At 36.4% G+C, this 72,089-nt stretch overlaps 4 non-coding genes across 4 annotated transcripts; 1 reads left to right on the top strand and 3 right to left on the bottom strand.

Annotated features, from left to right (window-relative positions):
* Positions 1-4,166: 4,166 nt before the first annotated feature.
* Positions 4,167-4,273, bottom strand: LOC128282516 (small nucleolar RNA R71). The gene has a single exon (XR_008272811.1). It is a non-coding gene; the product is annotated as a small nucleolar RNA R71 (small nucleolar RNA).
* A 5,452-nt stretch (positions 4,274-9,725) lies between these two features.
* LOC128281528 (small nucleolar RNA R71) lies at positions 9,726-9,832 on the bottom strand. Its single transcript, XR_008271752.1, has one exon. It is a non-coding gene; the product is annotated as a small nucleolar RNA R71 (small nucleolar RNA).
* Positions 9,833-43,592: 33,760 nt separating this feature from the next.
* Positions 43,593-43,699, bottom strand: LOC128281582 (small nucleolar RNA R71). The gene has a single exon (XR_008271822.1). It is a non-coding gene; the product is annotated as a small nucleolar RNA R71 (small nucleolar RNA).
* A 25,326-nt stretch (positions 43,700-69,025) lies between these two features.
* Positions 69,026-69,131, top strand: LOC128282307 (small nucleolar RNA R71). The gene has a single exon (XR_008272534.1). It is a non-coding gene; the product is annotated as a small nucleolar RNA R71 (small nucleolar RNA).
* The last annotated feature ends 2,958 nt before the right edge of the window (positions 69,132-72,089 follow it).

Raw genomic sequence — 72,089 nt, 5'->3', positions numbered from 1 at the left:
GGTAGGATCACTAGTGCCTAAGGTGTTTTTGGCCGAATGTGGTAAGGGGTTAATACGTAGTTCATTTTCGATAGTTAGATTAACGTGTTAGTAATCCAATTGTAGGTAGTTCGTGTGTGGATCTTATCAGCATATCATCGAAAACAGGTGTGTAACTGACACCCTCTTATAGACTAGATCGGCAAAAGCCGAAAAGCCGAAATGCCGAAAAGCCGGTATTTTGAGAACTTGTGAGTGTGCGAATGCTCGTGAGATTAATAGTTTGATGTATATGGTAAACTAAAGTGATAAGATTGCAAAGTGCACGATTCTGTGCATTTCGATGTTTTTGGGCCTAATAGGCCAAAATCGGGATAATGGGCCAACAAGCCCAATTCGGTAAGAAAACGCAGTAAGTATTTCTGGTAGTATGTAAATGGCTATGTTATGCATGAAAACCTTAAGAATAGTTAAATTACTTGAATACCCCTATGTATGGGAAATTACTGTTATACCCCTAGGTGCAAAATTACCATTATACCCCTAGGGGTACTTTTGACTGAAAAGCATGATGATCTGATTCCGTTTGATGTATGCCATGATTGTATATCTATTGCATGGGGACATAGGTTATATTATGGAGGAAGAGTCCGGTGGCTATGCCACAATTATTCGATCTGGTGGCTCGCCACATATATTCTGATTCCGTGGCTTTGCCACGATTATCTCAGATCTGTGACTCTGTCACATTATTCGCTCGCGACCATGCCGCATATTTCTGTAGATTGTAGTGGTTGGGTGGGTCGAGTAGTCTCCCCACATGGTGAAAGGTTGGTATGGGGGTGCATATGGTTGGATATGGGTTGGGTTTGCATAAACATGTAATATCTGTTCTGATCTGTTATGGGCCTATGGGCTATATTCTGACTTCTGTTCTGGGCTAAGGCCAACTTATTCTGTTTCTGTGGTTTGAGCCGATATAGGCTATGGTTGGGTTAATTTATACACTGAGTTTCCCTAAACTCACCCTTTGATTTTCATCCATGCAGGTAATCCCCAACCATAGTGGGCTTGGAGCTGTGAGGGATTCGGAGTGGCTACACATTCTGTAAGTTGATTTTATTCTGGTGAACTGGACATCCTTTTTATTTACGTTTAAGGTTTTGAGTTTTTTTTTAAATTGTAATAAGGTCGCTTAATTATCTTTTTTTGTTGGTTTTAATATGTTTTATTAAGGTAGGTATTACTTATATTTAACTGTTGGAATTGGATAGCTTTAGGGCGAGTTTTCAAGAACAATAATTGATTTCAAAATAACACGACAACAAGCAAAGCTTCTGCAATGAAAATATTTTCCAAATTAATCACTTTCCTAAAAAGGACTTAATCAAATTGGTTTCCTGGAAATATACATGACTTTAAGGTGTGGCAATGGCGGTGTGCATGTCTAGGATTGGATCTGAAGGGAGCTTGGTACTTAAGCAGTCCGATGGACACACCTCCTCTTTCACGGTTTCCTACCTGGTGCACAGCTTCCATTCACTTTAACCTGCAATGAAATTATCTTTTAAAACACTAAGTAAGTTTTTCTAGATCAACAATATAAAATGTTTTGAATGCTTTGATGTGGCACATTGGATCCGGCCATAATGTCTAGGCCGGGTTTGGGGTGTTACAGTGTGGACAAAAATAGGTCATTTTCCAAGTCATATTTCTCACCCAAATTGGTACCAACATAGACACAACAATTTTCATATAACCATGACATAAATAGGCATTCAAAACCAACCAACATCAAGCCTATAACATGTTATAGTATCACATACAACCATGATACATATATGCACCTTAATTGGCCACTTATAATCATGCAAACAATATCTCCAAAACTACCTAATTGATCAAACACATATATGTATCATTGTGCCTAAAACTTAACATGTATGCCACTTATCAATCTCAACTATTTGGTACCCAAAATACCAATTCACAACCAAGGCATTCACATGGCAACCACACACCACATACAATAAGGCTATTTACATATTTACATAACAAAATATATGTCCACAATACAAGCCAATTCAAATGGCTAAAACACAATAAAACACATATAGGCTACCAATAGCTAAAATGACCTATACATGTGATAAACCGTAAATTATACATATTTTTACCCTATTTTTAATTCATTTTATGGATGATTTCTCATTAGAATTGGTGAATTCGATGCTTCTAATGCTTTAATTTCATGTTTTATACTTAAGAGAGCATAAGAGAGCAAAAGCAATGAGAAACAAGCCAAAAACGAAGAAAATGGGCCAAAGTACGAAATCAACATGGGCTGGACCTCTTCACATGGGCAGACCACATGGCCGTGTCAATCTGGCAGAATTAGAGCACGACTAACACGAGCATGTCACATGGGCGTGTCCTTGCCGAGCCCAAGTTGAGTCTGATTTTGAAAAGGCTAATTTTGAGGGCTTCTAGGCATTCCAAAGCCTATAAATACAACCTAGAGGAGGAAGAAAGGGGAGACGGAGAATAGGGGGTAAGGAATTACCCCAAGAAAGCCGATAGATCCATCTCAGAAGCCGGATTCATCATCAAGACTGAAGATCTCTCTTCAATTTCCCTTCAGGAGTTTTGGGTTTTCTTTATATTTTGTATTCTTTATTCTTCTGAGATGTTTTCTTATTTAGTTATGAACTAAATCCCCTAAATACCTAAGGGGAATGAAACCTAAGATGAATCTTGTCATTATTTTTTGAATCGTATGATAAATATTTAACTTGTTCTTAATTATGTGTTCTTAATTGTTGTTTTGATATCCCAGGATACTGATTCAAGACATGCTCTTATTCAGAAGAGGAATAGACCCTGTCTAAGAGTACTTTTATCATAATTAAGCGGATTTGATTGCGCGTCTAGAAATAGGGTGACAAGATTTTGCCGAATTAGGGTGAAACCTAATAAGGGGGTCTATAGATCGAGTTAATGCAACCCTAGAGTGTTAATTAGAGAAAAGTCTCAGTTATTCAATTTAGGGATTAGATGTTATTAGTCTTGAATAGGGATAATATCATATCTTAGGGATCTCTATGGAACAAGTTGAATGAATAAATCGTCCGATTCGGAGCCAGAATAACAAGTAAAGTCTAGGTGGATTTTTCCTTAGGTATTGCCTCAAGACAATCGATTTTCCCAAAAGCAATTCCCCAATTCTTTTCTCTGTGAGTTCTTAGTTTAGATATTTAGTTAATTAAAACAAAACCCCATTATTCTTAGGCTAGATAATAAAAAGACAGTCATTACTAGTACTTTTAGTTCCTTTGGGTTCGACAATCCAGTCTTGCTAAAACTATACTACTGTTCGATAGCTGCGCTTGACTTTTCATCGTGATAATAGTTAGTCTAGGTTTGATCTTCATTATAAATATTTATTACTTGTTACAAATCACGCAATCAAGTTTTTGGCGCCGTTGCCAGGGAACTAAGATATTAGGAACACTCAAGTTTTATTACTTTAGCCATTTATTTCTCTTGCAATTTAATTTTATTTCATTATTATTATTTATTAATTTACTTTTTCTTTCTCTTGGTAAGTTTTTATAGTTTATGACTAGAAGAAACCCGTCAGAACCATTACTTTTTAACGAAGAAATCGATCATACAGCTCGTAGAAATCAAAGAGAGATAAGGCGCAGCTTACGATACACAGAGAACGAGCAAGAAGATGATACTCAATCCTCAATGTAAGAGATGGTGAACACCAAGGCAATCACTACCTCTCGCAATTGGCTAATCAAAATCCGCGCCCACGTACTATGTATGACTATGCTAAACCTTCTTTAACAGGAACTGAATCTAGCATAGTTAGACTGGCTGTAGCTGCAAATACTTTTGAACTGAAACCTAACACAATTCAAATGATATAACAGTTTGTTTAGTTTGATGGTTTGCAGGATGAAGATACCAATGCTCATTTAGCAAACTTTCTGGAATTTTGCGATACATTTAAAATCAATGGCATTTCTGATGATGCCATTCATCTTCAGTTATTTCCTTTTTCATTGAGGAACAAAGCTAAACAGTGGTTGAACTCGTTACCACGAGGGTCAATTACTACTTGGGAACAAATGGCCGAAAAATTTTTACTAAAATATTTTTCGCCGGCTAAAATGGCTAAATTACGTAATGATATCTCTTCTTTTATGCAGATGGATTTAGAAACACTTTACGATGCATGAGAGAGATACAAGGACTTACTAAGAAGGTGCCCTTACCATGGGTTACCACTTTGGCTACAAGTACAAACATTCCACAATGGTCTGAATCCCTCGACTCGGCAAATGGTTAACACAGCTGCTGGCGGAACCATCAACAGCAAAACACCTGAAGAGGCTTATGAATTCATTGGAGAAATGTCACTGAATAACTATCAGTGGCAAGTCATGAGGACTAAGCCAACAAAAATAGCCGGCGTTTATAACGTCGACTCAGTTACTATGTTGTCAAATCAGGTAGAACTTCTCAATAAAAAGATTGATGATTTACTTGGTTCTACGTAGGTACATCCAATAATGAGGTGTGACTCAAGTGGGGGAGGTGTGCATACAGAATATCAATCCTTCAATCCCACGACTGAAGAGGAACAAGTCAACTATATGGGTAACAATAACTTTAGATCTCAAAATAACCTATACAGTAATACTTATAATGCAGGTTGGAGGAACCACCCAAATTTTTCCTAGGGAGGTCAAGGGAATCAAAAGCCACAAAAACCTCAGGGTTTTCAACAGCCACCTTACCAACAAGAGAAGAAACCAAACATTGAGGAGATGCTCTCAAAATTCATATCAATGTCAGAAACCCGTTTCCAAAATACTGAGACAGCACTTAAAAATCAACAAGCATCGATCCAAGGACTCGAAACTCAGATAGGCCAGCTATCCAAACTAATCTCCGAATGCCCACAAGGTAGCTTACCAAGTAATGCTGAACCTAACCCAAGGGAACACCTCAACGCAATTTGTACTCAAGATAAGGAAGGACTTATTGCGCCTGAGCCAGAATTGATGCAAGAAACTATGGTGAGCAAAGGTAAAAGTGAGGTAAGTCATAAAAAAACGGTGAATGAAGAATATAGACCTCATGTCCCATACCATAACGCGACAAGGAAAGATGATAAATGCCAAATTATACATGTTTTTACCCCAAATACTTAGCATATTTACGGATGTTTACTAATAGATTTGTGGATTTTGGTGCTCTTAATCCAGTTATTTCACGTTTTGTACTCAGGAGAGCACCAAGGGTCAAAAGGAGCCAAAAACGAGCTAAAAAGGGACAAAACAGACCAAATCGAGAAGACCACACGGCTTAAGCCTTGCCACACGGGTAGCTCACACGCCCATGCCTTTCGAGGGTGTCGACCAAGGTTTGCACGACTCATACGGCCTGGCGAGCCCATATGATCGTGGCAATTTAACGGATAGAACACGGCCTAGCAACCACGTCACACGGCCGTGGCACACGGGCGTGTCCCTTTTTTAAGGAGTTGTATTTTACACAGAAAAAGGATACTTAGGGGGCAAGAAAGCCAATCAAAAGTCTATATAAACACCCTAAGTATGACCTAGAAAGGGGCCTCTCTGTCCAGAACTTTTTTGGAACACAGAACCATACGCCGAGAATTACTTGAAGGAAGCTAGATGATCCATTTCAAAAGCCGGAGCTACTCCAAGACTGAAGATTTCTCTCAGAATTCCTTCAGGGGTTTTAGAGTTTTCTTTATGTTTTGTTATTTTCATACTTTTGAGATGTACTCTTATTTTATTATGAACTAAACCCCTTAGATTCCTAAGGGGGATAAAACCTATGATGGATCTTGTTATTATTATCTGAACTGTATGATAAATATTTAATTTGTTCTTAATTATGTGTTCTTAATGCTTGAGTTAATATTATGCGTATTAATTCATGATTTGATGTGCTTATGCAGAGGAGGAATAGACCCTGCCTAAGAATAGATTTGGCATAATTAAGCGGATTTGATCGAACGCCTAGAAATAGGGTTACGAGATTTTGCCGGATTAGGGTGAACCTAATAAGGGGATACATAGATCGAGTTAATACAACCCTAGAGTGTTAATTAGAGAAAAGTCTCGGTTATTCAATCTAGGGATTAGATGTTATTAGTCTTGAATAGGGATAATAACTTAACTTAGGGATCTCTACGGAACAAGTGAAGTGAATAAATTGTCCGATTCAGAGTAAAATAACAAGTGAAATCTAGGTGGATTCCTCTTTGGGTGTCGTCTTTATTAATTGTTTCTCTTCAAGTCTTTTTCCAAATTCCATCTTCGCTTTAATTAAATTAGTTAATTAGTTTAGATAATTAGTTTAATAAACAAACCCTTTTATTCTTAGGCTAGATAATAAAAAGATTGTTATTACTAGTACTTTTGGTTCCCTTGGGTATGACATCCGGGTCTTGCCATTACTATACTATTGTTCGATAGGTGCGCTAGCCTTTTCATCGTGATAATAGTTAGTCTAGGTTTGATCTTCATTATAAAAATTTATTACTTGTTACGAATCACTACTATCAAGTTTTTGGCGCCGTTGCTGGAGATCTAAAATATTAGGAACACTAAATTTTTATTACTTTAGCCATTTATTTTTCTTGCAATTTAATTTAATTTAATTTAATTTTACTATTTATTAATTTATTTTTTGTTTCTCTTGGCAGGTTTTTATAGTTTATGACTAGAAGAAACCCGTCAGGACCCTTACTTTTTGACAAAGAAATCGATCAAATAGTTCGTAGAAATCAAAGAGAAATAAGGCGTAGTTTACGATACACAAAAATGAACAAGAAGACAATACTCAACCTCCAACCGATGAGATGGCTGAAGACCAAGACAATCAGCTGCCTCCTGCAATTGCAGCTAATCAAAATCCTGCTCCACGTACTATGTATGACTATGCTAAACCCTCTTTAACAGGAACTGAATCAAGTATAGTTAGTCCTGCTATTGTTGCTAATAATTTTGAATTAAAACCTAAGACTATTCAGATGATACAGTAGTTTATGTAGTTTGATGGTTTGCAGGATGAAGATCCCAACACTCACTTAGCAAATTTCCTGGAATTTTGCTATACATTCAAAATCAATGGCGTTTCTGATGATGCCATCCGTCCTCGGTTATTTCCCTTTTCATAGAGAAACAAAGTGTAATGCCCTAATTTTCGAGTTTTCTGTGTTTCTGTGATTTTTAAATTTGCGTGTGCTCTGGTTGGTTAAAATATATATTTTAGTAGGTTAGTGGGCCTTTGGAAGGCCCAAACTTAAGTTAAATCCGTGGTAGTCTTCGGAATTTTAATTTTATGAATAGGTGATGCAATTGGCGTTTGGGCTTTTAAGAGTAAAAGGGTAAAAGATGACACAAAAGGAGTGTGGTGTAGTGGCAAGGTGGCACCACTTAGGGGACAAGGAAGTGACGCCATAGAGGAAGCAAGGGGTCCAAGGTTCAAGTCTTGGCTCTTGCAATATATTTTGGTTTTTCTTTTCAATAAATCTGGAAGTAAGTAGGTGCGCTTTAAAGTTTAATGTGTTGGGTTTATGACACTAATGAGTTGATGGCCTAGTGGTGGTAGTGTGAGTTGGCATGTGAGAGGACTTTGGTTCGAATCCCTTGGCATGCAAAGGTTGATTATTTTACTATGTTGGGACAGCAAGAGTTGGTGTTGGTTTTAAACTCGAGATAGAGGATCCCACATCGGAAGCTAACATAAGAGTAGATGGAGAGTGGCTTTAAATAGAGCAAACCATGAGGAGAGTAGGCATACCCTTCTTGGCTGATCCTTTCGCTTTGTGACGTGCTCGTTTGGGTTGGGCGTCACTAAGAGTGTTTGGAGTCTTGGATTAACTGCAGCCTCCTAACAAGTGTGTATTTCTCATTACTCTAGCAAGATGGGACGGCTATTTCGGTCATGATAATGAAATGGGCCATGTGGTCCCAATGGGTCCGTAGGCCCAAGTGGATAAGTTGTAAAATTACTAAAATACACCTGTAGGGTAGGACTACCGATTTACCCCTGGAGGGTAAAATGACTATTTTGCCCCTCGTACGTAAATGACTAACTTGTGTGATGATTGGGTTAGTTGACGTGGATTTATGTTAGTTATCGTTAATTCGTAAGTCTAATGTGTTAGTGATCGATTGTAGGATTATCGCGCGGGAGATATCGTCATCAATCGTCATCAACCAGGTGTGTAAACGACACCCTCCCTTAGACTGAATCGGTAAAAGCCGAAATACCGAAACGTTGGTATTTTGTGAACTCGCTAGCGTGCGAGCGCTCGTGAGACAGTTGTTAATGAATATGGTGCATTTGGATGATTAGAGTGTAGATGGTGTATTTGGATGATTAGAGTGCAGAGTGTGCATTTTCGTGCACAACGGTATTTTTTGGCTTAATGGGCCGAAAACAAGCCAATGGGCCAACGGGCCTACTTTGGTAAAAAGATGAGGTAAGTACTTCTGATTACTTGGTAAACGTTAGAATGAGCATGAAACCTTAGCAATAGGTAATAATTACTGAAACACCCTTATGCATGCAAAATTACGATTTTACCCCTAGGGTTATTTTTTTTGAAAAGCATGATGTTACTTCAGATATCGTATGCCATGACATATTATTTCATTGCATGGGACATGGGTTTATATTGATGGAGGAAGCGCTCGGCACCTCATTGCAATCTGGTGGCCTCGCCACATATATTCTGTTACGGTGACTTCGTCACAATATCTAGCGACCTCATTTGCAATCCGGTGGCTTCGCCACATATATATATATCTGCTCGGTGGCCTAGCCACAATATCAGTATCTAGTGACTTCGTGGGAATATCCGGTGCCTTCACTGCAATTTCTATGGTGTGTAGTGGTTGGGTGGGTCGAGTAGTCTCCCACATGGTGTAAGGCTGATGCGGGGTGTTATGGATGGCTCGGGTTGGGATTTCGCATTCATGATATATTTGTTCAGATCTCGCTATGGGCCTATGGGTTTTATTCTGATTTCTGTACTGGGCCAAGGCCCAGATAAGTCTGACTTTGAGGTTTGATCTGTTTTGGGCTATGGTTGGGTCATGTTACACAATGAGTTTACCAAACTCACCCTTTATTTTCATCTCTGCAGGAAATCCCCAACCATAGTGGGCTTGGAGCTGTGAGGGATTCAGAGTGGCCATATCATCTACAAAGTTGGTTTTTCTAAGTTAGTTTATTTTTATTATTTTTATTATTTTTATATTCTGATTTAATTTTGGGTTTTAAGTTGTAATAAGGCCACTATTTAAATTTCTTTTTTCGCTATGGTTTTATTTTCTGATTATATTTATACTATGTCAAAACTGCTAGTGTTAGGCTGTGTGGGTTTTCAAAATTAATAAATGTTTCCAAGACTCAACAAGCACAACAAATGGATTGCATAAAGATTGATAAACCGACTTTTCATTCAACCGCTGTTTTTACAAAGACCACCCCAATCACTTAAACCAACGAATGCATACTAAGTCGTAAGTCCATGTGGCACATCAGATCTGGCCATAACGTCTGGGTCGGGTTTGAGGTGTTACACTAAACAGTGGTTAAACTCGTTACCACGAGGGTCTATCACTACTTGGGAGCAAATGACCGAAAAATTTTTACTAAAATATTTTCTACCGGCTAAAACGGTGAAATTACGCAATGATATCTATTCTTTTGTGTAGATGGACTTAGAAACACTTTATGATGCATGGGAGAGATACAAGGATCTATTGAGAAGGTGCCCTCACCATGGGTTACCTCTATGGCTGCAAGTTCAAACATTCTATAATGGTGTGAATCCCTCGACAAGACAAATGATTGACATAACTGCTGGCGGAACCATCAACAATTTAACACCGAAAAATGCCTACGAATTCATAGAGGAGATGTCACTAAACAACTATCAGTGGCAAGTCATGAGGACTAAGCCAACAAAAATAGTCGGCATTTATAACATTGATTCAGTCACCATGCTCTCTAATCAGGTAGAACTTCTCAATAAAAAGATTGATAGTTTTCTTGGTTCTATGCAGGTACATCCAATAATGAGGTGTGACTCAAGCGAAGGAGGTGTGCATACAGAATATCAATCCTTCAATCCCACAACCGAAGAGGAACAAGTCAACTATATGGGTAACAATAACTTTAGACCTCAAAATAACCCATACAGTAATACCTATAATCCAGGTTGGAGGAACCACCCAAATTTTTCCTGGAGAGGTCAAGGGAATCAAAAGCCACAAAATGCTCAGGGTTTTCAATAGCCACCTTATCAACAAGAGAAGAAGCCAAACCTTGAAGAGATGCTCTCTAAATTCATCTCGATGTTAGAAACCCATTTTCAAAATACCAGACTGCACTTAAGAATCAACAAGCATCGATCCAAGGACTCGAAACTCAGATAAGCCAGTTGTCCAAACTAATCTCTGAAAGACCACAAGGTAGCCTACCAAGTAATACTGAACCTAATACGAGGGAAAACCTCAATGCAATTAGCGCTCAAAATAAGGACGGACTCGTTATACCCGAGCCAGAAATATAACAAAACAACGCAATGAACAAAGGACGAGAAGAGGTAAACGATAATGATCCCAAACAGGTCAGTACGAATCATGAACCTCGTGTGCCATATCCTAAAGCGATGACGAAAGATAGAACAGAAGAACAATTCGGTAAATTTGTCAAACTCTTAAAGAAATTACATATTAACTTATCCTTTATTGAAGTTCTTTCGCAGATGCCCAATTCAGCAAAATTTTTAAAGGAAATTCTTAGCAATAAAAGGAAATTAGACGCTACATCACATGTGGAACTCAATGCAGTCTGCTCAGCTATTCTAAAGAACGAGCTACCTAACAAATTAAAAGATCCAGGGAGTTTTACAATTCCTTGTTTAATTGGTAGTTTATCTGTGAATAATGCTTTAGCTGATCTAGGGGCAAGTATAAATGTTATGCCGTATAAAATGTTTAAACGACTAGGTCTCGGTAAACCCAAATAGACTAGGATGAGCATACAATTGGCTGACAAAACAATTAGATTTCCTAAGGGTATTATTGAAGATGTTCTCGTTAAAATTGATAAATTTATTTACCCAGTAGACTTTGTCGTCTTAGATATGGATAAGGATAACGAGGTACCTTTAATTTTAGGACGACCCTTTTTGGCAACTGCCAGAACCATTATTAATGTAGACACAGGGGAGCTAACACTTCATGAAGGTGACGACGCAGTAACATTCCAAGCATGTAACTCAGTCAAAACCCCTAAGACTCAGGATAATACTATAAAACTTGTCGATGATAAAACTAATATTCAATCGTCCTTGCAGGAACCTTCTCAAACCAAGACAACAGAGACAGTGTGCTACTATCATGAAAAGAACAAAGACGTCCATGAAGAACGAAGGCTACGGATAGAGGAGCTAGACGAATGGCGAGAACACAAACCAAGAACACATGATAAACTGAAACTATGCCAAAACAAACCCGATACCTCTCCTAATCAACTTAAGGTAGGCGATAAAGTCTTACTAGATGCCATCGACCCTCACATTATCACTACCACACCGAATGAGGAAATCCTTCTTACGGTACTTAGTATTTTTCCATTCGGTACGGTAGAGGTGAGTTATCCCAAGTTCAGCACTTTTAAGGTAAACAACACCCGATTAAAACCTTATTTTAAGATTGACAGTAGGAACGAGGAGTATGAACTCCTCAAACCACCATGATAAATCAACGGAGAGGTAAGTCGAGCTTAGATTATAAATAAGCGCTTCTCGGGAGGCAACCTGAGCACTAACATATTTTGATTTCTTTATTTTTAATTAATTTCTAACACTTCGAATCATTAACTTTATCTTTGAATTGCAAAGTTTTCCAGCACACACGGCTAGGCACACGGACGTGCCTGAAGTCGTTGCTAAACAGGGGAAGAGACACGGCCGTGTGAGACGGCCATGTTGAAGCAAGACATGATTTCCCCAAAACACGGGGTGCGATAAATCTCCACGGCCGTGTGACATGGCCGTGGGTGAACTTGATAGGAAGAACATGGGCATGGGATAGAAAACCAAGGGCGTGCCAGGGACAAGGCTAAATTCTGTTTCTCTAACACGGGCGTGCAACACGTCCATGCCACTCAGCCGTGTACAACAAAACATGGGCGTGGTACCATACCACATGGACGCGAGAGAAGTGAACAACGCGAGGCACGGCTGTCCGACATTGCCGTATGCCACACACGCGACACACGGCCATATGATAGTAGCCGGGCACGACCATATTTGAAAAAATTTGAAAAACATGGGCTACCCTCACAGCACACGGGCGTGGCCTTAGGCCGTGTGCCCCTCCCCTATATAAACAAACCACTGTTCATGTTCTTCCTCCTTTCAAAACCCTAGTCGAAATTCACCCTCCCCTAACCCCTACTCCCTATTCCGGCCACCATTCCCTAGATTCTCACTTCCCCAACCCCCAAACTACCCTCAAAGTCACTCCACTTGCATTAATCCCTATTTTCCCTCCCTATACCCTCTATTTTCCTACCACACAGTTTCCTCTTCGCGTCACACACCCGTGCTTGCCATCACACGCCCGTGCACCGCCTTACAACAAGCCCTTGGTTCACTTTCTTAACCTTATTTTTCCAATTTGTGTTGTTACATTAGTATTTTTCATGCTTTACATAGATATTGTTACTATTACAAATATGTTTTAGACATAAGAATTTGCTTTAGAATTTTCTATGTTTGACTTATTTAAAACACTAAATAGCATATACTAGTTTTAGGCCTATTGCTTAACTATTGATGTATCTTGGATTCTATCAATGCTTATGTATTTTCAAGTATATTATGTCGTCATCAAAGGGCAAGAAGGCCGCAGTCCCTTCCTCAAAAAGATTTAGGGGACCGGGTTCTTCCTTGGTACGTACTACAGCCGAAGTTCGGCACCCATTCCTTGAATTTCCACAAGCTTCGCAGGAAGAGCTATTTTAGATACTCCGCGCATGACCCATCACCATAGGTCGCTGCATCGACTAAGCTGCCGTAGAGAAAATCCAGCTCGCTGATGCCATCCCCGCCCTCCTATCCACCGACCCATGGGAACGGTTCTTCGCTATTACCGAGCCCACTTATTTAAATCGAACTCTAGAACTATGCTCTACTTTTCATTTACAGGTAGTGATGACGAATAATGATGACCTAGGCACCATTCACTTCCGATTAGGCGGTCTAGTTCGTGCGATGAGTGACCCAGAGTTTGGAATTGCTCTTGGACTTTACACCGATGAGTTTATGGAAGAGGAGGACATGAATGCACTCCCACGCAATATCCACATCGCCCCCTCCTTGCGCTGGAAGGCTTTGGCACCACTCTCTTCCACCTACGACCCCAGCTGCTCGAAGGCCTCAGCTCTCCCCCCTTCCCTCCGCTGTCTACATGCCATATTGGCTCACACATTGACCGGAGGAGAGAGAGCACCAGCGTTGTCAACACCCACGACGCCTACTATCTATGGTGCATGGTGAATGCACACGTGACCAACTTGGCATTTTCATTGCTTTCGCCATTCGCCATTAGACCGAGCGGTATAGGAAGGGAGTGATCTCCATCGGCCCCTACGTGACGTGCCTTGCCAGACACTTCGGCCTCTTCAACACCGCAGCTCAGTCATCAACGCTTACCCTGATAGGTCAGATGTCCCCACAGGGCATCATGACTATGTTACACATGCGGATGATCGAGCGTCAACGTGGGACCGATCCTCCTCAGTATCGTCTCTCGCATGCCATTGACGAGGAGGATCTTGAGGACATTTCTGATGATGTTCCCCCACAGTACGAGGAGCCTGCGATCGCGCCCCTAGGGAACGACCAGTTCCTGCGGCTGCTTCATTGGCACATATTTCCGACTGACTCCCCCACTTCGAGCAGTACTGCACTACGCAGTTCGAGATAATCCACAAGCGAGATCAGGGATGGGACCAACAGATGGATGATATGCAGGCCAGATGCAGCAGCTGTGCTAGCACTTCCATATCACCACTCCAGCATCACCACTTGAGGGCAGACGATGATCATTGAATCCTCCTATTTTATTTTTATTTTTATTTATTCTTATTTTTATTTTATTTTATTCTTATTCTTATTTTTCTTTTGATTTTTATTTTTCAATTTTCTTATTTTGAAAGACATATATATATTAGTAAATTTTTATTTTCCATTTTTTGGTATTTCTAACAAGTAATTCCACTACACTCTCTTCCACACCAACTCTTAGTAAGCTCTTCATGATTCTACAGACTTCCAAGCAAAGTTGCTAGGAATATTTTATGCAATGAGGAAAAAAATAGGGAACAATACCTAACGAGTGCCATGTTCAACGACCCAATTTCTTCATCTAGCCAAGAACAGTGGCCGCTACCATTTTCCCCAAACATTCCATCGTCAGAATCAAGCTCCGTATCTTTCTAACAGGGAGTTTCACCTCTTTCCCTCGTATGATTTTCTTTATGTTGAATAGTTTATCTTTGTACATTGAGGGCAATGTACATCTTAAGTGAGATGAAACCTAAATTTTTGCATTATTCTCAAATCCCTGAATTTGGTCTTGTGTTTAAATGATGTTTTCATAATCTTGATCGAATGAATTCTGATTGATCTATAATTATTATTGATATGTCATGAATTAGACCAAGGAATTATGCATGATTATTTGATTATAGGACATTAGAGAATCAAGCATGATAAGTTGATAATTTGAGAACTAAAATTTTTAGGTTATTTTCTTGAATTGAGGTATTATTTTGAAATCTTAAGTATACAGGAATGACATCAAAAACTCAAATTTTTGGTTAGATTTTTAAGCCTTTTGAGCATATAGCTTTCTTTCTTGCTCACTTCTTTTGTGGTTGGAGTGTGTCAATATTGAACTGTTATTCTAGAACTTGCTTCGATTATACATGTCAAGATCACACGTATGATTTGATATACTGAGATGATAAAGGCACTTAGGATTTAACCAAATTACTCCATAAAAAGCCTTCCCACATAATTAAACCCTTAGTAAACCCCCGTTGAGCCTACTAACCCTTTTTCATTTATTAACCTTCGTCATTAACCCATTAACCCATTACTGTTGAAATCTTCTTACTTAATTTGACCATTTTTATCGAGATTGAATTTAATATTGTTACCTCACTATGTTCACCATTTTTTGTTATTGAATCATGAAGTATAATTTCTATATTGTATTAACTTGATTTGTTCTTAAAAAAAATGTGTGTGTAATTCTCAGTAAGCTAAAGTTGTCATGAACTTATGTAAAATAGTTCTAGCTATTTGTTTGTGATTCAGTGATTAAGTTTTTGATAGTGGGGTAACATATTGAAATTATCTCGATTCTAACCCCTGTTCTTCAACATGTATCCATACCTGTAACCTAAACCCCATTACAACTATGCAAAGACCTTTTGATTAGTGATCATATCATTTACAAGTGGTGGAGATTTGATTTTCATGCAAGCCTATGGTAATAACTTTTCATGTCAGACAATCGAGTGCTTAATCTTGACCCTTAAACACTTTGAGTGATTTGAGTGAATCTTTAGTGAGGATGTCATCTCTTGTGTATTTAGGACTAAAGTTAATTACTTAAAGGAAGGAGCTTACCTATAATTTTATTATCGAAATATTCGATTTAGATTATTTGAGGCTTTTAATGCCCCTATAGTTAAATTCTCACTGTATAAATTTTCGTGGAATAGTTTGTAACATTATCAGTAATGATTATGTAATTGAAAAGAATGAATTCTAGCAATAAGTGAGAATTTTGCTTGAGGACAAGCAAATGCTTAAGTGTGGGGGTATTTGATAAATGCCAAATTATACATGTTTTTACCCCAAATACTTAGCATATTGATGGATGTTTACTATTAGATTTATGGATTTTGGTGCTCTTAATCCAGTTATTTCATGTTTTGTACTTAGGAGAGCACCAAGGGTCAAAAGGAGCCAAAAACGAGCTAAAAAGGGACAAAACGGACCAAATCGAGAAGACCACACGGCCTAAGCCTTGCCATACGGGCAACTCACACGCCTCTGCCTTTCGAGGGTGTCGACCGAGGTTTGCAGGACTCACACGGCCTGGCCATTGAGCCCACACGGCCGTGGCAATTTAACAGATAGAACACGGCCTGGTAACCACGCCCCACGGCTGTGGCACATGGGCGTGTCCCTTTTTCAAGGAGTTGTATTTTACACGGAAAAAGGATACTTAGGGGGCAAGAAAGCCAATCAAAAGCCTATATAAACACCCTAAGTATGACCTAGAAAGGGCCTTCTCTCTCCAGAACTTTTCTAGAACATAGAACCACACGTTGAGAATTACTTGAAGGAAGCCAGACGATCCATCTCAAAAGCCGGAGCTACTCCAAGACTGAAGATTTCTCTCAGAATTCCTTCAGGGGTTTTAGAGTATTCTTTATGTTTTGTTATTTTCATACTTTTGAGATGTAGTTTTATTTTATTATGAACTAAACCCCTTAGATACCTAAGGGGGATAAAACCTATGATGGATCTTGTTATTATTATATGAACTGTATGATAATTATTTAATTTGTTCTTAATTATGTGTTCTTAATGCTTGAGTTAATATTCCGGGTATTAATTCATGATTTGATGTGCTTATGCAAAGGAAGAATAGACCTTGCCTAAAAATAGATTTGGCATAATTAAGCGGAGTTGATCGAATGCCTAGAAATAGGGTTATGAGATTTTGTCGGATTAGGGTGAAACCTAATAATGGGATCCATAGATCGAGTTAATACAACCCTAGAGTGTTAATTAGAGAAAAGTCTCGGTTATTCAATCTAGGGATTAGATGCTATTAGTCTTGAATAGGGATAATTACTTAACTTAGGGATCTCTACGGAACAAGTGAAGTGAATAAATCGTCCGATTCAGAGTCAGATAACAAGTGAAATCTAGGTGGATTCCTCCTTGGGTGTCGTCTTTATTAATTGTTTCTCTTCAAGTCTTTTATCAAATTCTCTCTTCGCTTTAATTAATTTAGTTTATTAGTTTAGATAATTAGTTTAATAAACAAACCCTTTTATTCTTAGGCTTGATAATAAAAAGATAGTTATTACTAGTACTTTTGGTTCCCTTGGGTACGACATCCCAGTCTTGCCATTACTATCTATTGTTCAATAGGTGCACTTGCCTTTTCGTCGTGATAATATTTAGTCTAGGTTTGATCTTTATTATAAAAAATTATTACTTGTTACGAATCACTGTGATCAAAAGACCACTCAGACGAACAATTCGGTCAATTCCTTAAACTTTTGAAAAATTTACATATTAACTTACCATTTATTGAAGCTTTGTCCCAGATGCCAAATGCAATGAAATGTTTAAAAGAGCTTTTAGTAAATAAGCGGAAGTTGGACGAAGCATCGCATGTGGAGCTAAATGTAGTCTGCTCAGCTATTCTACAGAATAAAGTACCCCAAAAATTGAAAGATCTAGGGAGTTTTACAATTCCTTGTTTAATTGGTAGTTTAGATATAAGTCATGCATTAGCTGATTTAGAGGCTAGTATTAACGTCATCCCTTAAAAAATGTTTAAGCAACTAGGTCTTGGGAAACCAAAACAAACTAGGATGAGCATTCAATTGGCAGATAAAACTATAAGATTCCCTAGGGGCATTATTGAAGATGTACTCGTGAAAGTAGATAAGTTCATATTTCCCTTTGATTTTGTTGTTCTAGACATAGAGGAGGATAATAACACCCCTTTAATTTTAGGAAGACCCTTTTTAGCAACTGCTAAAATAATTATTGATGTTGGGATAGGTAAGCTTACACTTCGTGTAGGAGACAAAACGATCACCCTTCAAGCTCGTAATTCTGGCATCACAACGAACATTGAAGGTAATAGTCCACATCAATCTACTAAAACTGACAATATGACTTTGCAAAAATTAAGCTTCAAAGAAGTTCATGAGCCATGTTCTAGAAATGATAGAGGACACATTCATGAAGAACGAATGCTACGGATAGAGGAGATAGATGAATGCTGAGCACACAAATCGAGAACACATGATAAACCGAAACTACACCAAAACAAGCCTGATACCTCTCCTAATCAACTTAAGGTTGGCGATAAAGTCTTACTAGATGCCGCAGATCCCCACATTGTCACTACCACACCGAATGACGAAATCCCTCTTACAGTACTCAGTATTTTTCCATTCGGTATGGTGGAGGTGAGTCACCCCAAGTTTGGAACTTTTAAGGTAAACAACACCCGATTAAAACCCTATTTTGATGAGATTGATAGCAGTAATGAGGAATATAAACTCCTCGAACCACCCTGACCATTCACTAGAGAGGTAAGTTAAGCTTAGACTATAAATAAGCGCTTCTCGGGAGGCAACCCGAGCACTAACATATTTTGATTTCTTTACTTTAATTTCTAACACTTTAAATCATTAATTTTATCTTTGAATTGCAAAATTTTTCAGCACACACGGCCAGGCACATGGGCATGCCTAAAGCCGTGGCCAAACAGGGGAAGAGACACGACCGTGCGATACGGCCGTGTGGAAGTAGGACATGATTTCCTCAAAACATCATGGTCGTGGGTGAACTTGATAGGTGAACTCGGGCGTGGGAATGGAAAAACACGGCGTGCTAGGGGCAAGGCTCGATTCTGTTCCTTCGACACGGGTGTGAGACACGCCTGTACCATTAAGCTATTGAAAACAATACACGGGTATGGTACCCTAACACACAGGCATAGGAGAAGCGAACAAAGCTAGGTATGACTGTGAGACTTGTCCGTATACCACACACGCCCCAAACACACGGGCATGGGATAGTAGCCAGGCACGACCTAAATTGCAAAATTCGAAAAACACGGGCTCACCTTCAGAGTACACGGGCATGGCCCTAGGCCGTGTGCACCTCCCCTATATAAGAAAATCACTGTTCATTTTCTTCTTACTTTCAAAACCCTAGCCAAAATCTCCCCTTCTCCACTCTGTAATCCCTATTCCGGCCACCACTCCCTAGATTCTCATTTTCCCACCCCCAACCCATCCTAAAATCTAGTTCCCCTGCATTAATCCTCACTTTCCCATCTATTTTCCCTCTCCTACAGTTTCCACGAGGGCCCCAAGAAGAGCTCTTCCAAATACTTTGGGCCCGACCTTTAGCAGCAGGCCGCTGTATCGACTGGGCAGATGTCTCCACAAGGCATCTCGAGCATGCTTAGCATGAGGATGATTGAGAGGCACCGAGGAACCTCCCCTCCCCAGTATCGTTAGCCCAATCTACTGAGGAGGAGGCCTACGAGGACATTCCTAATGATGTCCCCCCACAGCATGAGGGCCCACCAACTCAGCCACCACCACCCTTTCGTCCAGTTCATGCGGCTGCTTCATATGCTGACATCTCTGAGTGCCTCATCCGATTTGAGCAGCAGTGTTTTCAACGATTCGACAACATTGATGCTACTCTACAGTAGATTTGTCAGCACCTCCACATCTCATCGCCAGTCCCACCTTGCGAACCATCCAGCGATGAAGATGTTTAGAAATATTTATTTCTTATTTTATGTTTTTAATTTTTATTGAAACTTTTTTTATTTTTATTAGATTTTAAAAATTTTATTTTTAAGTAATTATTCTTCCTAATATCCCCTAAAAATTTCTTGATTTTATCACAGTTATATAGAGCTCTTAAGCTCATCGTCACATAGGAGCTAAAAATCCACCAAGAAAGGTTCTCCACGACTGCCATGTCCTGATTGACCACGACCATACCTACCACTAGATATAATATTCTTTTGGCACAGGATTTATGGCCTAATGAACCTCTACGACCACCGGAATATCCTCCTCCACTCTCGAACCGATTCCTCTCCAGAACTCCAGTTCCAGGATTTCATCATACAGGAAGTTTCACTTCTCTCCCTATCTTATTTTTAGACTCTAAATATCTATCTTTGTACATTGAGGGCAATGTACATCTTAAGTGTGGGGGGTATTTATTTCATTATTAGAAAAATCCCTGAAGATTGCCTTGTTCTCTTGAAAAGCTCTCATATCATATTTAAGATAAATTTTGATTGGTTTATGATTTTGATTGATATATCTTGAATTAAAACATAGGGATTTATGCATTGACTATTTAAACTTTAAGACATTAGAGAATCAAGCATGATAAGTTGATTTTTAAAAATTTAAAAGTATAGGTTGTCTCCCCAAGTCTAGGTATTACTTTGAACTGGAATTCACGAGTCTAAACATCAAAAAGCCATAATTTTTGTGAGATTTTTGAGCCTTTTGAGCATCTATTCATACTTTCATGCTCACTTTTATTATTGCTTTGAGTGCGTCAGTATTGAACTGTTATTCTAGAACTTGCTTGATTATGCATGTCACGACCACACCATTTGATTTGATATATCAAAATGATTAAGGCACTTAGGATTAACCCACTCATGCCATGAAAAGCCAGCCTCCACGATTAACCCCTAGTAAACCCCCTTGAGCCTAACAAACCACTTCTTGTATTACCCTTAATATTAACCTTTAACCCATTATTGTTGAAATCCCCTAAATTAATCCCTATTTTTGTCGAGATTTGAGTTGAATGGATTTCCTAGCTATGTTTTGTTCTTGATATTTAGTCCATATTATTTAACTTGTTCTTAAAAAAAAAGAAAAGAAAAGAAAAAAACTATGTATACATATCTGTAATTTCATATTATGAGAGAAGCTTTGTTGTACGCAAGTGAAGATTAACTTTTTTTCTAGTTAAGGCAACTTTTCAAGTCAATCTCGATTCTAACCCTTTCTTTTAGCTTGTGACTACACCCCCTAACCAAGCCTCATTACAACCTTCTACAGACCTTTTGATTGATGTATCATCTTAAATTACAGTGGTTGAGATTTGATTTTCATGCAAGCCTATGGTAATGACTTTTCATTATTGACTATTTAGTGCTTCATTTATTGTCCTTAAACACGTCGAGTGATTTGAGTGAATCTTTAGTGAGGATGTGAAACTCTGTGATATTCTAAATCAAAGGTAATTAGTTAGATGCGGAGAGACACCTATGTTTGCATGATTAAATACTCAACTTGGAATGTTTGAAACTTTTATGTTCTTTTAGTTGAATTCTCAATGTATGATTACTTATGGATAATTTTGAGATATTATCGATAAGAATTATAAGTTGAGGAGAATTTATTTTGATTATGAGTTGAGGATTTTTCTTGAGGATAAGCAAATGCTTAAGTGTGGGGGTATTTGATAAACCGTAAATTATACATATTTTTACCCCATGTTAAATGCATTTTATGGATGATTTCTCATTAGAATTGGTGAATTCAATGCTCCTAATGCTTTAATTTCATGTTTTATACTTAGGAGAGCATAGGAGAGCGAAAGGAACGAGAAACGGGCCAAAAATGGAGAGAATGGGCCAAAGTACGAAATCAACACGGCCTAGATCTCCTCACACGGGCAGACTACACGGCCATGTCAATCTGGCAGAATTGGAGCACGACTCACACGGTCGTGTCCTTGTCGAGCCCAAGTTGAGTCCAATTCGAAAAAGGCTAATTTTGAGGGCTTCTAGGCATTCCAAAGCCTATAAATACACCCTAGAGGAGGAAGAAAGGGGAGACAGAGAATAGGGGGTAAGGAATTACCCAAGGAAGTCGATTGATCCATCTCAAAAGCCGGATTCATCATCAAGACTGATGATCTCTCCTCAATTTCCCTTTAAGAGTTTTGGGTTTTCTTTACGTTTTGTATTCTTTATTCTTCTGAGATGTTTTCTTATTTAGTTATGAACTAAATCCCTTAAATACCTAAGGGGAATGAAACCTAAGACGAATCTTGTTATTATTTTCTGAATCGTATGATAAATATTTAACTTGTTCTTAATTATGTGTTCTTAGTTCTTGTTTTGATATCCCAGGATACTGATTCAAGACATGCTCTTATTCAGAGGAGGAATAGACCCTATCTAAGAGTACTTTTGTCATAATTAAGTGGAGTTGATTGCGCGCCTAGAAATAGGGTGACAAGATTTTTCTGGATTAGGGTGAAACCTAATAAGGGGATCCATAGATCGAGCTAATGCAACCCTAAAGTGTTAATTAGAGAAAAGTCTCGATTAGTCAATTTAGGGATTAGATTTTATTAGTCTTGAATAGGGATAATAACTTAACTGAGGGATCTCTACGGAACAAGTTGAATGAATAAATCGTCCGATTCGGAGCCAAAATAACAAGTAAAGTCTAGGTGGATTTTTCCTTAGGTATTGTCACAAGACAATCGATATTCCCAAAAGCAATTCCCCAATTCTTTTCTCTGTGCGTTCTTAGTTTAGATAATTAGTTAATTAAAACAAAACCCTATTACTCTTAGGCTAGATAATAAAAAGACAGTCATTACTAGTACTTTTAGTTCCTTTGGGTTCGACAATCCGGTCTTGTTAAAACTATACTACTGTTTGATAGGTGCGCTTGCCTTTTCGTCGTGATAATAGTTAGTCTAGGTTTGATCTTCAGTATAAATATTTATTAGTTGTTACGAATCACGCGATCAACATGCCATTTAACCAAAATATATTGTCAAAAGTACCAAAATAAGTGTTTCATAGTGTGATGCAATCTCAAAAAACTTTCAATCTGAACGAGCTTCTGAACCACTATAAAACAAAGAAAATAAAACAGAGAAAGCAATTAAGCTTAGTAAGTTCATATAACTAAAAAAACAACTTACCATTTAATCATAATTTAGTCAAGTAAATTAAGGCATAATACAACTCAATTTGGCCCAAAAGCCTAACACATAATCATCAACTATGTTAGCCATGTGTTCATATGTCAATTATAAACCACTTTCTGTATTTCACAAAAATACCTATACTAGTTCGTATCACTCGTATAACCTCGTAACAACACTGTAACCATTGAACCACTTGGAATACTATTGGATACGTGGGTATCTTGCACACTATGTGCCAAGACGTGGTCAAAACCACTACTATCTCATATCTCGTATCAATGCTCTCTCTCGAGCTATAATTGGATCTGCTCACACAAGCTGTCAGTCAAGACGTAGCTACACAGTGCTACTCACACAAGCTGTAAATTAACCACAACACATGTTGAAAACTCAGCCACCGGTAGGACGTACGAGACTAGCACCCAAAACACGGCAACCCTTAATGACATGTCATTTGTATCCTATCTATTCCTAAGGTTCAACTGGGATCCATAAGTCGTCGAAACTTCGTCAAATATTTCTGTAGATTCGTATCATCAAGAATATAATAATAAAGCATTTAAATCAAATATAATTTAATACTTATTAAATATATGAACTTACCTCGAATTCGTATAGAGAAAAACGATCAATTACTCCAACATTTTATCTTTTCCTCGATTTAATTTTGTATGTTGATTTTCTTGATCTATATAATCAAATTTAACTACTTTAAGTCTCATTCTAATAAATTCAATCCAAAAATCATGTTATGGCCAAATTACCATTTTGCCCTTATACTTTTTACTTTTTACAATTTAGTCCCTAGGCTCGTAAAATGAAATTCATGCAATTTCACCCCTAACCAAGCCTAGCCGAGTTTACTATATGCTTAAAGAATCCCATACATTTCACAATTTCACATATTTACCATATAATTTTCACATTTCTCAATTTAATCCCTAAATAACAATTTCATTAAAAATCACTTAACAAAAGTTGTTTAACTCCCAACAAAGATTCATTTTCTTCCATTAAACTTCACAACCCTAACATATTCATCAATGGAAAATCTCAAACTATTCAATAGTTTTGTAAATTAGTCCCCTAGCTAGCTAGGTTAAGCTACAACGATCCCAAAAACATAAAAATCATTAAAAACATGATAGGTTTTCACTTACATGCAAGGGATAGCTTGAACAAAAAACTTCGCTTCTCCTATGGAGAATTCGACTAGCATAAGGGAAATGGGAGAAGATGATAGCTTTAACTTTGTTTATTTTATCATTTATTTACCTAATTACCAAATTAATCTTACCTAACTTTAAAATTTTCATAATTACCAAGCCATGCACATCCACTAACTTAATTAATGGTCTAATTAGCATGTAAGGGCCTCCACCTTAAAGTTTTATAGTTAATTAATACCTTTAGCTAGAAGAACACAACTTTCACACTTTACGTGATTTAGTCATTTTATAAAATTGAACATGTAAATGTTAAAATTTCTTAATGAAATTTTCATACTATTATACCATCATGCTATAGATCAAAAAATAACATTAAAATAAAATTTTTAACTTCAGATTTGTGGTCCCAAAACCACTATTCTAATTTTACTAAAAACGGGTTGTTACACATCCACTATATCCTTAAATGGTATATTTAGAATTCAAGTCCCTTAGTTTAAGATTTCATAGCCGTTGGACCCCTTTAACTAATAGAACTCAACTTTTACGATTTTTACTATTTAGTCCTTTTCACCTAATTAACCATTTAAACATCAAAATTTCTTAACAAAATTTCAATATGACCTTAATATAATCCCCTAGACATTAAATAAATATTAAAATAATAATTTACTCATCAGAATTGTGCTCCCAAAACTACTATTTTTGACACCACTGAAAATGGGTTGCTACATATGTGAACTAATGAACACACAATCTAGAGGAGGTTTTCAATACTCCATTACTTTCACTGATGACTTTAGTAGATATGGGTATATTTATCTTATGCACCATAAATCTGAAGCCCTTGAAAATTTCAAGGAATTTAAAAATGAAATACAAAACCAACTAGGTAAAAGTATTAAGGCACTTCGATCAGATCGAGGAGGGGAATACTTAAGCTTAGAGTTTGATGAGTATTTTAAGGAATGTAGGATTGTCTCACAACTTACACCTCTTGGTACTCTACAATGGAATGGAGTTTCTGAAAGGAGAAACGAAAAACTGTTAGACAAGGTTTGATCAATGATAAGTCATGTTGATTTTCTTACTTCCTTCTGGGGACATGCACTTGAAGCAATTATTTTCACACTAAATTGTGTTCGATCTAAATCGGTTGAAAAGACTTCATATGAGATGTGGACTAGGAAATATCCTAGTATGTATTTCATGAAGATTTGGGGTCGTGAAGCTTATGTTAAACATTAGATGTCTACTAAGCTCGAACCCAAACCTCAAAAGTGCATCTTTGTGGGATATCCTAAGTAAACTAAAGGATGTTATTTCTTCAATCCCACTGAGAACAAAGTGTTTGTTGCTCAGACAAGAGTCTTCCTTGAAAGAGAGTTTGTCTCTAAAAAGGGAAGTGGTAGAAGAATAGAACTCTGAGAAATTTGAGAACAACAACATATCACTAAACCAAAGATTGAGCAACAATAGGTTCCATAAGTTGTTGTAGAAAAATAAACTCTTTTGGAAACACAATTATGGTGAAGATCTTTAAGAGAACACCATGTACCTGAGAGATATGGATTTCTTATTATAACACATGGTGATATTCTACTCATGGATCAGATGAGCCTAGGACTTATCAAGAAGCGATGGTGAGCCCAGATTTTGAGAAATGGCTTGAGAACATGTAGTTTGAGATGGATTCCATGTCAGAAAACCAAGTATGTATCTTGTTTGACCCACCTGAAGGGGTTACACACATAGGGTGCAAGTGGGTTTTCAAAAAGAAAACCGACATGGATGGTAATTTAAAAACATATAAAAGGTGATTAGTCGCTAAAGATTGTCAAAAAAGTTCATGGTATAGACTATGACGAAACCTTTTCTCCTATTGTTATGTTTAAATCCATCCAAATCTTATTTGCAATAATTGCATTTCATGATTATGAAATTTGGTAGATGGACATCAAAATGACTTTTCTTCATAGGAGACTAGAAGAAGATATGTACATGACACAACCTGAAGGTTTTCTAGATCCCAAATATGCTTGTAAGATATGCAAGCTACAAAGATCCATTTATGGATTAAAGAAAGCCTTTCAAATTTGGAATCTTCATTTTAATAATGTGATCAAAGAGTTTGTTTTTATAAAAAATGAATATGAGCGTTACGTTTACAAGAAAATTAGTGGGAGCACTATTAAATTCTTGGTACTGTATGTAAATGACATACTTATCATATGAAATGACATATCTACCCTATAGTCTATTAAGACTTGGTTAGGAAATTATTTTTTTATGAAATACTTGGGTGAGGCTACATACATATTAGGACTCAAAATCTATTGATATAGATCAAGATGACTCGTAGGTATAAGCCAAAGTACATATATAGAAAAAGTACTGACAAGGTTCAATATGGAAGAATCTAAGAGAGGATTCCTACCTATGAGACATGGTATTTCACTCTTGAAGGAAATGTGTCTTTCAACTTCACAAGAGAGATAACATATGAGTAAGATTCCATATGCTTCAGCTATTGGATCTATCATGTATGTCATGCTATGTACTTGTGCATATGTATCGTATGCTTTAAGCATGAGGAGTCGGTAACAAATAGATCCAAGTAAAGGTCATTGGGTCACAGTTAAAAATATCCTTCAGTATTTGAGAAGGACTAAGGATACATTCCTTATATATGGAGGTGAGGAAGGGCTGAGTGTAAAAGGTTACACTGATGCTAGTTTCCAAATCAACAAGGATGCTTCACGACCACAATTGGGTTTTGTTTTTTGCCTTAATGGTGGCGCTATGAGCTGAAAATGTAACATCTTATACCCGGCCCGATTGTTGAGCCCGAATATAAAGATGCCGCACCATTGTCTCACTACTTGTACATTACAGTGTTTATTTTATTAAAATTGACACATGTTATTCTTTGCATTTGCACAAGTTTTAAGACATACATACATTAATCATCATTAAACGATGCTAGACATACATCAATGTAACTAATCATGTTAAAAATTCAAGCGTTTGGACTACTTAGAAAAATTTCAAAGTTAAACACTTAGGTATCAATACTGACCTTAGGCTATCAATATTTTCTTTAAGTGGGATCGATACCACTTGGAAAATCGATACTAAACATACATTTTCTTTCTCGCACAAAAGTCATACTGTTGAAAATTATCGGTACCTGTTATAGAGTATCAATATATTTACCCCAGGTATTGATACTCAAGCAAAGGTATCGATACCAAATCTCTATTATGACTTTCTTGCACATTCCAAAACATAGATGTATCGTCTTTAAAACATGAATATCGATACCTCTACCTCAGACCACAAAAGTACAACATATAAAAGTATTTAGACCATTCCAAATTAGTTCCTAAACATCATGCATCAAATACTTTGATAAATAATCATCCAAAAGCTAAATTTAACAGTTTAAAACATCAAAAACGTGAACAAGCAAGAAACATCATGCCATCATCAATGTTCATAAACCTAAGCATATTTGTAACTCATAAACCTCTTAAACAAAAGCAATAACCAGCAAAATGTTCAGAACTAACATGGCTATAAACAAGTCTACCACATTGCCTTATTCCCTAAAATGTAAATAAATAATGAATACCTATAAAATATTAACAAGTCTTCCTTAGCTCACTCCCTCGGAAAAACCACTCCGCTCACACTGAAATGTCACTAATCTACATATATTAAAAAGAGTTGGTGAGCTTAAACAAGCTCATTGAATGATTAGAATAACCACTACACAAACATGTCATCATACATCCACAACACAACCATATATATATAAAATTACAATATTCTTATGTCTAGTGTCAGATAATACCTTTTCATGCATTATCTATTAGTTCACCTACATAGTATTTACGTAATCATTCAAGCATATATCACATACTCATGTTCCATTAATCATGTATCACATTTCACACAATCACATATAATGATAAATTGACACTTGAGGTATGAAATATAAAGTGGGCACTATCACTACACATCAGATACACAGATCTTCAGTCACACTGAATGACTTCTACAGTCCAACATATCCTATAAGTGAAGCATATAGCTAACACTCTCCTTATTTCCCCTCACATGTCCCGTTGAATGGATCTTAGGACATATTCCCTTATCCCTCCAACATGTCCCAAGGCCTAAATGCCCAAAATCACTATATATATAGGTGAGTATTCACAATCTTATGGCATGCCAACTATATCCAACAGTTTCAAGATTACAAGGCCAAAATATCCGAAATCAAACACATATCACTTACTAATTATCGTGTACTATCACTGCATATTTGCATTTTTAGCAAAACACTTCACTAACATTTAACATATACATAACATGTATACATTTTCACTTTCAGAATAGTTATCATAACCACATTTCACATGTTATATCATCTCATCTCAATTTACATATTTATAAACACATAAGCACATAATTCATAAGATAACATAGGTATGAGAAAGCTTACACTTAGAATTTATAGCAGTGGTCTAGGCTACTACTAAATTCCTAAATACACATGACTCGTGTCTACAAGCAATGATTCTGAGCACTTACCAATACACTTTTGTTAAGAAGCCGAAAGCTCAACTAGCCTTTTCTAACTCGTAGATGATCCTAGTGAATCCAAAGCTTTAACACAATAAATTCACACAATAATACATTAAAAAATCAGCCAAGGACTTACCACAAGTAATAAAAAACATAAGCCTAAACTAAGTTCTCATGTAACCAAAACCTTTAATTTAACAAACTTTAAATTTGAATACCTCATTCTATATTCTGTATTTTCACCTAAAACCAATTCTGTTCACCTTACAATTCACCTACTACTAATTCCTAACCTTTAAACTACAAAAAATAAAAATAAAAATTCTCAATTCATGTTATCGACTTTTTCGACATGTTTTATGGCTATTTTTCAAAAATCCATTAAAACTCAATAAATATTTATCAAAACTTCAAAAAAGTTTAGAAACCACTTAATCATGTCAAAACTAATTGAAAAACACTTTGAAACCACATTTTTACTGAAAATCCTGAAATTCACCATTAACGACTCTATTTTCGGCTATTAATCAAAACATGCGATTTAATGACTAATAATTTAGTTTTAAAGACTAATTAACATTAAAAACTAATGGGTAGACGAATGGTTACCTTAGATGAAAGAAAAAAGAAGATTAGAAGAAAACCCTAAAAACTCACACGGTAAGAAGATGATGAAATTTATGGAGTTTTGGGATTTGTTTTGAAAATTTATGAAGGTTTACTACTTAGGGAATGGTGAAAATCAAAGGAGTGAAGGTTAAACAAAGAAAATCGAGGATGAGAGGTTAGGAGAACAAGGGGTGGCACTAACAAGCAAAAAAGAATAAATAACCTGAAAACTATAGGTGGTGGTATTTTTAGGTTCAATTTTAAATATTGGTAAAACTGCATTCAAAAATTGATTTAATTTTTTGAAAATCATAATAAAAAATATTATCGATATACCATGTCGCAATATCTGAACATTCTAAGGCTAAAATTCCTAAATTACCCTAAATCTCCTAGGTCCTATTTTAGGTTGTTATAGGAAAAGTTCAAAGCAAGATACAGTAGCTAATTCTACAACTAAGGCCGAGTACATTGTAGCTAGTGAGGCTACAAAAGATGTTGTTTGGATCAAGAAGTTCATATCTGAACTAGAGGTTGTGCCTAGCATATCAGATGCTATAGAACTTCGTTGTGACAAGAACAAATTTGTGACACAAGCAAAGAACCCAAATTTCACCAGCGATCCACACATACACTTTGACTCTTTCATCTCATTCGAGAAATCATTGATCAAGGAGATGTGGAAATATGCAGAGTACCAATAGATGATAACATTGTTGATCCACTAACGAAGCCTCTAACATAGCAGAAGCATGATCTTCACACTAAGTCACTCAGTATTAGATATATGATTGATTGGTCTTAGCGTTAGTGGGAGATTGTTAGAGTATGCCCAAAGACTAATCATGAAATGATTGTAATCACATACTCATTTTACCATGTTTATTAATATAAGGCATTGCCATTATTATTTCAGTTTCTTTTTCTGTGCATAAAAATAAACTGAATTGTAATAAATTCCTAAGAGAATATAATTACTTATAAAAGGTCCTTAGTCAAGTATTATTGTGGAATTGGACAAGAATAATGAATTGAGACTAATCTGTAGTTGATTGATGACAAAGATTTGTCATTGACATAAGGATGCCAAAATCAATACATAAGTATGTGTTAGAGAACAACATATTGGACTGACTCGATATAAGTATGTTTCTTGGATTATTATGTAATAGTCACAATATTACTCATAGTGATAACTACGTATACGATCCTTAGACTTGAGATCATCATTTTCGCAACATCATAAGTCGCATATTTATATACAGTCAAAACATCTACTGTAACAGGTTGTACTATAAAGACTAATGTTGGATATAGCACAATCCATGTAGTTAGATATGGTTGAACAAGAAAAGATTTATCCCTCTTACATAATGGGAGCCATATTTTAAGCCTCTTGATAGAGTGAGATTAGAAATGCATGGCTATGCTCGAATAAGTTGATATGAGATATCACACTTATTTGTTTATTGTAGCCTACTTAGAAAATCAAGAAATATGAGATTGGACTATACAAGTGTGACTATTTCCTGACTTGTGTCCAATCTAGATATTAAGGATAAAAGGATATAATACATGAAAAAAATTATCATAGAAAGGTTATGTCGAATCACTACTTCTTCTAACTTGGGTGGCAATGATGCATTGCTAGATGTCACTCATTACTTGTAATGTTAGAAACATTCTAGTATTACTACCAATGTTTCAAGAGCCTACAGGGTCACAGAATCTAAATACATTTGGTATTGTATTTAATTGCCACATGAATTAAATTAATTGTTTAATTAATTTAATTTGATAGTTAAATATTAAACACATTATATGTACAAATTGGTTACACACAAATAGAGAACATAAATAAAATTAATATATGAATTTGATTGATACAAAATATTAATTGTACATATTTTACTAAATTTATTAATATAAACAATTATATTTGTAACGACCGAAATTTACTATTATCGGAAAGTGTATTTTCGAGTCTCCATTTTCATAAAACTAATTAAGTAAATATTTTTAATAAATATTTATGAAATTAATTGTGTAGTTAATTAAGTTTTGGTTAGGTGAATTAGTCTAAATTATGAATAATTAGGTATAAGAACTAAATTGAATAAAGGGTGAAAGTTTAATTATAGATTAAAGGAAAAGTGAAGGAACTAAATTAGTAATTAAACCATAAGTGAGAAGTCTATGGAAAATATAATTCCATATGTGTAAATAATATACATATATTAAAAATAATAAACTTGCTTATTATATAAGTAATTATTATTATATTATACTATATTTTTATTATATTGTATTAAACATAACATAAAATAAAAGAAAGAAAGAAAATTTAAAATAAACAAAACAAACGAAACAGAGAAGGGGAAAAGAAGAAAGAAAAAGAAAAATAAAAATTAGGGTTTAAGGTTCAAAGCTTGATTGGTAAGTCAATTTAATTTATTTTCTTGTAATTTTTACGTTTTTAGAATCCTAAAATAAAATACTACTTGATTTATGTTGAAATTTTAGAAGTTAGTGGATTTTTAGAAGTTGTTCAAGTTGAATAAATTGAAGTGTTAAGGGTTAAATTGATAGAATTTCAAGTTAGAAATGAGAAAATGATTGAATTGCAAAATAAAACATAAGTTTTAAGTAATAGTGACTAAATTGAGAGAATTTCAAAATTAGGGTTTATGGTGAAATTTGAAAGTTGAAATTAGTCTAAAGTGGGATTGGAATGAAAATATGAAATTAGTTTTAAATAAAATAAATTTAGTTTTGATTAGGGACTAAATTGAAATGTGAGCAAAAGTTGAATAACAATTGAAATATTTAATGTGAAATTGTGTGTATTGATGATTTTAAATTGTTTTAATTTCCGTAGCTAACATTGTGCCGGAGACCTCGGCTAAGAAGGGAAAGGAAAAAGCTGACGAGTAACTCGAAAAATTATGATTTGTATTTCTATAATCCGAACTTAATAATTAATTGTTGAATTTATTGTTTAATATGTATGGTAAGTAGACTGAGGCAAACAATTGATATTGTTATTATTTGAATTGGAATAAATATTGGTTGAAATTGAAAAGTGAATTGAAATCCTATTAACTATATCAGACTGAGTTGGATATAGTTGGCATGCCATAGGATTGGAAGTGTTCAAGGATACTTCGACCACGAGTCGATGAGACATTGGGTGTCAAACTATTATTTCAGATAAATTCGATGAGGTATTGGTACCAACTTACTTCAGCATGGCTGATGAGGCACTGGGTGTCATACTGATGTGTTTTGGTTGGATCTGTGTATCTGCCGAAGTCTGAGTGCTGTTAATAGGGGAAAATAAATGAATTGGCAATATGAATGATATTTGATGATTTTGAACATGAATTGGATTGGGATATTGAATTGAGTAATGAAATTGAAATGTATGAACCAATGGGTTCATGAAATGGTTATTGATATAGTGAAATGAGATGTGTATCCTATTGAAAAAAGTTATTTGATTATTACTTATGAGATTGAAAAAGTAAGAGATGAAAATTGAAAGTGTTATGAATGATGCGTTAGGAAATTGGTTATTTGTTTGAATGATTTTTGTTATGTGTGTTAAGAAATATAAATATTGTAAATTCTTTTTTAATAAGTATTCAGATTATAAAAATACCACTGAGTTTATACTCAGCATACGGTTTGTTTCTGTGCATAGGTTAAAGATAGATCATTGAATTAGTATCCAAAGCTGATCCCGAACTCAAAGTGGTGAAGTATATTTTCTTTTGGTAATGGCATGTACCTAGGTTGTCATATGTATGTCATTTTGAGAAATGGTTGTAAATGATGATATAAGATGATTTTAGTTGATTATATGTATAAGTTTATGAGTTATGTTGAGATTATAAAATGGTATATTTTGGTTGAAGTATGAATGAATTTAACATATGCAAATTTTAGGTTGAAATTTGGTATAGAGTCTGAATTGGTTTAAATGAAGTTAAATGAATTGAATTAGTAATTATTTGTAAAATACCTATGTTGGTACATTGGTTAAATTATTAGGTTGATTATTTGACATGTTTTAGATGTGTTTGAATGTGTTTTGAATTGATTTAACGATTGGATTTTGAGTTGCTTGTTGTTCAAGATTTGCAGGGGTGGTAAACTTGATGAATAAAGTTCATTTTGAGTCCACATGGCCCGACACACGGGCGTGTGACTAGACCGTGTGAGACACACGGCTTACACATGGGCATGTGGATAAGCTATGTGTCCCCTGCATCTTAAAATTTTAAAACAGAATTCTCAGGTATTACCCTACGGGCAGAGACACGGGCATGTGTCTTAGCCGTGTGAGGAACACGGCCTAGCACACGGGCATGTGCCCTGGCCGTGTGAAAGCTACACTTAATTTTTGAAAAATAAATTGACCACACGACTTAGCACACAGGCGTATGACTTGGCCTTGTGAGTAAGTCAGAGAGTTACATGGGATAGTACACAGCCAGAAGCACGGGCATGTCATAGGGTCACATGGGCGTGTCCCTTGGCCACACGGGCGTGTGAGCCCTGTACTTAGGAAAAATTTTGAAATTTCACAAAAAATTTTCTAGACTTCCGGTTAAGTCCCGATTTGTTTCTAACACATCAATTGGGCCTTGAGGGCTCAATAAAGGGACATTATGATTAAATTGCAATGTGTATGTTAAATAATTATGTGTATGCTCGTATTTGATCTGTAATGTCTGGTAATGTTCCATAACCATGTTACAACGACAGATCAGGGTTAGGGGGTGTTACAATATTAATTAATTTCGGCCAAAATATAAAGGACATGAAAATTAATATTTTTTTGGGGGTAAAAATGAATATTATCTCTTTTTTAATAGACACATGTAAAATTGTTATTTTGAAATTTATGTTTATAAGTTGTGAATAAATTCTCTATATTTTTTGGTAGAATAACAATCTCTCAAAAGCTTTATTAATAGCTCAATCGGTGTCACTATTTATAGGAAAAGAAGATAGAACCATTGTAGAGTTATAAAGGTTTATTTTAAATAGAAAAACAACATTCTACTTAGAGTAAGAGAGGGGTGAACGACTCACCCTTATATTTGTACTAAGGTTTAACCCCTTCATGTTATATGAGGGGTTTTCGACCTCTCTCACATCAAGTCCAAGTACGAGTACTTCCTGGGCCTTTTTGATCTAATACTTTGTAATATGATCCAACCCAATTCAATTTTTCTATTTTCCAAAATAAAATTTAATATTTACATATTAAATAATTTTCTCATCCCAAATTTAACCCAATAAATTTTTTGACAATTTTACCCTCGGTAAAATTTTGACGATTTTACTCCTAATAAAATTTTGACGATTTTAGCCCCGATAAAGTTTTGAGAAAATTCATTCAATATATCACAAATTAACATGTTCACTATGGCCAAATGATTTAATTTCTTTTTTGGGCTTCAAAACAATCCAAGAATATAAACTCATTCTTCCATCATTTTTCAAGTAATCATATATAGGATTGCAAGTTTCCATTTTTAATTTCATTTTTATTTCCATTTTTGGAAACCTAAATTCATTTTCAAATTATTCCATTTCTTCATATTGGAGAAAACCATAATCATTCCTGAATGTTTCTCATTTCTCTTTCTCTAATCATTTAGTTTTTTTCTATTAAAACACGCAATTCATTTTGGTTTCGACAAGCTAGTTAAGGGATCGATTGGACATATGTAGTTTTTCAAATGATTTATAATTAAGTTTCAGATTTTTCCCTATTAATTATAAACTCATTTACTGACGAAGTCATTCCACTATAGTATGGTGACTGAGCTCTCCCCAACGACATACCATTATGAAAGCAACTAGTCAATGCTCGTCCAATAACCTTTTCATAAGTGTATTACCCTTATAGGATATCCTTGATCTCTTTGGGATAATATTTGTTCTCCCAATATGATATTATTTATCTCATGGTAACCATTACATCTTCCTTCATGAAAATTCAATCACTATCAGTTAGTGATTAAGTCATCTATCACAAAGATGAACGACTCGTGGCCACTTTTACTGTTCATCAACCATGTAATGAAAATGAGATGATATCATTTTCCCATGTTTTTGGCAATGAATTCCATTATTGTGAATAACGCTAGATACTACAGAAGCCGTACACTCAACACACCAGCTTTCGGTTCCTTATCTATCTAAACCTAGACTTTTACTTACATCAAAATGCACTAGTCACACATACATAGTGTAACATCCTGCCCGACGGAACCTTAGTACCTAAATATTGCTCTAAACATAAGAAGGGTATGATAGGTGCAAAAGCTTATAAGTGTTAGAACAATATTAGAACAATACTAGGTATAAAAACTACCCAAATGCGTATGTGGTGCCTTAAGTTAGAACAATACTAGGTATAAAAACTACCCAAATGCGTATGTGGTGCCTTAAGAGATTAGAAAACACTGGGTTAGCACGTAATGAACAGGAAAGTATTGGATAAGGAAGGATTCACCCTAGGAGCATCTAATGGGCGTGCATAGTTTGGGAACAATTTGTTATAAAAAATAAAACCCTAGGATGAAAAGGTTATCTCAACAATAGAGAGCATCCGGTAACGATGGTCTTGAGTCAATTAGATTAAAAGGAAACAATAGTTAAAGTTTAACTAAACATGAACTAAAATAGTTGAGAAAAAAAAGAAAGTACTTGACTAGTATTCTTGGAATTAAGAATATTTGGATAAGACCACCAATTGATTGATGTAACATTTGTTGAGTCCCAATAAAGTCAAGGGACAAGTCAAAGTGTGTAAGACAAGAAAGATATGTTATATCTCTCCTCGGAAGAGCAAAACCAAAGAAAGATAGGAAAGCTCCACTTGGTTAAGTATAAGTGTAACACCCCAAACCCGGCCTGGACGTTATGGCCAAATCTGGCGATGTCACTTTAAAGTGTTTTTCGTAAAGCATGATATCGTTTGAAAAGCCCAATATTTATTTAGCCTATTTGTGTGATCTAGAAAATAATTTTAAACCTTGCATCACTATCAAAAGCATTTACTTTAAAACTTTATTAATTTCAAAATCTCGTTTATCATAGAAGCTTTTGAAATGGTTTTGCGTATTCGTGGTATTTAGGTAAATCATGCATATCTTTTGAAAACCCACATCCTACTACTAGCAGATATAAATCAAAATAAATAAAACCCCAAAAATTAAAAATTATAGAGGCCTTATTACATAAAAATACCCAAATAAAACTACTTATAAATTAAAAATCCAATGAGGAAGCAAGAGCGGTTGTGTGGCCACCTTTGAGTCCCTCGCAGCACCGATCCGCCGAAGACTAGGGATTACCTGTACAGTTAAAACAGATGGGTAAGTTTACAAAAACTCAGTGTGTAATCCCATATAAGCAATCAATTAGACAACAAACACAGTCTGGACCTAAGCCCCTTTTAGTAATAGTGACAAGATTAGTTTGGGCTTTAGCATATCTCAATACAGAAACAGTCATGTGTTTGGGCCTTGGCCCATTGAAGTAACAGTAAATAGTGCAATAACAGTAAACAGTATGCAAGTCCTACCCATCCAGCCTCTACACTCCATGTGAAGATATAATCAACCCACCCATCCCTACACTCCAGAATTAGCACCTGTTGCTGCAGTAAATAGTATTTGCAGCAGAGTTGTCAGTATAATAGGCTTAGAGCCATCAGTGATTTACAGCAAAGGTGCCAGTACAGGACACTTCCTCCAATCATATATAAGCCCATCCACATGCAATGCATCATGAAAAATGTCATGTCATATCATAATATTAAACATGTACTCAATACAATTAAACATAGCATGCTAAAATATAAACATACGTCACATAGGGGCAAAACAATCATTTTACCACATAAGGGCAAAACTGTCATTTTATCATATAAGGGAAAAATCGTCATTTTAACACAAGGACAAAACCGTTAATTTAACACATAAGGGAAAAATAATCATTTTACCTTATAAGGGTTTACAGTCATTTTACCTTATAGGGGTATTACAGTCATTTTACCCTATGGGGGTATTTCAGTCATTTTACCATATGGGGGTATTTCGGTCATTTTACCCTATGGGGGTATTTCGGTCATTTTACCCTATGGGGTATTTCGGTCATTTTACCCTATGGAGGTATTTCGATCATTATTTCGTCCCAACATGGCCCAAAACGGCCTAAGCCCATGAGATTACCCATGATGGCCTCTCGTAATCCAGTACCCATGTTTTATGCGTTTGGGGTTACCACACGAGCGATTGAATGCCCATACGGCATCAATGGTCCTATTTTCCAGCTTTTGCCGATTTACGATTAATATAGTAATTAGTAATCACCTGACATGTTTTGAAGTTAACCGTGCTCCGAAAACTCCTATACCTAGATACAACCAACAAGCCCTTTAATCAGTACTTAACTCATATACCATATGGAATCTAACGAAGTTCCAAATCGATCATAATAAACTCCTCCTTACAGAAGGCCAATCGAAATCGTACCCTTGGTTCCTAAGTGGCGCACCAATCAACTTACTCCATCTACACGAAAGTTATGACCTCTTTATTAAACTTATATTAGTTTACAAAAAAATCTTGGTTGTACCACCTTTGCCAAATAATGACAGTACAGAGTATGACTTAGTGATGCAGTGAACCAAGATCGAAGAGGAGAACTAAACTGAAACAGTAAACAGAGGGGGTTACTATAGGAAGGATAGAGGAATAGTGCACAAGAATGAGAGAAGCCGAAAGGGGCAGAAGTGAAGCAGAGATTTACTTACCAATGTTTGGCCAAGGAAAAATTGATAGAGGGAGAGGAACAGAGAAGAATCGCGTGCACCCACCAAATGGTCAAAGATCAATTTTCAAAACTGAAACAAAATAGAAAGAGAAAGAGAGATAAAGTATTCGGTCAGAGAAAATGATTGAAAGGGAGAGGGAGAGGAGGAAAATTCGGCCAAAGTAAAAATGTAAAAAAGGGGTGTCTGATAAGAGTCGATTGAGAGAGAAGAAAGTGTAACGCAAATCGAAATAAGTAATAAAAAGAAAAATGAGTAAAAAATGCTCGAAAGACCTGTAACACAATTTGACTTCAAAACTGAGAAATGGAAAGAACCAAAAAAACAATTGATAAGCAACCAAAAATGGAGAGAAAGAAGTGACCACACACCAATTCGGCACCGCTCTCCCCATAACGTCAAATTCCCAAATTTCCTCTCAAAATCCCTCTAACCGATCACATCTCAAAAACCGAAAAGTCCTTTTTACTCCCCAAATCTGGCTAACAACAACCCCATTCAAACTTATTCAAACTCCTCGATGTTTTGGTCAAACACAACTTCCTCTCATGGCCACCAGTAAAAAAATAATCTCTATTAACCCAAACAGGGATTCGAACCTCAAACCCCTTGCACACTCTACACGCCACTTACCACTAGGCTAACAGGCCCTTTCTGACATGTTTTTAACAAAATTTACTTATAACCCTACTGCCCAAAGATAGAGGTTTTATCATTAAAAAGAAAAATTTTGTGCAAGCCAAGGCTTGAACCCAAGACTTCTCAAACACTCCTAGAACACTCAGAACACTTAAACACTAAAGTAGATACCTACTTGTGTCACTTTCTTGTACAATTAATTATTTATGTGCAGTCTCCTAACTGTTCCCATGCTCAAAATCTTATACTTCTAGGCCCAAATTTGGGGCGTTACAATTAGGCTTGGCAAATGGTGAGCCCTATAGTCTATAGGATAGTAAAGTGTTGTTTGCCCCACTAAGACTTTTGAATTTCAAGTGGACGCATAGTCTATAATAAAATTTGATGTGAGATGCCATTAGGAAAAAACACCTAGTAAAGCACATATCAGACTCAAGTAATGGAGTCACCGCCAAGAAGGCATGATACTCCAATGCGTGATTAGTCGAGTTATCAACTACGCCCTAACGAAGAATGGGCTAAGACCCAGTCATAAGTTATGTATATGTTTTTATGTTCATACACATTGCTTTATAGCTTTCGTGCATCTATCTGGTGATCACATGGATTAAAACACATTCCACACATCTAATGGGACAAAAAGAAAATATTTGAAGACCGAGTAAGTGCTAGAAACTATTCATTCCTTCCTCATGAAGTATTCTCCATCTATATAAGGATGTGTTGAGGGGAAAAATCCTCTCATCCTTTAGAATGAGTAGGGAATAAGAGGATTAGATCTGAAATGCCCCTTGTAAGGTAAGTCTCCTAACCTTGCATGCTATATTGCCAGAGGGCAATTTTGTTAGCTTGATAGCGCAAGCTTGGTAGAGCTTTACTATGTGATTTTGATGTCTGAAATGAAAGGAAGAGTGAGTCACATAATAGATATTAATGAGTTTCTATGTTCTAACATTTAGGAGCTACCGATCTACTTGATGGAAGCCCATGTTTGATGTTTGAAGCCATAAAAGGTGAGGAAGTAGTGAAGGTTCTGTGAGTACCTTGCGAATCTCTAACTGATCTTTTCGTGTGTACATGTCAATTTGTAACACCCCTAACCTGTATCCGGCGTCAAAATAGGTTAAGAAGCATTACCGGACTCGTAACTTAGATCAAAACAACCAAATATCAAATACCATCTCAATTCAAAAAAATACCATTCATTCATGTTCATTATGAACTTAAACCGAGCATACAAGGTGATAAACACCAAATTATACATATTTTTACCACAAATACTTAGCATATTTATGGATGTTTATCACTAGATTTGTGGATTTTGGTGCTCTTAATTCGGTTATTTCATGTTTTGTACTCAGGAGAGCACCAAGAGTCAAAAGGAGCCAAAAACGAGCCAAAAAGGGACAAAATGGACCAAATCGAGAAGATGACACGGCCTAAGCCTTGCTACACGGGCTTCTCACACACTCGTGTCTTTGAGGGTGTCGACCAAGGCTTTCACGATTCGCACGGCCTGGCCATTGACCCACACGGCCGTGTGCAATTTAACGGATCGAACACGGCCTGGCAAACACGTCATACGGCCGTGGTACACGAGCGTGTCCCTTTTTTAAAGAGTTGTATTTTACACGGAAAAGGATACTTAGGGAAGAAGAAAGCCAATCCAAAGCCTATATAAACACCCTAAGTATGACTTAGAAAGCCCCCTCTACTCTCCAGAACTTTTCTGGAGTATAGAACCACACGCCGGGAATTACTTGAAGGAAGCCAGACGATCCATCCCAAAAGCTGGAGCTACTCCAAGACTCAAGATCTCTCGTAATTCCTTGGGGTTTTAGAGTTTTCTTTATGTTTTGTTATTTTCATACTTTTGAGATGTACTCTTATTTTATTATGAACTGATCATGTGATTTGTAACAAGTAATAAATATTTATAATGAAGATCAAACCCAGACTAACTATATCACGACGAAAAGGCAAGCGCACCTATCGAACAATAGTATAGTAATGGCAAGATCGGGATATCGTACCCAAGGGAACCAAAAATACTAGTAATAACTATCTTTTTTATTATCTAGCCTAAGAATAAAAGGGTTTGTTTATTAAACTAATTATCTAAACTAATTAACTAATTTAATTAAAGCAAAGAGAAAATTTGGAAAAAGACTTGAAGAAAAGCAATTGAAAAAGATGACACCCAAGTAGGAATCCACCTAGATTTCACTTGTTATCTAACTCTGAACCAGACGATTTATTCACTTGACTTGATCCATGAGATTCCTTAACCTATGTTATTTATTATCCCTTTCGAGACTAATAACATCTAACCCTCAGTTGAATTAATCAAAATTTCTTTCTTAATTAAAACCCCTAGGGAAGCAGTAAATCACTCTATGGACTCTCATATTAGGTTTCACCCTAATCTGGCAAAATCTCTTAACCCTATTTCTAGGCGTTCGATCAACTCCGCTTAATTATGCCAAATCTACTCTTAGGCAAGGTCTATTCCTCCTCTGCATAAGCACAACGAATCATGAATTAATACCCGAAATATTAACTTAAGCATTAAGAACACATAATTAAGAACAAATCAAGTATTTATCATACAGTTCAGATAATAATAACAAGATCCATCATAGGTTTTATCCCCCTTAGGTATCTAAAAGGTTTAGTTCATAATAAAATAATATTACATCTCAAAAGTATAAAAATAACAAAAATGAAGAAAACTCTAAAATCGCTGAAGGAATTCTGAGAGCGATCTTCAGTCTTGGAGTAGCTCCGACTTTTGGGATGGATCGTCTGGCTTCCTTCAAGTAATTCCTGGTGTGTGGTTCTGTACTCCAGAAAAGTTCTGGAAGAGGCCCCCTTTCTAGGTCGTACTAAGGGTGTTTATATAGGCTTTGGGTTGGCTTTCTTCCTCCCTAAGTACCCTTTTCCGTGTAAAATACAACTCTTTGAAAAAAGGGACACGCCCGTATGCCACAGCAGTGTGACGTGTTTGCTAGGCCGTGTTCGATCCGTTAAATTGCACAAGGCCGTGTGGGGCAATGGTCAGGCCCTGTGAATCGTGAGAGCCTTGGTCGACACCCTCGAAGGACACGGGCGTGTGAGCAGGCCGTGTGGCAAGGCTTAGGCCGTGTGAACTTCTCGATTTGGTCCGTTTTGTCCCTTTTTAGCTCGTTTTTGGCTCCTTTTGACTCTTGGTGCTTTCCTGAGTACAAAACATGAAATAACCAGATTAAGAGCACCAAAATCCACAAATCTAGTAGTAAACATCCATAAATATGCTAAGTATTTAGGGTAAAACCATGTATAATTTGGCGTTTATCATAACCTAAACCCCTTAGATACCTAAGGGGGTTGAAACCTATGATGGATCTTGTTATTATTATTTGAACTGTATGATAAATACTTGATTTGTTCTTAATTATGTGTTCTTAATGCTTGAGTTAATATTCCGGGTATTAATTCATGATTTGATGTGCTTATGCAGAGGAGCAAAAGTCCTTGTCTAAGAATAGATTAGGCATAATTAAGCGGAGTTGATCAAACGCCTAGAAATAGGGTTACAAGATTTTGCCAGATTAGGGTGAAACCTAATATGGGAGTCCATAGATTGATTTACTGCTTCCCTAGGGGTTTTAATTAAGAAAGAGATTTCGATTAATTCAACTGAGGGCTAGACGTTATTGTCTCGAAAGAGATAATAATATAGGTTAGAGAGTCTCACGGATCAAGTAAATTGAATAAATCGTCTGGTTCAGAGTCAGATAACAAGTGAAATCTAGGTGGATTCCTCATTGGGTATCGTCTTTATCAATTACTTTTCTTCAAGTCTTTTTCCAAATTTTCTCTTTGTTTTAGTTTAATTAGTTAATTAGTTTAGTTAATTAGTTTAAGAAACAACCCATCTTTATTTCTAGGTTAAATAATAAAAATATAGTTATTACTAGTACTTTTGGTTCCCTTGGGTACGATATCCCGGTCTTGCCATTACTATACTATTGTTCGATAGGTGCGTTTGCCTTTTCGTCCTGATAATAGTTAGTCTAGGTTTGATCTTCATTATAAATAATTATTACTTTTTACGAATCACACAATCAAGTTTTTGGCACCGTTGCCGGGGAACTAAGATATTAGGAACGCTCAATTTTTATTACTTTAGCTATTTATTTTTCTTGCAATTTAATTTAATTTTTTTATTATTATTTATTAATTTACTTATTCTTTCTCTTGGTAGGTTTTTATAGTTTATGGCTAGAAGAACCCGTTAGGACCATTACTTTTTGACGAAAAAATTGATCGTACAGTTCGTAGAAATCAAAGAGAGATAAGGCGCAGCTTATGATACACGGAGAACGAGCAAGAAGACGATACTCAACCCCCAACCGAAGAGATGGCTAAAAACCAAGGCAATCAGCTACCTCCTGCAATTGCGGCTAATCAAAATCCTTCTCCACGCATTATGTATGACTATGCTAAACCTTCTCTAACAGAACTGAATCTAGCATAGTTAGACCTATCAGAATGCAAATACTTTTGAACTGAAACCTAACACAATTCAAATGATACAGCAATTTGTTCAGTTTGATGGTTTGCAGGATGAAGATCCCAACGTTCACTTAGCAAACTTCCTGGAATTTTGTGATACATTTAAAATCAATGGCATTTCTGATGATGCCATTCGTCTTCAGTTATTTCCTTTTTCATTGAGGAACAAAGCTAAACAATGGTTGAACTCATTACCACGAGGGTTAATTACTACTTGGGAACAAATGATCAAAAATTTTTACTAAAATACTTTCTGCTGGCTAAAACGGCTAAATTACGTAATGATATCTCTTCTTTTGTCCAGATGGATTTAGAAACACTTTACGATGCATGGGGGAGATACAAAGACTTACTGAGAAGGTTCCCTCACCATGGGTTACCACTTTGGCTGCAAGTACAAACATTCCACAATGGTTTGAATCCCTCGACTCGAAAAATGGTTGATGCAGTGGCAAGTCATGAGGACTAAGCTATCAGTGAATTCATTGAAGAAATGTCACTGAATATCTATCAGTGGCAATTCATGAGGACTAAGCTAACAAAAACATCCGGCGTTTATAACGTCGACTCAGTTACTATGTTGTCAAATCAGGTAGAACTTCTCAATAAAAAGATTGATGGTTTTCTTAGTTCTACGCAGGTACATCCAGTAATGAGGTGTGACTTAAGTGGAAGAGGTGTGTATACAGAATATCAATCCTTCAATCCTACAACCGAAGAGGAAAAAGTCAACTATATGGGTAACAATAACTTTAGATCTCAAAATAACCCATACAGTAATACTTATAATGTAGGTTGGAGGAACCACCCAAATTTCTCCTGGGGTGGTTAAGGAAATCAAAAGCCACAAAATCCTCAGGGTTTTCAATAGCCACCTTATCAACAAGAGAAGAAACCAAACCTTGAGGAGAAGCTCTCAAAATTCATATCAATGTCAGAAACCCTTTTCCAAAATACCGAGACAGCGCTTAAAAATCAACAAGCCTCGATCCAAGGACTCGAAACTCAGATAGGCAGCTATCCAAACTAATCTCCGAATGACCACAAGGTACCTTACCAAGTAATACTAAACCTAACCTAAGAGAACACCTCAACGTAATTAGTACTTAAGATAAGGAAGGATTCATTACGCCTGAGCCAAAATTGATGCAAGAAACTGTGGTGAGCAAAGGTAAAAGTGAGGTAAGTCATAACAAAACGGTGAATGAAGAATATAGACCTCGTGTCTCAACCCTAGCGCGACAAGGAAAGACCGCTTAGACAAACAATTCGGTAAATTCCTCAAAATTTTGAAAAAATTACATATTAACCTACCGTTTATTGAAGCATTGTCACAGATTCCAACTGCAATGAAATTTTTAAAAGAGCTTTTAGTAAATAAGCGAAAGTTGGATGAAGCATCGCATCTGGAGCTAAACGCAGGCTGTTCAACTATTCTACAGGATAAGGTACCCCACAAATTGAAAGATCCAGGGAGTTTTACAATTCCTTGTTTAATTGGTAGTTTAGATATAAGTCATGCATTAGCTGATTTAGAGGCTAGTATTAATGTAATGCCTTACAAAATGTTTAAGCAACTAGGTCTTGGGAAACCTAAAAAAACTAAGATGAGCATTCAATTGGAAGATAAAACTATAAGATTCCCTAGGGGTATTATTGAAGATGTACTCATGAAAGTAGATAAGTTCATATTTTTCGTTGATTTTGTTGTTCTGGACATAGAGAAGGATAATAGCACCCCTTTGGTTTTAGAAAGGCCCTTTTTAGCAACTGCTAAAACAATTATTGATGTTGGGACAGGTGAGCTTACACTTCGTGTGGGAGACGAAATGATCACCCTTCAAGATTGTAATTCTGGCATCACATCGAACATTGAAGGTAATAGTCCACACCAATCTACTAAAACTGACAATATGACTTTGCAGAAATTAAGCTTCAAAGAAGTTCACGAGCCATGTTCTAAGAATGATAGAGGACACATTCATAAAGAACGAAGGCTACGGATAGAGCAGCTAGACGAATGGCGAGTACACAAACTGAGAACACATGATAAACTGAAACTACGTCAAAACAAGGCCGATACCTCTCTAAATCAACTTAAGGTTGGAGATAAAGTCTTATTAGATGTCGTAGATCCTCACATTGTCACAACCACACCGAATGAGGAAATCCTTCTTATTTTTCCATTCGGTACGGTGGAGGTGAGTCACCCCAAGTTCAGCACTTTTAAGGTAAACAACAATCGATTAAAACCCTATTTTGATAAGATTGATAGCAAGAATGAGGAGTATAAACTCCTCGAACCACCCTGACCATTCACTAGAGAGGTAAGTCGAGCTTAGACTATAAATAAGCGCTTCTCGGGAGGCAACCCGAGCACTAACATGATTTCTTTATTTTTAATTTCTAACACTTTGAATCATTAACTTTATCTTTGAATTGCAAAGTTTTTCAGCACACACGGCCAGGCACACGGGCGTGCCTAAAGCTGTGGCCAAACAGGGAAAGAGACACGGCCGTGCGATACGGCCGTATGGAAGCAAGACATGATTTCCCCAAAACACGGGATGCAATAAATCCCCATGGTCGTGCGACATGGCCGTGGGGGAACTTGGTAGGTCAAGACGGGCGTGGGAATTGAAAAACACGGGCGTGCCAGAGGCAAGGCTCGATTCTGTTTCTTCGACACAAGCGTAAGACATGCCTGTGTCGTTAAGCCGTGGACAACAATACACGGGCGTGGTACCCTAACACACGGGTGTGGGAGAAGCGAACAAAGCTAGGCATGACTGTGCGACATAGCCGTGTACCACACACGCCCTAGACATACGGGCGTGGAATAGTAGCCAAGCAAGACTTAAATTGCAAAATTCGAAAAATACGGGCTCACCTTCAGAGAACACGGGCGTGGCCTGAGGCCGTGTGCACCTCACCTATATAAGCAAATTATTGTTCATTTTCTTCTTCCTTTCAAAACCCTAGCCGAAATCTCCCCTTTTCCACTTCCTAATCCCTATTTCGGCCACTATTCCCCAAATTCTCACTTCCCCAACCCCCAAACCACCCTAAAATCCAATCCCCCTGCATCAATCCTCACATTCCCCTCTCTTTTCCCTCTATTTTTCCTCCACACGGCTGTACACTCACGCCCCATGCCCGTTCTCGCCAGCAACATGCCCGTGCACCACCCTACAGCAGCTTTTGGTACATTATGTCATCATCGAGAGGCAAGAAGGCTGTGGTCCCATCCTCAAAGAGACGTAGGGGACCGGGTTCTTCCTCAGTACGTGTTACAGCCGAATTTGGCACCCATTCCTTAAGTTTCCGCAAGCTTCGCAAGGGGAGCTATTTCAGATACTACGTGCGCGACCCCTCACTACAGGTCGCTGCATCGACTGGGCTGTCATAGAGCAAGTCCACCTAGCTAATGCCATCCGCGCCCTCCTATCCACAGACCCATGGAAACGGTTATTCGCTATTACTGAACCCACTTATTTAGAGCTAACTTTAGAATTATACTCTACTTTTCATTTACAGGTGGTGATGACGAACAATGACGACCCAGGCACCATTCACTTTCGATTAGGCGATCTAGTTAGCGCGATGAGTGTCCAAGAGTTTGGAGTCGCTCTGGGACTTTACACTGATGAGTTTATGGTGGAGGAGGACATGAATGCACTACCACACAATATCCACATTTCTCCCTCCTTATGCTGGAAGGTTTTCGCACCACTCTCTTCCACCTACGACCCCAGCCACTCGAAGGCCTCAGCTCTCGCCCCTTCCCTACGATATCTCCATGCCATATTAGCATACACCTTGATCAGAAGGAGAGAGAGCACTGACGTTGTCAACACCCACGACGCCTACTATTTATGGTGCATGGCGAAATCACATGTGACTGACTTGGCATATTTTATCGCTTTCGCCATTCGCCATCAGACCGAGCGGCATCGGAAGGGAGTAATCTCTATTGGCCCCTACATGACGTGCCTTGCCAGACACTTCGGCCTCCTCAACACTCTGGCCGAGTCATCAGCGCTTACACTGATAGGTCAGATGTCCCCACATGGCATCACGACTATGTTTCACATGAGAATGATCGAGCACCAACATGGGACCGATCCTCCTCAGTACCGTCTCACTCATGCAATTGACGAGGAGGATCTTGAGGACATTCCTGATGATGTTCCCCCACAGCACGAGGAGCCTTCTACCATGCCACCTAGGGAATGACCAGTTTATGTGGCTACTTTATTGGCACACCTTTCCGACTGACTCGCTCACTTCGACAAATATTGCACTACACAGTTCGAGATGATTCACGAGTGAGATCAGCGACGTGACAGACAGATGGACGACATGCAGGCTATAATGCAACAGCTGTGCCAGCACTTTCACATTGCCACTCCAGGGCCACCACCTGAGGGCCCTACTGACGAGGATCATTGAATCCTCCTATCTTTTTATTTTATTTTTATTTTTATTTTTGTTTTTATTTTTATTTTCATTTCAATTTTATTATTTTGTTTTGAAAGACATATCTATATTAGTAAATTTTACTTTCTTCATTTTTCTGGTATTTTTAACAAGTAATCCCACTACGCTCTCTTCCACACCCAACTCTTAGTAAGCTCTTAATGATTCTAGAAACTTCCAAGCAAAGCTGCTAGGAATATTTTACGAAATGGGGAGACAAGTAGGGAACAATACCCAACGAGTGCCATGTTTAACAACCAAATTTCTTCATCTAGCCAAGAATAGTGGCAGCTACCACTTTCCCCAAACACTCCAGCCTCAGAATCAAGCACTTTCCCTACTTTCCCCACAGGGAGTTTCACCTCCTTCCCTCTTATGATTTTCTTTATTTTGAATAGTCTATCTTTGTACATTGAGGGCAATGTACATCTTAAGTGTGGGGGGGTGAACATGAACATGAAACCTAACTTTTTGCATTATTCTCAAATCCCTAAATTTGGTCTTGTGCTTAAGTGATTTTCTCTTAATCTTGATCGAATGAATTCTGATTGATCTATAATTATTGTTGATATGTCATGAATTAGACCATGGGAATTATGCATGATTATTTGATTATAGAACATTAGAGAATCGAGCATGATAAGTTGATATTTTGAGAACTAAAATTTTTAGATTATTTTCCTAAATTGAGGTATTATCTTGAAATCTTAAGTATCTGAGAATGACATCAAAACCCAAATTTTGGTGAGATTTTTAGCCTTTTGAGCATATAGCTTTCTTTCTTGCTCACTTCTTTTGCGGTTTGAGTATGTCAACATTGAACTGTTATTCTAGAACTTGCTTCGATTATACATGTCGAGATCACACGTATGATTTGATATACTGAGATGATAAAGGCACTTAGGATTTAACTCACTTACTCTATAAAAAGCCTTCCCACATAATTAAACCCTTAGTAAACCCCCTTTGAGCCTACTAACCTTTTTTATTGATTAACCCTCATCATTAACCCATTAATGCATTATTGTTGAAATCCTCTTACTTAATTTACCCCTTTTTTTATTGAGATTAAATTTAATATTGTTACCTTACTATATTCACCATTTTTTGTTACTGAATCATGAAGTATGATTTCTATATTGTATTAACTTAATTTTTTCTTAAAAAAAAAAACTCAGTATTATTATTGTAATCCTCAGCAAGCTAAAGTTGTCATGAGCTCATGTAATATAGTTCTAGATATTTGTCTGTGATTTAGTAATTAAGTTTTTGATAGTGGGGTAATATATTGAAATTAGCTCGATTCTAACCTTTGTCTCTTTAGCTTGTATCCATACCCGTAACCTAAACCCCATTACAACCATGCAAAGACCTTTTGATTTGTGTATCATATCATTTACAAGTGGTGGAGATTTGATTTTCATACAAGCCTATAGTAATAACTTCTCATGTTAGACAATCGAGTGCTTAATCTTGAACCTTAAACACTTTGAGTGATTTGAGTGAATCCTTAGCGAGGATGTCATCTCTTGTATATTTAGGACTAAAGTTAATTACTTAGAGGAAGGAGATTACCTATAATTTTATTATCAAAATATTTGATTTAGATTGTTTGAGGCTTTTAATGCCCCTATAGTTAAATTCTCACTATATGATTTTTCGTGGAATAGTTTGTAACATTATCAGTAATGATTGTGTGATTGAAAGGAATTAATTCTAGCAGTAAATGAGAGTTACAAGCAAATGCTTAAGTGTGGGGGTATTTGATAAACGCTAAATTATACATATTTTTACCCCAAATACTTAGCATATTTATGGATGTTTATCACTAGATTTGCAGATTTTGGTGCTCTTAATCTGGTTATTTCATGTTTTGTACTCAGGAGAACACCAAGAGTCAAAAGGAGCCAAAAAGGGACAAAACGGACCAAATCAAGAAGATGACACGGCTTAAGCCTTGCCACACGGGCTTCTCACACGCCCGTGTCTTTCGAGGGTGTCAACCAAGGCTTTCACAATTCACATGGCCTGGCCATTGACCCACACAGCCATGTGCAATTTAACGGATCGAACATGGCGTGGCAAACACGTCACACGGCCGTGGCACACGAGCGTGTCCTTTTTTCAAATAGTTGTATTTTACACGGAAAAGGATACTTAGGGAAAAAGAAAGCCAATACAAAGCCTGTATAAACACCCTAAGTATGATTTAGAAAGCCCCCTCTACCCTCCAAAACTTTTCTAGAGTACAGAACCACACACCGAGAATTACTTGAAGGAAGCCAGACGAACCATCCAAAAAGCCGGAGCTACTCCAAGACTGAAGATCTCTCTCAGAATTCCTTCAGGGGTTTTAGAGTTTTTTTTATGTTTTGTTATTTTCATACTTTTCAGATGTACTTTTATTTTATTATGAACTAAACCCCTTAGATACCTAAGGGGGTTGAAACCTATTATGGATCTTGTTATTATTATCTGAACTGTATGATAAATACTTGATTTGTTCTTAATTATGTGTTCTTAATGCTTGAGTTAATATTCCGGGTATTAATTCATGATTTGATGTGCTTATGCAGAGGAGCAAAAGTCCCTGTCTAAGAATAGATTTGGCATAATTAAGCGGAGTTAATCGAACACCTAGAAATAGGGTTACGAGATTTCGTCGGATTAGGGTGAAACCTAATATGAGAGTCCATAGATCGATTTACTGCTTCCCTAGGGATTTTAATTAAGAAAGAGATTTCGATTAATTCAACTAAGGGTTAGACGTTATTAGTGTCGAAAGAGATAATAATATAGGTTAGGGAGTCTCACGGATCAACTCAATTGAATAAATCATCTGGTTCAGAGTCAGATAACAAGTGAAATCTAAGTGGATTCCTCCTTGGGTGTCGTCTTTATCAATTACTTTCTTCAAGTCTTTTTCCAAATTTTCTCTTTTCTTTATTTTAATTAGTTAATTAGTTTAGTTAATTAGTTTAATAAACAACCCCTCTTTATTTCTAGGTTAAATAATAAAAAGATAGTTATTACTAGTACTTTTGGTTCCCTTGGGTACGATATCCCGGTCTTGCCATTACTATACTATTGTTCGATAGGTGCGCTTGCCTTTTCGTCGTGATAATAGTTAGTCTAGGTTTGATCTTCATTATAAATATTTATTACTTGTTACGAATCACGCGATCACAAGGTCTAATCCATGCATTTAGGACTAAATCGATAACATGTGAACTTTTCAGAACTTATAAAAATTTTTGACTTTCAAAAGGTCACACACCCGTGTGAACAAGCCGTATGCCTTACATGGAATTAGACATGCCCGTGTGTCTAAGCCGTGGTGAAATAAGGCATACATACTGACTTATCCACATGGCCACAAGACACGCCCGTGTGCCGGGCCGTGTGAAAATCAGGGAGGCTACTAACTTGGCCACACAGCCAACCACACGCCCGCGTGTTAGCCCGTGTGCCACACATGACTAATAGACACACCCGTGTGTTTAGGCCGTGTCAAAACTAGAGGGTATACTGCCTTTAATTTGTAGGGTACCCCAAGGGACACACGGCCATGTAACGTGATCATGTGTCGCACATCGCTGAGACATAGGCCAGTGTCTCTGCCCGTGTGGACAAAAATATGCCATTTGAATAGCCAATTTGCCACCTCAATTTCGGTCAACCTACAAGCAAAGAAATAAGCATATATGCACAACCAATTCAGTGAAATTCCAAACCAAAACATAAGCCACTCATGACATATCAATTCCAATCAAATACATACTCATAAGCCTTACCAATCTATGTCAAAACATTTCTTTCTATGCATCATTCAATTTCATGCTGAAACTTGCCAAAACTTACCAACATTTAGCGTTTCTTTTGTCCAACTAAAACATATCAAATATATCATATTGCATCACATATCTTATACCAAAACCATGACATATCCACAACCATACCAAGCCATATCATATGGCTAAATACATACATCACAAAACATAATCCCACAACTTCTAGCCTATACATGCCATACTTTAATATATACATTTCCAAAGTACCAAAAAGAAGTTTGATAGTGTGGTGATGATCATTGACAATCCCCGAGCTCACAGTAGCTTTGATATCTATAAAATAATGCAAACACACACACAAAGTAAGCTTTCAAAAGCTTAGTAAGTTCGTACCAAAATCATCAACAGTATATAAAATATGAAACATCAATACATAAGTACTTATAAATTCTCAACTCATCTATCAATTTCATGCCAACATCATACATATGTTTGCACCAATTCAATAAACTTTATATGCATAATACCATCTACCATATAGGTATTATACTTACCTGAACATTCCCATATTCATTTATTTTCATTCTTACCTCTTGTTCGGATATTTTAAGACTTTCAGAAGATTACTAATGCTTTAAACATCCGCACACTTAGTGCTTTAAGATTAGCCGAAGCTATAATAATTTCGCACACTTAGTGCCACCTCAATTAACTGAAGCTATCTCGGTATCGCACACTTAGTGCCTCATATAGCCAAAGCTAGTTTGAATCGCACACTTAGTGCCAAATACAATTGATTTATTGTTGTATTCATCCAACCAAATATTTATACAATCCATGTATAATCAAAACAGTAAAACATACTTATAACATCATGTTTTACGTACGAACTTACCTCATACTCAGAGTTGTTGACTCGGATTGTTTACTCAATAACCTTCGACTTCCCTCAGTCTAAATCCAAATTCCTCTTTTCTTGATCTATATGTATTCAAAATTAACCCTTTTATTCACTAAATCTTTCATGCCAATCCATATACACACAATTAAGGCATATTGCAAACTAGCCCTCATATTTTCACATTTTGACACTTTAATCCCTAATTCACAAAATCACAAAATACATAAAGTTTGCTTGTACACAAGCTTAGCTAAATTTTCATAGCTCTCATACAAATCCATACATTTCATTTATTTCACATTTTAGTCCCTCAAAATAACATTTTTATAATTTAGCCCAAATTACTCAATTTCATCAAAAATTCAAAGACAACATATGTTAACCCAAAACATATCTTTCATAATTCATCAACTAACATCACAAAGCTCATAATTTCATCAATGGCATAACTCAAAAGCATCAAAAAAGCAAAAATTGAGACATGGGCTTGATAGTATACTAAGTAACGATCACAAAAACGTAGAAATTATCAAAAACCGAACAAAGCTCATACCTTAATCACCAATTAAAGTACCGAAACCCTAGAACCAAATTTTCTTCTTATTTTTCTAATATTCGGTTGATGAAACAAGAAATAAAATGAATTTGATAACTTTTCTTTTAATTATTATGACTTTAATAACCAATTTCCTATTTTGCCCCTTTTTAAACAATTATAAAACCATTTAATGGATGGTTGTTTTAGTCCATTAACATTTTCAATGGAAAAATAACAACATTAGGACCCTTTCTTTAGAAAGCCAAATCATAGGAACTTTTATCAAGTAGCAAACAACTTTTAGCTTTTACACGATTAGGTCCTTTTTACCAAATTAAGCACACAAACAATTAAATTTTCAGACGAAACTTTCACACATGCTAATTCACACATCATAAGCATGAAAAATAATATTTAAACATTTCTCTGACTCATATTTATGGTCCCAAAACCATTATTCCGATTAGGGTCTAAATCGGACTGTTACACCATTTGTATGTTTATATGTTGATCTCTCTGTGTTAAAATACTGATCTGTGAAACAAAACATGAGTTGTGAATGTGTGATATGTTGCTTCTTTGAAAATGTGTATCTAATAAGCTTGCATATATGGCTTAATGCCTAAATGAAAATATGTCTTTGTTATGAAAAGAAAAGTATGAAAAAGGTGAATATGCAAAAAAGCATGGGTTGAATGATAAGTATCTATTTTGTTGAGAAGTCTGAACATGCATAAACACACTTGAAAGCATGATGGAGTCTTTGCATGAGGATTTTGCATAGATAAGTTGCATGAGTTGCATAAATCTGCATAAATAGTCTGCAACGCCGAATTGGCAAACTCTGAATGAAAGCATGTTATGAGTTCAAGACCCCAAGTAAGTTGAATGATACTAACTGAGGTAAGAATGCCTTCAAAATGTGAAAGAATACAAGGTATGTAAATGTTTAACTTATGTTCTTGTTGAGTTTGATGAGTACCTGTTTTGTTCCATAGTAAATTGTGATGTTTTATATTTTATGTGAAATGATGAATAAATATATAATAATACCTCACTAAGTTCTTGTAAACTTATTACGAATGCCTCTGATTGTATGATATGTTAGAAAGATGGGAGACGAGAGACGATGCCAAGGCTACAATGGTCTAAGTTAGATATCACACTTGATTTTTTGGACACAAAATCCTTAAATTGGATCAGGAGATTGACGATATATTTGCGAGAAGAGGGACAATTTGAAAACCTTGAATTCTTTTTTCTTGAAGGTTGATTTGGTATTGGTGGAGAAAATGAAGGCAAATTTTTCTTGAAAAATTTGCATGATAATAATTTTAGGGTTTGAAAATATTTCCTATTTATAAACTATTTTCCCTAATTGAAATAGGTTTTAGGAATTAATGTAGAATTAGGACTATTTTAAAATAAGGACTAAATTAAAAAACGATTTTTGCTGGGCTATTTTGAAAATTCAGCACTTTAATGGGGTAAAAATTAGGAAAATAAAATATATTAGCTAAATGCACACAAGAGGTTTTGAACTTAAGACCTAAAGGTAATATAAGGCTTCACCATTAAATTAGTAAAGTCATTCTTTTTATTTTCTTAATACAGATAATTTGTATGGCCTTCTAATTCTCTTACCCTATGCTTTAAAAAAAATTAAAAATTTTATCCCTATTCCTTTTAGCCTTATTTTTGGGATGTGATAGCGGAATTCGAACCTTTTGAAGACTTGCTCTGTAGAGATTGTATCACCTCTTGACTGCCTGAAAAAATTATCAGGCTATTCAAAATGCCGCATAATTTCGCATCTATTGTAGAACATATTTTAATAAATCGATTATAGCCAAGGATCCAACTCCCATACTTGTCTCGTAAACCCTATGCTTTAATTGTTGGACACATGGCATGTTTTATAGTTGACACATGAGCACATTATTGTTATGAAATTATGTGGGTCTTGTGTATTTATTTTATTTGTTCCATTATAACTTGAAAATATTATATGATTAAAATCATTTTCGCTTTTTATAAAATTATATAAATAAGCCTTATATATATATACATATATCATTTTTAGGTGATTACTATTTAATTTCACTTTTAGTCTCATTTTAGTTCCATTTTAAAATATTACATGATTTACTATTTAGATTAAGTTTATTTTGAAGTCTTAATTTATTTGACTCAATATCTATGTTCACTTGTAAATTTTTATAATTGGGTCCTTATGATTTAGCTTTTAGTTTCTACAAGTTTCTTAGTTTAATTTATTTTTTACAAACTAATTTTTTGTCATATAATTCTTTTTTTAAAAATAAAACCATATATTAATATAAAATCAAGAAAACATGTAATTAGGAACTAATAAAAGGGGCAACAATCTAAACCTACGCCAATAGGCTTACAACGTACACCTGACCCTAGACATACCATCTTTACCAGTTTAACAAAAATATCCAAACTTAAAACATGAGAAATGCAATTGGGAGTATTCTCCCATATGAAATGGCTCATATGTAATAAGGCCACACTAACAAGCGTATGAGCTGCCTTATTAGCTAATTGACGAGTCCAAAGGAAGGATAAAGATTGAAAACAAGAACAAAAGTGAAGACTATCTGCAACTAACAAACTGAATTCTAAGTGATCCTCTTTATAAGACATAAGAGCTCTCCAAACTTGTAAATAATCTATCTTAATAATAATATTATCCAAGCACAAGAAATCGATCCAAATTAACGCCTCTTTGATGGCGTAAACCTCAACCATTATAGGGACCATGCACCGATAACATACCCAAAATACCCTTGGAAAATCAACCCTTTGCATCCCAAATGGTAGCTCCCCAACCAATGGTCTGCTCAACCCCAAACTACACCGCATCAACATTAACTTTTAGTGTTCCAGTAGGCGGCCTAGACTAGCAAGATCCCGAAACAATAGCATAGCCAACAAGCAGCAACTTATGATTAAAAGTTTGTTGTGCTGCATCTCAATCTTGTCAAAAGGAAGCAACAAAAAGAATAACATGAGTAGCAGACACATGCTTATTCTTCCAAAAAAATAGAAATTTATCGAACCATAAACTCCATAAAATGCAAAAACACTCAGCATCGACATGTTTAAAAGCGAAAGAAAATTCTCCAGCAAAACATACAAAAAAAAAAGAAGAATGAAAGTTGTGATCCATGAAGATGCCAAATATAACAGCCCGTTTTTTAGTGGTGTCAAAAATAGTAGTTTCAGGACCACAAATCAACGAGTAAGTTAATATAATTAGTATTTAAATTATATGAATCAATAATAATTTTTATATTTAAATTTTGATTTGATGAAATTAACTAATTGAATTAAAAGTTAGTATAAGTGGTTTAGTTCAGAAGTCAAGTGGTTATTGAAAATAAGGTATTAGGACCACGTTTCCATAATTTAGGGTCGTAAATATTTTTATTAAATATTTACAAAGTCGTATTATAGGTGAATTGAAGTTTTGTTCGGTAATTTTGATGATTGATTGCTTAATTAAGGTAAAATAATTACATTGTAAAATAGGTAAAAGTTAATCATTATAGATTTAAAATGCTAAAAAGACCAAAATGGTAATTAAATTATGGTCAAAAAGTCCAAGCGGTGGTGACATGACTAAATCCACTAACTTTTGGGCTATTTGTTCATTTAGTCTTAATTAGTTTAGGGTTAAATTGAAATTGAGTTTATTTAGTTGGAATTTAATATAATTAAAGGATTAATTGTGCAATACAACCTTTATTGAATGGTAAATCTACCATAAGTGATGATTGTTGACTGTAATGGGCTTGAAATTGTTAAAATTGAATGGAAATTAAAAGGGTAAAATGGTAATTGGATAATTAGACATAATGTAAATAAAATAAAAGCTAAATAAACTATCATCTTTTAGATTTTCTTCTTGCAAAAACCGTATAGCCATGGGAGAAGGGAGAAGAAACTTTTGGCCAACTAGGGTTCTTTGATTTAGGAGGTAAACCTCGCCTATTTTTAGTAATTTTTATGTTTCTGAACTTGTATAAGCTTAAACTAGCTAACCTTGGGATTAATTTGTAAAACTGTCAAATGTTTTGGATTATGCCATTGATGAGTTTTGGATATTCTTGAAGTTTTATGGTATATTATTGAGCTTGGTTGTTAAATAGGACTATTTTGTAAAGTAATTTCTGGTAATTTTAATATTTATGGACTAAAATGTTTAAAGTGATAAAATTAAGAGGACTTAATGTGAAATAACAGCATGAATGGGTTGTAGAGAAATAATGAATAATTTGGATGAAATGAGATCTTGTTAAATTTGGTTAAATTGCAAGTTTTGAGCTTAGGGACTAAATTGAATAAAAGTAAAGTGTTGGGGGCAATTTTGTAAAAATGACAAGAGGACTTAATTGCATAAAATGAAATAATTTTGTTGTTAGAATTAGTGAATTGAATGGAATTATTATTTTAGATCCTAAATGAGTGGAAAATCAAGGAAAAGAGAAAATTACCAAATAGCCCCTGTACTTTGTTGTTGCTACAGTTTAGTCCTGTAGGTAATTTTAATAAATTTTTAAGTGTATTATATGAACCTAATTGTAGAATTTTGGATTATATTGATGTGTGTAATTGAAAATGGAAATAATGAATTGACACAACGTCGATCACTAACTGAGCTATTTTGGATCGTTACTGCAAATTAGTCCTGTAATTTCATTCGACTTTTTTCTAATACAGTTAAATGCATATTAAATGAATTAAATTGTTTTGGTTTTAACGTTATAATGATGCTATGTTTATGAGTAATGAAATAGTGGATAGTTGTAGCATTAAGCGCCAACGAGATGTTCTTAGTTGATGAATGTTTGGTTGTTGAACTAATGCCTATATACGGAATATGAGATAATGAGTTATTCATATATTATTCTGTGTTAGAATACTCTAAATCAATGAACGTATGATAGAGTACAGTTGGCTTGCCAATAGGTTATGTTGCGCGTGGTACGGGGTTGAAGGGAGTAGTGGAGATGATTACAGTAGATTCATTGTTCATTAGATATGTCAAGGTCCTGCATTTGTTGTGGACTAACGAGATACATTATAGTGTTACTTGGTGTGCTGGATGGATTAGCTCATATAAGCATTTGGTGTGCTGGATAGTTTAGCTCATATGAGCATTTGGTGTCCTAGATGGATTGGCTTATAAAAGCATCTGGTGTGTTAGATGGTTAACCATGTACTCATATCCATTTATCATTCATCGAGCTATGTTTTTTTGATCCCTGAAAATTTATTGAAATGAGGAAACTAATTTGTATTATTATACTGAGCATTTCTCACCTGTTGTGAGTTGTGATTGACAGGAATTCTGATAATAACCTCGTTCATAGGAATGCTGTTCATTAATCTTTTATTTGAATTATTATTATGTTTGGTTCAGTAAGCTTTACCGTTCAATCAAGGAACTTACGAAGCTTTACAAAAGTTTACTCGTGTTATTTGTCTTATTTCTTGTAGATACATTTTGTGGATCAGGAGATCGGATCAACTCGAAGAATTACACTATCTGAGGACCTCTTTGGTAGATTTTGAAATTTAGCTCGACTTATATGGCATGTAATAGGATAATTTGGCTATGTTTGCAAAGGTTCATAATTTATTTTTAGGTGTAAGTGTTATGCTTTGATATAATTTGTTTGAACAACTATAGGTGGTATGCATGGTTGATTTTAAGTAGTGCTTAAATGACCTAATATGAAATGGTAATTGTCATGTTCAAGATATGGTATGATGAAAGTGAAATAGGTTGGTTTGTATGTATGTCATGGCTTGTAAGTGATACCTATGATAATGATTGGATATGAGCATTATTTTGTGTTTCATGTATGGTAGAATGGTTGGGTCTTAGGTGGTTGACGTTGGCATGTTTTGCTTGCTTTTAAGTGTGTTTATAACCTTGTATCAAGTGTTATGAATTGGTTTAGGTACATGTAACACCCTATACCTTAGCCCTACGCTGAAACAAGATATAAGGTGTCACCTCACTTAACACATGCATTCTAACTTCTACGATTCATCAAGACTTGACCAAATTTAAAACTTTTCCTTTTTAATCTACAAGCTCTTAATATGGGCCAATGAGACCCAAATCATGCTTTGGACATATCTTGGGATTAATCCCAACGTTTTTGAAAACTATTAAAAAATACCACTTGAAGCAGGGCACACGCCCGTGTGGCCACTATGACATGGCTGTGCTGATGGCCCGTGTCCAATACTCGTGTGAAATAAATTCTATTTGCGAACCTACAGGGGTTTTCACATGGCCTGAAACACACCCGTGACCTAGCTTGTATCTAAAAACCTTGACATTCTGTTTCTAACATCAGCATCCCATTTAAGGCACACGACCAAGGCACACGCCCGTGGCCATAGGCTGTGCCCTCCATACAGTTGAGACAGACGGTCTGCCTGTGTGTTTACTACCATGCATACTGACTTGAAATTTTTATGTAAAAGGGACACATGGCTAGACAACATGCCCATGGGGCTGGTTGTGTGTCACACACAGCCTAGACAAACGCCCGTGTGTCTACCAGTGTGAACAACATAGGGCTATCTACCAAGCCCTTTGCCACCCTGAAACACAACATAACAACAACCAACATAATGAAAATCTAAATTAGTATAATTTCACAATTAAACAACCATAGCTAAGGTCTATATACGATTCATATATTTCAACCATACTAACAATTCCTCATTCATGAAAGATTACTTTACATTCATATAATAACTTTCAATATTAGCTATTTTTCATGGCCTTGTACAAAATAAGTCAAATGTTAAAGTAAGCCAACACATTTGGCCCCAAAATAATGTGACACTAAAACAAAGTCAAGAGTCCTATACATGCCACAATCAAAATAAAGAGATCTAACTATACCAAGCGCTTCGATTGATAGTGTGATCGATGCCTTCGACGGCCGTTGATCCACAAGCTAACTAGGCAGCTCTATAAGAAAATGGAAAGAAATAGGGTAAGCATAAAGCTTAGTAAGTTGCATGAAAATAAAAAACAACCACTTATCATAAGGCAATATGCTCATAATATTTCATAGCTTATTCATGAACACCATAAGTAGACGTAAATACAACTTACTCATCACCATCCAATACAACTTGTTTTGCATACATTGAACCCATATCTCTTGCATTTCAATTAGGTACCTGTACCACTCATCACATGATCATAACTCTTCTCATTTCGATATAAATCATAAACCTTTTAGTTGAACCATTTGGAATACTACCAGATACTCAATAGCCCTAAAATGGGTTAAGATGCCGACGCCATGTCCCAGATATGGTCTTACACTGGCTTTTATATAGCGAGGTTGATGCCATGTCCCAGACAGGTCTTACACTGGCTCTCATCTATCAGTGTTGATTCCATGTCCCAGACAGGTCTTACACTGACACACGACAATCTGACGCCATGTCTAGGCAGGTCTTACATTAGCTTGTCTATCGCGAGGCTGATGCATGTCCCAGACTGTCTTACACTAGCTCTTGTCTTAATGCTGATGCATGTCCCAGACATGTCTTACACTGGCTTAAATATCTCAAGGCCGATGCATGTCCCAGACATGTCTTACACTGGCTCTCATCTTGTGGCCGATGCATGTCCCAGACATGTCTTACACTAGCATACAATCACCCAATATCAAGGTACCAGTATCCAAGTTTATTCCAAATGTTCAACGAAAGTCTCTACTATGCTAATTCCTTAACATGTATTTTCATATTCAAAATTAAAACAATTTATGCCATATCAATTCAATTTCACATCATAAAGATATAGTTGCATTATTAACATACAACTTATCTCGGGAATCAAAATGTAGGCGACTAGTCAGTTTTAGTCCGCTAGCTTTGCTTTTCCCCGGTCTAGGCCAGGATTTTGTAATTCTTGATCTATAATGATAAAAATTCGCAAATTTAATCACTCTATCGATCTAGGTTTTCAATAATTTAAAATTGGGCAAAATGACAATTTTGCCCCTAGACCCGAAAATTGATTTTTATCACATTTTCTGATTTTTATCACATTTTCTCATTAACCAAGCCTAGCCGAATACTTTTCATGCTAGGAGTAGCCTACAATTCTCATTATTTCACACATTTATCACCTATTTCAAAACTCATGCAAAATGGTCCTTACTTAGGGTTTCCATGAAAACTACTTCACAAAAGTTGTTTATTTCGCAACTATAACTCATATTCTTCCATAAAATTTCAGAAATCAACATGTCTACTATCATGGAAAAACCTTAGACTTTCAACCATTTTGAAAAATAGCCCCTGGTATGCGATATTCTCGACAGGTTTTAAAATATTTATAATTAATCGTTCTTGAAACTAACTATTATCACGGTGAAGGCAAGTGTACCTGTCGAACAATAGTATAGCTTTAGCAAGACCGGATTGTCGAACCCAAAGGAATCAAGAGTACTAGTAATTACTTTCTTTTTATTATCTAGCCTAAAAATTAAGGGATTTGTTTATCTAAACTAATTAACTAAACTAAGGGTGCACAGAGAGAAAATTGGGGAAAAGCTTTTAGGAAAACTCGATTGATGAAGACAATACCCAAGAAAAAATCCACCTAGACTTCACTTGTTATTTGACCCTGAATCAGACAATTTATTCATTTGACTTGATCCGTAGAAATCCCTAAGTTATATTATTATCTCTCTCGAGACTAATAACGTCTAACCCTAGGTTGATTAATTGAAATCTCTTTCTCATTAACACCCTAGTGTTGCATTAACTGGATCTATGGACTCCCTTATTAGGTTTCACCCTAATCCGGTAAAATCTTGTCACCCTATCTCTAGGCGTGCAATCAACTTCGCTTAGTTATGAAAAATTTACTCTTAGACAGGGACTTTTACTCCTCTGAATAAGCGCATAAACTTGAATCAATATCCTGGAATATTAAAACAAGAATTAAGAACACATAATTAAGAACAAGTCAAATATTTATCATACAAATCAGATAATAATAACAAGATCCGTCTTAGGTTTCATTTCCCTTAGGTATTTAGGGGTTTTAGTTAACAATTATGAAAGAAAACATCTCAAAAGAATGAAGATAATAAAACATAAAGAAAACCCAAAACTCCTGAAGGAAATTGAAGGGAGATCTTCAGTCTTGACGATGAATCCGGCTTCTGAGATGGATCAATCGGCTTTCCTTCAGTAATTCCTTGACTCCTACTCCGTGTCCCCTCCTAAGTACCTCCTCATGTGTTTAAATAGGCTTTAGAATGCCTAAGAGCCCTCAAAAGTGGCCTTTTCCGAATAGGACTATACTTGGGCTCGACAGGGACACGCCCGTGTGCGTTTGCTTCAGATCGTGGTCAAGACTGTTAAATAGGCACGGGCGTGTGGTCTACCCGTGTAAGTCATGCTTCAATCCTGCCAAATGGACACGACCGTGTGGCTTACCCGTGTGAGGAAGTCCAGGCCGTGTTGATTTCCCTTGTTGGTCCATTTCTTTCGTTTTCGACCCCTTTCTCGCTCTTTTTACTCTTCTATGCTCACCTAAGTATAAAACATGATATTAAAGGATTAGGAGCATCGAATTCACCAAATCTAAGGAGAAATCATCCATAAATATGCTAAGCATGGGATAAAAATATGTATAAATTACGGTTTATCAAATACCCCCACACTTAAGCGTTTGCTTGTCCTCAAGCAAAATCCTCAACTTACAATCAAAATAAACTCTTCTCAACTTATAATTCCTATCGATAATATCTCAAAATAAACCATAAGTAGCCATACATTGAGAATTCAACTAGAAGAACATCAAAGTTTCAAACATTCCAAGTTGAGCATTTTATCATGAAAGCATAGGTGTCTCCCCTCATTTAAGTGATTACCTTTGATTCAAAATATCACAAAGTTTAACATCTTCACTAAAGATTCACTCAAATCATTTGAGGTGTTTAAATACAATAAATGAAGCACTCATTATTCAATATGAAACGTTATTACCATAGGCTTGCATGAAAATCAAATCTCCACCATTATGTATTGAGATGATATGTCAATCAAAAGGTCTTTAGAGGGTTGTAACGTGGCTCTGGTTAGGGGGTGTAGTCACAAGCTGAAAGAAAAGGTTAGAATCGAGATTGAATTGAAAATTTACCTAACTAGAAAAATAACTAATTATTAATTGAATACAAGTGAGCTTTAATTAACACTTAAGCTTAAAAAATGATGAATAACTACTAATATATATATATATATATATATATATGTATTATATATATTTTTAAAACAAGTCAAATAACTTAGGCAATCTATAAAAATAAAATATAGCTAAGCAATTTATTCAAATCAAATCTCGACAAAAATAGGGATCAAATTAGTTTAGAGGATTTCAACAATAATGGGTTATAGGTAATATTGAGGGTAAATTAATAGATGGTTTGTTAGGCACAAAGGGATTCACTAAGGATTAATTATGAAGGTAGGCTTTTTTGGCATGAGTAGGTTAAAGCTAAGTGTCTTTATCATCTCGACATATCAAATCAAAGAAGTGGTCTTGACATGCATAATCAGGCAAGTTCTAGAATGACAATTCAATGTTGACGCGCTCAAAGCAACAATAAAAGTGAGCATGAAAGAAATAATAAATGCTCTACAGGTTCAAGATCTCACAAAAATCATGGCTTTTTTATGTTTAAACCTGTGAATTTTAACTCAAGATAATACCTAAACTTGGGGAAACAACCTAAAAATTTTTAATTCTCAAAAATCAACTTTATCATGCTTGATTCTCTAATTCCTTAAAGTTTGAATAGTCAATGCATAAATGCCTATGTTTTAATTCAAGACATATTAATAGAAATCATAAATTAATCAAAATTCATTCTAATAATGATATGAAAAGATTATTCGAGAACATGACAAAATTCAGGGAATTTTCTGATAGTGATATAAAAGACCCCCCACACTTAAGATGTACATTGCCTTCAATGTACAAAGTTAGATTTACGACGGTATAGATATAACATCATAAGATAGAGACAGAAGTGAAACTTCCTGAATGATGAATGGATTCCTTGAATTGGAGTTATGGAGAATAATCAGCCAAGGCCTTGATAAGAGTGGAGGAGGATACTCCGGTGGTGGTAGAGGTTCATTAGGCCATAAGTCTTGTGCCAAAAGAATATTATATCTGGTAGTAGCTATGGTCGTGGTCGAGCAGGACATGGCAGTCATGGAGAACCTTTGCCAGTGGAGGTTCGAGTTCCTAGGTAATGATGAGCTTTGGAGCTCTTTATAGTTGTGATAACATCAAGAATTCTTTAGAAAATATAAAGAGGCATAATTACTCGTAAAGGAATAGCCGAAACTATAAATTATTTAATAAAAATTATAAAACTTAAAATGAAATAATATTAAAGGAAAATAATAAAAAAGTACTTAAAGAAGATAAATAAAGATAAAAATAAAAATAAAAATGATAAAAAAAGTTCTTAAACATCGTCATCGCCAGATGGTTCGCGAGGTGAGGGTGGCGATGAGATGTGAAGGTGCTGAAAAATCTGATAAAGAGTAGCATCAATGTGATCAAAGCACTGAAAACACTGCTACTCAAATCTAGTAAGACGCTCAAAGATGTCAGAGTATGAAGCCGCCGCATGAACTGGACGATGGATGGGTGGCAACTGAAATGGTGGGTCCTCATGACGTGGAGGGACATCATCAGTAATGTTCTCTGGGTCCTTCTCCTCGGTGGACTGGACGAGGTGATACTGAGGAGGGTAGGTTCCATGTTATTTTTTGATCATCCTCATAAGTAGCATACTCGAGATGCCCTGTGGGGACATCTGACCGATGAGAGTGAGGGAGGATGATTGTGCTGCTGTGTTGAGGAGCCCGAAGTACCGTGCCAGTCTAGTGACATAGGGGCCAATGGAGATGACTCATCTCTTATGCCGCTCTATCTGATGGCGGATGGTGATGGCAATGAAATAGGCAAGGTCAAAGACATGCACATTCGTCATACTCCATAAAAAGTAGGCGTCGTGAGTGTTGACGACGTCGGTGCTCTCCCGCTGTCCTGTTAGGGTGTGAGCAAGGATAGCGTGCAGGTATCTCAAGGACGGGGCGAGAGCTGATGCCTTAGAGCGGCTGGGGTCATAGGTGGCTGAGTCAGGGACTAAAGCTCTCCAACACTTCAAAGAGAATAGTAGATATGGCAATGAAGGGTGTCGATCTCGTTGTCGTCCATGAACTCCTCCGTATACAGCCCTAGTGCAATTCTGAACTCAAGTACGCTCAACCGGAAACCAAACCACCGAGGAAGAACTAGACCATTCCTGGATCATCAAACTCCATCATAATGGTTTGGAAGTGAAAGGTCAAACAAAGTTCTAGGGTGAGCTCGAGGTACGTCGGCTCGATGATCCCAAAAAAGAGCTCCCACGGGTCAGTCGTCAGAAGAGCTTGGACTGCGTCAGCCAGTTAGACTTGTTCAAGTGCGGCCCAGTCAATGCAGTGGCCCACGCCTAAGGGCCGGACCCAAAGTATCTGAAAGAGTTCTTCCTAGGGCCCTAAAGGGAACTGAAGGAAAGGGTGGCGAATCTCAATGGTAGGACCCGAGGATGACGTTGCTCCTTTCCTCTTCTTTGAAGTGGGGACGGCGGTCTTTTTTCCACATGAGGTTGACATGGTATACCTGCAACGAAAATTCGAAGTTAAAACAATACTCCCCAAGAATGGAATGGAGAGGTATGCAAGTATGTTAACATTAAAGAAGAATACTTCATGGGCATCACAGGTAACAGGTAAGATGAAAAGTAATTAAATCCTAATGGAAATCATTATTAATAATAGGAACATGGGAATAGTGCTAAATGGAATATCTAGTGAATGAATGCATGTGGGTTTGATAATATGAAATATGGTGTGGGTAAGCATGAAATCCATGTAAACAAGAAAAATGGATGAATGTAGCATAATACATTGACTTGCATTGACTAAAATGGCAAATTTCTAACAAAGAGCATAAGTATTACTATCATTATAACCATAAATATTTACCCAAAATAGTCAAATAAAACAATAAAAAATCATGAAATAAGTAAAAGATTTGAAGAGAATAGAGAGAAAAGAGTAGACAAATGCAAGAGGGAAAAGCTTGAGTTGTTGAGGGTGGTGCTGTGGTCGGTGCACGGGCGTGGCAGGGAGGGCGTGTGAAGAAGTTGTGGCGGCTAGGGTTAGGGATTTTGGGGAGGGGGATGATGAATAGTGAGGGGTTTATATAGATTTTGGGGTACACAGCCGTGGGGCACGCCCGTGTGCCCTAATTTTGGCCCGTGTGTTTCGCAATTTTTAAATTTGGGCGCATCTGAAATTCGTCACACGCCCGTGCTCTATGGGCGTGTTGGTGCACACGGTCGTGTCGCATGGCTGTGTCCTACTTCGTTCGCTTCTCCCATGCCCATGTTTAAATGTGCATGCCCGTGTTGCTTTATCAGTCTTGAGCACGGGTGGTAGGCACATGCATGTCGCACGCCCGTGCTAAATTCTCAGTCTCAGCCACAGTTTATAGATACGGGTGTGTCGCACGCCCGTGTTGTTTTGACAGACTCGCCCACGACCATGTCGCTCGGTTGTGGCAACTTATTGCATCTCGTGTTGGGGAAAGATTTTGCCCTGTTTCCATACTGGCTGTATCAAGAAGGTCAGCATGCACTACCGCATCAGCAGGTATGTGGTCTCCTCCGTCTTGTGTGAGCACGGCCTAAGGCATGCCCGTGTGCCTGGCCGTGTGGATTAGAAAACATGTGTTTCAAGGACTCAGGTAGTGATTAGATGTTAAAAACTAAAACTTTAAAGAAATCAATACTGTTAGTGCTTGGGTTGCCTCCCGAAAAGCGCTTATTTATAGTCTAAGTTCGACTTACCTCTCTTGTTGCGTGGCCATGGTGGTTCGAGGAGTTTACACTCCTTATCCCTACTATCAATTTTATCAACATAAGATTTAATACGAGTACTATTTACCTTGAATGTGCTGAATTTGGGATGAATTACCTCAACTGTACCGTATGGAAAAATGCTAAATACCGTAAGAGGGATTCCTTCATTCGGTTCAAAAGTGGTAATACGAGGGTCTGCTACGTCTAATAGCACTTTGTTTCCAACCTTACGTTGATTTGGGGAAAAATTTAGCTTCTCATGGCGTGGTTTTTTTTTATCGTGTGTTCTCAGTTTATGTGTCTTCCATTCATCTAGCTCCTTGATTTGTACCCTTCGTTCTTCTTAGATAGGTCCTTTATTGGTGCTTGAACGTGGCTCATCTATGTTCTTCGAACCTATTTCCTGCAAAGTAGGTTGCACCACATGGTCAGTTTTAATAGAATGATTTATACAACCACCTTCAATTTTTAATTTGTTACTCGAATTACGAGCTTGAAGGGTGATTGTTTTGCCTCCCACACGAAGTGTGAGTTCACCTGTGCCAACATCAATTATTGTTCTAGCAGTTGCTAAAAAGGGTCTCCCTAAAATTAAAGGAACGTTACTATCCTCCTCTATGTCTAGAACAACAAAATCAACTAGGAATATAAATTTGTCAATTTTAATAAGTACATCTTCAATAATACCCCTAGGAAATTTGATTTTTTTATCGGCTAGTTGAATACTCATCCTAGTTTGTTTCGGTTTCCCAAGACCTAGTTGCTTAAACATTTTGTAAGGCATGACATTGATGCTAGCCCCTAAATCGACCAAAGCATTATTAACATCTAAGCTACCAATGAAACAAGGAATCATAAAACTCCCTGGATCTTTTAATTTATTGGCCAGCTTATTCTGTAGTATGGCTGAGCAAACCGCATTTAGCTCCACATGCGATGCCTCATCCAACTTCTGCTTATTTTTTAAAAGCTCCTTTAAGAATTTGACTGCGTTTGGCATATACGAAAGAGCTTCAATAAACGGTAATTTAATATGTAACTTCTTTAATAATTTAAGGAATTTACCGAATTGTTCGTCTGTGCAGTCTTTCCTTGTCGCATTGGGGTATGACACATGAGGTTTGTACTCTTTACTTACCGGTGTTTCTTCACTGTGGTCTTCCGCACCTCTGCTTTTCTTACCATAATTCCTTGCCTCGATTCTGGTTCAGGTTCCACTAACCCTTCCTTATCTTGGATGGTAATTGCGTTGAGTTGTTCCCTTGGATTAGATTCAGTGTTACTCGGCAGGCTACCTTGTGGTCATTCAGATATCAATTTGGCGAGCTGTTCAATCTGAGTTTTGAGCCCTTGGATTGACGCTTGTTGATTTTTAAGTGCTATCTTGGTATTTTGAAAATGAGTTTCTGACACCAAGATTAATTTTGTTAGTATCTTCTCAAGGTTCGACTTTTTCTCTTGTTGGTAAGGTGTTTGTTGGAAGCCTGGAAGTGGTGGTAGTCTCTGATTTCCTTGGCCTCCCTATGAAAAATTTGGATGGTTCCTCCAACCTACATTGTAAGTGTTACTATAAAGATTATTTTGAGATCGAGGATTATTACTCATGTAATTTAACTTCCCGTTCTCCATGTTGTGGCCATAGGGTGGGTATTTTGAATTGGTTGATCCACCTCCACTTGCTTCACACTGCATTATTGGGTGAACCTGTGAAGAACCAAGAAAACAGTCAATTTTTCTATTCGAAGGTTCTACCTGATTAGAGAGTATGGTGACCGAATCAAAGTTAAAAATGTCAGCTGTTTTCGTTGGCTTTGTCCTCTGACTTGTCACTGATAATTATTTGGTGACATCTCTTCTATAAATTCATAAGGATCCTCAGGTGTGTTATTATTGATAGTTCCACCAGCAACTGCGTCAATCATCTGTCTAGTCGAAGGATTCAAGCCATTGTGAAATGTTTGAACCTGTAGCCAGAATGGTAACCCATGGTAAGGGCATCTTCTCAAAAGGTCCTTCTATCTCTCCCATGCATCGTAGAGTGTTTCTAAATCCATCTGCACAAAAGAAGAAATATCATTATGTAATTTAGCAGTTTTAGCTGGCAGAAAATATTTTAATAAAAACTTTTCGGTCATTTGTTCCCAAGTGGTGATTGACCCTCGTGGTAATGAGTTCAATAACTGTTTAGGTTTGTCCCTCAATGAAAAAGGGAATAACCGAAGGGGAATGGCATCATCAAAAACGCCATTAATTTTAAAAATGTCACAAAGTTCCAAAAAATTTGCCAAGTGAGCGTTGGGATCCTCGTCCTGTAAACCATCAAACTGAACAAATTGTTGTATCATTTGGATTGTGATAGGTTTCAGTTCAAAATGATTTGCAACGACAGCTGGCCTAACTATGCTTGATTCAGTTCCTGTTAAAGAAGGTTTAGCATAATCATACATAGTACGCGGAGTAGGATTCTGATTAGCAGTAATCGCAAGAGGTATTGGATTTTTCTGATTTTCAGCCATCTCCTCAGTTGTGGTTGAAGTATCGTCCTCTTACTCTTCCTCTGTGTATCTTAAGCTTCGCCTTATTTCTCTTCAGTTTCTGTGAACTGTGCGATCAATCTCACTGTCGTAAAGTAATGGTCCTGACGGGTTTCTTCTTGTCATAAACTAGAAAAACTTGTCAGAAGAAAATAAACGAGAAATTAGAAAAGAAAAGAAAATTTTAAATTGCAATAAAAGTAAAATTGCTAAAGTAATAAAAATCGAGTGTTCCTAATATCTTAGTTCCCTGGAAACGGCGCCAAAAACTTGGTACATGATATTCGCGACAGGTTTTAAAAAATTTATAAGTAATCGTTCTTGAAACTAACTATTGTCACGATGAAGGCAAGTGTACTTATCGAACAGTAGTATAGCTTTAGCAAGACTGGATTGTCGAACCCAAAGGAACCAAGAGTACTAGTAATTACTTTTTTTTTATTATTTAGCCTAAAAATTAAGGGATTTGTTTATCTAAACTAATTAACTAAACTAAGGGTGCACAGAGAGAAAATTGGGAAAAAGCTTTTGGGAAAACTCGATTGATAAAGACAATACCCAAGGAAAAATCCATCTAGACTTCACTTGTTAGTTGACTCTGAATCAGATTATTTATTCATTTGACTTGATCCGTAGAAATCCATAAGTTATACTATTATCTCTCTCGAGACTAATAACGTCTAACCCTAGGTTGATTAATTGAAATCTCTTTCTAATTAACACCCTAGTGTTGCATTAACTGGATCTATGGACTCCCTTATTAGGTTTCACCCTAATCCGGTAAAATTTTTTCACCCTATCTCTAGGCGTGCAATCAACTCCACTTAATTATGACAAATTTACTCTTAGACAGGGACTTTTGCTCCTCTGAATAAGCGCATAAACTTGAATCAATATCCTAGAATATTAAAACAAGAATTAAGAACACATAATTAAGAACAAGTCAAATATTTATCATACAAATCAGATAATAATAACAAGATCTATCTTAGGTTTCATTCCCCTTAGGTATTTAGGGGTTTTAGTTCATAATTATGAAAGAAAACATCTCAAAAAAATAAAGATAACAAAACATAGAGAAAACCCAAAACACCTAAAGGAAATTGAAGGGAGATCTTCAGTCTTGACGATAAATCCAGCTTCTGAGATGGATCAATCAGCTTTCCTTCAGTAATTCCTTGCCTCCTACTCTGTGTCCCCTCCTAAGTACCTCCTCGTGTGTTTAAATAGGCTTTAGAATGCCTAAGAGCCCTCAAAAGTGGCCTTTTCCGAATAGGACTATACTTGGGCTCGGCAGGGACACGCCTGTGTGCGATTGTTTCAGACCGTGGTCAAGGCTGTTAAATAGGCACGGGCATGTGGTCAACCCGTGTAAGTCGTGCTTCGATCCTACCAAATGGACACGGCCGTGTGGCTTACCCATGTGAGGAAGTCCAGGCCGTGTTGATTTCCCCTGTTGGTCCATTTTCTTCGTTTTCAGCCCGTTTCTCGCTCTTTTTATTCTTTTATGCTCACCTAAGTATAAAATATGAAATTAAAGGATTAGGAGCATCAAATTCACCAAATATAAGGAGAAATCATCCATAAATGTGCTAAGCATGGGATAAAAATATGTATAAATTACATTTTATCAGTCCCCTTGTTAGAAAGCTCATGCTACAAGGAGCTCAAAAGTACAAAAATATTCAAGAAAAACCCTCAAATCATTTACTTGCAAAGGGTTTTAGTTGCTAAAAATTTTTCAAGCTTCCATGGCCATTTTGTTAGAGAAAAACCGATGGGGAAGAAAGAGAGAGATGAAAAAAAATGAAACTTTTACTATTTGTTTTATTTTATTCAATTTCAACATCTAATTTCACCAAATTTTGACTTTTGACCACCTTTGTCTACTATGGCTAGCCATGCTATTCTAAAGGGTCTAATTTCCCTTTAAAGACCTCCAATTTAGGTTCTCTAGCTATTTGACACCCTTAACTATCAAAATAGGACTTTTGCACTTTATGCGATTTAGTCCTTTTTTCACAATTAAGCATGCAATCACTAAAATTACTTTACCAAATTTTTCGTGCACTAATTTAAACATGTTATAACGTAAAATTAATAATAAAATACTTTCTCCAACTTCAAATTAGTGGTCCTGAAACCACTGTTCCAACTAGGCCCAACATCCAGCTGTTACAATTCTCCCCCTTAGGGATTTTCGTCCCCGAAAATCTTACCAGTGAATAAGTTTGGGAATTGATCTCTCATTGTCTCATCGGGTTCCCACATGGCTACCATTACTCCATGTCTAAGCCATAAAACCTTTACTAGTGCTACACTTTTATTCCTCAACTGCTTGACCTCTCAATCTAAAATCTTAATCGGTTCTTCACCATAGGTCATATCCCGACTTATTTTAATTTCTTCTGGTGAAATCACGTGTGAGGGGTCAGATCGGCAGTAGCGTAACATCGATACATGGAATACATCATGAATCTTCTCTAGCTCATGAGGCAAGGCTAATCGGT

The sequence above is a fragment of the Gossypium arboreum genome, chromosome 1 (assembly GCF_025698485.1).
Source record: "Gossypium arboreum isolate Shixiya-1 chromosome 1, ASM2569848v2, whole genome shotgun sequence".
Taxonomy (NCBI): domain Eukaryota; kingdom Viridiplantae; phylum Streptophyta; class Magnoliopsida; order Malvales; family Malvaceae; genus Gossypium; species Gossypium arboreum.
The sequence above is the reverse complement of the archived record's forward strand: the minus strand, read 5'-3'. Positions and strand labels throughout refer to the sequence as shown.